At 34.0% G+C, this 72,089-nt stretch overlaps 1 protein-coding gene and 1 pseudogene across 1 annotated transcript; both read right to left on the reverse strand.

The window, feature by feature from the left end:
- Nucleotides 1–2,783: 2,783 nt before the first annotated feature.
- On the reverse strand, nucleotides 2,784–23,837 carry LOC131405530 (uncharacterized; annotated as a pseudogene).
- Nucleotides 23,838–53,347: 29,510 nt separating this feature from the next.
- LOC131405343 (olfactory receptor 4K14) lies at nucleotides 53,348–54,295 on the reverse strand. The gene has a single exon (XM_058540404.1). It carries the CDS (start codon nucleotides 54,278–54,280, stop codon nucleotides 53,348–53,350), a length of 933 nt encoding a protein of 310 aa, XP_058396387.1. The 5' UTR covers nucleotides 54,281–54,295.
- Between the last annotated feature and the right edge of the window lie 17,794 nt (nucleotides 54,296–72,089).

The raw sequence follows: 72,089 nt of genomic DNA on the forward strand, positions 1-72,089 counted from the left end.
AATAGTTGTAGTAAATTGCTATTCCTAAATTCAACACTGATGGGATTTAGGTCAAAAAGAAAAAAAAGAAAAAGAATTACTTCTGGAATTTATCTATATCTTTTCTACAACTATTACCTAACTGATATTTTCTGTAACATTTTAAAGGAAATTTTAAAACAAAGTTCTTAATTCCAACGAGTTGGGGGAAGGGGCAATGTTATGTCGTGTTTAAGAATTTGGTTCTAGATTCAGTTCCTGGTTCCAGTCCCCATTCCACCACTTACTACCTGTGTCGCCTTGAGAAGGTCGCTGGATTTCTCTAACTTTAGTGAAATTATAAATGGTTGGGAAGATTCAATAAAATAGAGTGGAACAAGCAATAAGCATATTGCTGGCTCAGAGTTACAGCCTAGAAATACTGGAGATAATCTTTTCAATTTGCTACATACAGCCAAATCCACAAAAGCTTTGAAAACATTACCAACAGTACAGACACACTGAGCCTTTTTCTACACATCTCTTGTTTTCTTTATAATATATTTAAAGAAAATGTTATTAGTATATGGTATTATGCTTATAATAATTTTATTAACTCTATCCTTTCTTTTACTCCATATTCCATAATTTGCTATTTTTCTGTTCTTTATTTTTTTTTTACAATGTATTTCTTATTCTTTACTCCTACACTGAAGCGATGCTTCAAGTGTCTCTGAGAGGTATTATTTGATAATAAATTATGTGAATAATTTACTTTAAAAAGATTAGATCAAGATTTGATCATCTCAAGGAAATAATCAAATAGGTTCTTATCGAAAGTATGTGATATGAGACAATCTATTCATGAATACCAAGACTACAAAAGAAGAAATAAATGATTATGCAGTGACTCATACAGCCTTAGAAACTGTGTGACACACTTGAATGTGCCAAAAAGTATTTGAGGAGCTTGTATTTCAAAATAGTTATTTGGAACTTGCATATGATTCTTGTCTTAACAAATTCCTGTTAAAATAACCAAATGAATTCAAAAGTTGAAAAAGTCATCTTCACTGAAAAATAATAATATAAATACCCATAGAAGTAACTTTTGTGACCTTGCATTATGCAATGGTTTCTCATATATGACACCAAAAGCACAAGTGACCAAAAAAAGTGGATAAACTGAACTTCTTCAAAATTCAAAACTTCAAAGAGCATTCAAGAAAGTAAAAAGGCAGCTTACAAACTGGAAGAAAATATTTGCGAATTATATATCTAATAAGGGACTTACGTCCAATATATATTAATACCTTCTACAACTCAACAATAAAAAGACAAATAACCCAATTTAAAAATGATCAAAAGATTTAAACATATATTTCTCCAGCTAAGACATAAAAATGGCCAATCAACACTTGAAAAGATGATGAACGCAATTAGTCATTAGAGAAAATGCTAATGAAAACCACAATAAGATACCAATTCACACCTACTAGGATGGCTAAAGTCAAAGATGCAGAAAATAACAAGTGTTGGTGAGGATACAGAAAATTGAAATCCATGTTACATACGTGGCCAGTGTGAGATAAAAATGGTGGAACCTCTTTGGAAAACAGTCTGACAGTTCCTTAGAATGTTAAATATAAAGTTAACATACGACCCAGCAAATCTACTCCTGGGGATATACCCTAGCGAAGCAAAAACATGTTCACATAAAAGCTTGTCCTTAACTGTTCATAGCAGCATTATTCATAACACAAAATGGAAACAATTTAAATGTCCATTAATTGCTGAGTGGATAAATAAAATGTGGTATATCCATACAATGGAATGTTATTCAGCCATAAAAAGGAAGGAAGAACTAATACATGCTATACTATAAATGAACCCTCATAAACATTATACTAAATGAGAGAAGCCAATCGCTAAAGGCTGCATATTGTATGATTCCATTTATATGATGTCCAGAACAGGCAAAAACACGGAAACAGAAAGTGGTTGCCAGGACTTTAGAGAAGGAAGAGTGGAGAGTAACTGTTACTGGGTAAAGGGTTTTTTTGTAGGATGAAGAAAATTCTGGTTGAGAGTATGAGACACTAGTATTCTTGAGATAACTGGCAGAGGCAATTCTAATTTCTGTAATTGTAAAAGTAACTGGGAGTTACTGGCCATTACATTCTAACCTATAGTAGGCAAAGATGGCATATCAGAAAAAGGTAATGCAATGTTCATCCTAAATACAGCTCTTTTCAAAAACAATTCTTAGAAGTAAATACCTATTGGAAAAATTTCAATGGCAACAGTCTGGATCTAAATACTAAGTATTGTCACTAAATCTTGGTGAGAAAGTGAGAAGAAATACAATTATGATAAATCAACTTTCATAAGAAAGTGAATACATCTCTTCATGTTTTTAATATCGACACAAGAATTAACATTTAAATGTTGTTTTGTTAATTAAGCGTACATAACATTTGACTTACCAGAGAAAATTTTTGTAATAAATGTAAAATACAGGACAGATTGTGTGTATGCATGTGCATTTGATATTGGCAGCAAAATGTTAACTAGTATTAAATCTGAATGTCAGCAAGATGACAGAACATTTTACCTTTCATTATTTTTATTTAAATTTGAAAAATTTTACTCAATACAAATTTTTTCTAATAATAAAAAATGAAGAGATAGATACAGTTAGTTTTATATACATTTTATTACCTTAAATACATTTCTCCTTCCCCCTCAAAAATATTTTCCTAATTCAGTTAATACAATTAAATATCAATCTTTTAACTATTTATTTTTCTTATTTTAGTTGTGAACAGTATTCAAAGCTTTCCTCCACACTGCTGAATAAATCCCACAATCATGAATAACTTTCTCAGATCCACCCTCATGCCCTTATTCCGGGGACTATAGGTCAAGGGGTTGAAAAGTGGGTTGATCACAGAATAGAACAAATTCACAATTTTCTGAGTCTCAGCTGGATTGCCTGCTGTTGGGCTCACATATACAACCATGATAGAGCCATAGAACAAGGACACCACGGCCAGATAGGAGCTACAAGTGGAGAAGATATTATGCCAGCCCTCTGCTGAGGTGACCCTGAGCACAACTTTAATCACCAAGATGTAGGAGCTGGTAATGAAGAGGAAAGTGGTAAAAATGATGACTAGTTTAAAGATGGCATGGATCGTCTCAGTGTCAGGAGCTGGCAAACAAGACAGCTTTATAAGAAGATCTGGGTCACATAGGAAGTGATCAATCTTATTGAGACAACAAAATGGGAGCTGAGAGATTAGGTAAACAGGCAAGAGGAAGTATGAGAAGCCACACACCCAGCAGCCGGCTCCCATTCTGATGCAACGTTGAACTGTCATGACAGTGGGGTAGTGCAGGGGCCTGCAGATAGCAAGGCACCTGTCAAAGGCCATGGCAGACAGAAGAAGGTCTCAGTGGTGCCCATGGAGAAGAAGTAGGACTGAAGGAAGCAACCAGAGACAGAGATGGTGGTGTTCTCAGAGAGAAAGTTGGCTAGCATGTTAGGGACAGTGGAGGTGATAAACCAGATCTCTAGGAAGGAAAATTGGCCAGCAGGATGTACATTGGAGTTTGTAGTTGATAGTCCCACCTTACGGCACAGATAATGCACAAGTTTCCAATTAGTGTCAGAATATATGTCTGAGAGAAGATTGAAAAGAGGAGGATCTGAATTTCTCAGGTATAAGGGAAGCCTAAAAGGATGAATGTACTCACAGAGCTAGAGCAATTATTTATGTTGTAATATTTGTCTGTTTTTAAAGCTGCAAAAAAACAGATTTCCATATTAGAAGTGGTCTTACATAGTATTACTCATTAGGGCAGATGCCTTGCTTAGGGTCACATCATTCTGCATGTCTGTAAATAACAAAATGCCATGACTCATGCAGTGCTATTTCCATGATTTTTAGATATTCATAGTCCTATTCTGGATATAATAAATACAAAGTTAACAGTCACCTTCCTGTCATCCTGTGGTTTACAATCAAAGTTAGTATTGACAATAAGCAGTGTATACAAGGATGTGCAATGTCGGGTCAAGCAGTGAATGAATGAGGACTGAATGAAGACAGCCAGGAGATAACTCAGTGTTTGTGACACATAAAGATATTAATGAGAATGATGTTCCATATTCTTTGCTCTATTTGTGACAGAAATATATCAAGCTGATTTGAGGACAATAGCCAATAGATTTTAATACAGTATGTAAGATAATTGATTTTAGATTTATTGTGTCAGGTTATGGGAAATATTCCTCTATCCTTTTTAGAATAGGTTATAAGTCAATATTAAAATGAAAATTTATTAGAACTTTTCACATTTTAATTCCTTCTGTCAGTGAAAATACACTCAAAAACACTGTATGTATGTAATTTTTTAAATGGTCACCACATTACAGTACATGGGATGCTGCATAGAACGTCAAAGAGGTCTTGATCATTGAACTTAAATCAATAAAGGCTGTCCAGGAAAATGAGTACGTGTTCTGTTCACAACTCTATGGGGAGAAAATCCCACTTTTAAATTTTCAGATCTAATGATAAATATTGTCTGATAATATTCTGCCTAACTTGGTTCTCTAATACTGTAATTCAAATTCTTTGAAATAGTAGTGTTTATAATTATCATCATCCTTGAGCCCTTCAAAAAATTAATATAAATATGAGAGATAGAGGATAATATTTAATGAGGCTTTTCAATAACGTATGACTGGTATGGAGGGTAAGTTGTCAACTCTCAGTTGTTTTACGTGGAAAACGACAAATACCCAAAGCTGATATTCTAGAACGGTGGTTCTCAAAATGTGGTTCAGGGACTACTGCTGATCTTTGAAAATTTTTTATGGTATTGAAGTCAAAACTATTTTCATAATAATACTAACATATTATTTAATTATTCACTCTCATTTTTTTTTTATTATTAAATGGAGTTTTTCAGGTTGCACGATGGGTAATCTCACAATAAACTTATTGGAAAAGTAGATAGAAGCATCCAATTGTTCTCTACTAAGGCAAACATTAAAGCAATTTGCAAAAAATGTACAGAAAAAGTAACTCCTCCTTAATTTTTGTTATTTTGACAAAACATTATTTTTAAATTGACGTTTATGTTAATATGATTAGTTTATTATTGCTACTTTAAAATGAATTTATATATAAACATTAATTTTTTCTGTTTTAATTTCTGAATGGTAAATATGCATAACTATAACTCATATAAACAAAACCTCTTTGGGAGTGTTGATGAGTTTTAGGATTATAAAGGGGTCCTGAAATCACCAAGTTTGAGAGCCACCACTCTAGCTAAATCTTGCCTTCTCGAGAATAATTAAATCCTTTTCCTAGCCATTCAGAGCAAACTGAATGCTTGTGCTTGTGAAACATAGTGCTTGACTTGTTTGCATTTTTCCATTGATATATTGCGCTGTCGTTATTTTCTCTAAACATTATTATCATTAGAATTCACATATGAAAATAGCAGTTTGATTTTGGAAAAAATAACCTTTAGGAAAAAAAAATGTCAATTTTAAATTCAACATTTATTTATGATAGAATGATGAAGCCTTATTTTGCAAGAACAAATGAATCTATAAATAAAATGAAGATATATTTTTTGTTTTGGTTTGGTATTTCATAGCATAGAGACTTGCAAGCTAAATTGTAAACAAATTGTGGTGAAAACACTTAGCTAATTTCAAGTACACAACACATTTTTATTAACTATTGCCACCATTCTGTACATTAAATCTCTAGAATTTATTAATCTTATAACTGAAACAAAGAAACAAAAAAAGAATAACTATGTGAGGTGAAGGCCATGGTAATTAGTTTGTGGTAATTATTTTACTATGTGTAAGTATATCAAATCATCTCATTGTTCCCTTAAATGTATATAATTTTTCTTTGTCTATCATATGTCAATAAAGTTGGAAAAAATATACTAAAGTAGAACAATCAGTTTGGAAATGAAGAGCAAAGAAAGAAAGAAAAAAAAAGGAATTAGTCCATAGTCCTAAAACCTTAATCAAGAGTTCACATATATTCAAACTCTTTAAATTCATGGAAATAAATCCTTTTAAAAAAAAAAAAGGTTATTTTAAAAAATAAGCCTTGAAATTTTAAAAGCAGTGGATTTATACTTAGGGAGAATTTTTGTAAGCCATTCACTTCATCCCAGTCTGAAAGTAATCACAGACAACTACCCAGACTGATACCCTAGATTGAGTAAATGGCAATGTTACACAATCGCAGCCCACATAAGCCCTCAATAATTCTCTATTGCTTTGCCATTGACTTTGGATTTTCTCACTTCACATTTTTTCATTAATTCTAATAATTCCTATATATTTGTCAGTATGACTTTAAATATCTTGCTGTCTACATATTTCTCTCTGTTTCATTTGGTTTCTTTCTGTGTGTATGTAAACACTTTCGTAATTCTTACCATGTCTATAATTTATTCAACTGTAATATATCTTCTCCAGACTTCATATAGCATCGGCCTGGTGTCTAGCCTCCTTCTAGTCAATCAAGTTCTTTCTCCTTCCTCCTTCTACAACTTTCTATCTACCTCTTCCTTCTGATTTTATTTCTCCACTGTAACTGATTATATATGAAAGCAAAATCTATATTTCATTATTTATTACAAATATTGAATGGATTTTTATAAATATTTTCAATTTGAAAAACTGATGTGTAAAATACTTATTAGTCTTTCTTAAAAAGAAAATAAATTTTAAAAAGCTGCTCATATAATAAATAACCCTCATCTTTGGCATATACAAAAATATTTTCCAGATTGAGCTAAAGACTAGAATGTGCACAGCAAAACTTTAAAATATAGAATAAATAGAAAAATATAGAAATTCATAAAGGAGAAGATTGGTATTACCAATGAGAAACTTTATTAAAGAAGGCATAGAAAACCAAATTAAAAAGATTAACATAATTTTAATTGTATTTAAAAAACTTCTGAAAAATGAAAGATGCCATAAATAATGGGAAAAGAAATGCCAAAGTAATTCCAAATAAAGAATAGCATCCAGATTATCCAAAGAAGTGCTGCAAATCAATAAGTAGAAGACAAACAACATGAGAGAAAAGCAGCTTAACATTAATCAGTGTCTCTGAACGTAAAAAGAGTCGCTGACAATCTGCCATATTTTACCAAGAAATTTAAGGAACCAAGCTCAATAACAACATTGCCCTTCATATCAATCTAATGTCCTACACATCAAGCTCAACTCCTACACTATGCGATGATGATTTTTGTTAAGATTACATTTGATTTAAAATACATTAATAGATATTAAAATGAAATATGTATCATTTATAAAGGTATGTCTGTCACTATGCTCACAAAGGCTGTCCTCAGATTTTGCAATCTCACACACTAATAAAATGCCCTTGTCTCCTAGCCTCTGAAAGTAACAGATAGTAACAGGGATAGGCAATATATCACTTCAAGTTACATTGAAAGAAGGTGTATCCACTTTCATTTTCTGGAATTTTCCCTGACTGAGGGTATGATCACCTTCATATAAGGTGGGAATACAAAGGGAGAACTAGCAAGCCTCTTTAAAAGATCTAGTAAATTTTTGAAGTAACTATTTTTTATAAGTTCTCAAAAAATAATCCTGGCTTTTATCCTGGAGAAGGAATACTTTTATAATTCACATACTAAGTGGTAGAATATAAAACTAGAGACGGGTGGAAGAAGAAAATAGCGGAGCTCGGAGTCATGTGACCTTTACGTTACCTGAAGATACAAGGTGGGTATCGTAGAAATCTGTATGATCGAATGTCGTCTTCCACATCAGAGTGCAAACTCTAGTCTCAGACCTCAGAAAAACTAAGTGTAATAGTGTTCTGTGCATTATCGCGGGAATTCATATGAACTGCTGAGAAGGCTTTTAGGATCAAGAACATTATGGAGTTAAGAAATCAGTCATGGATACTCTGAACTTGCCTTCTCTAGCTCTCTTTCTTACCTAAACTGTAAAGGCAACTTAGTTGCAAAGAGAATCATAGTCTCATGATCTAGATAGAATCAAATGAACAATTAAAATATTGAGCTCTTTTACCTTTTGTAAAGGCTCTTTGGACAGCAGCTCTCTAGAAAGGGAATTTATAACACAGTGGTCCTATTGAACCCTGTTTCCTATTCTGGAAATTATGCTGGAATTTATTTCAGATTCTTCCATATTGCTTATTCCAGTTCAAGGATTTTTCATTTGGAATAATGAGAGAAATAAAAACAAAATGATTGGTGGATGTATAAGTTTACTGTTTTAACTGTGATTGAAAGTAATCTCTCTGGTGATAAAGGGAAAGTTGAAACTTTCACAATGAGCCTTGGTTCCAAGCTTGTAGAAAAGTCTCTGGAATATAGGTTAACACAAAGATTAGGAAGCCATGCATTTAACCGTATTAAAACTCCTTTCTAAGGGCTGGCCTGGTGGCATAGTGGTTAAGTTCACGAGCTCCGCTTCAGTGATCCGGGGTTTGGGGTTCGCAGCTTTGGATCCTGGGCATGGACCTATGCACTGCTTATCAAGCCATGCTGTGGCAGGCATCGCACATATAAAGTACAGGAAGACGGGCACGGATGTTAGCCCAGGGCCAATTTTTCTTAGTAAAAAGAGGAGAACTGGCAACAGATGTTAGCTCACAGCTAACCTTCCCCACAAAAAAAAAAAAAACCTCCTTTTTTATGTTTTAGACTATTCATCGTCTTCACTCTAACTTGTTTGCCCCACCCCAGGTCACCACCACCACTACATTCAGTAATACCTTCTCTAGCTATAAGTAAAATATTTAATATAGGAAAGACATTTATAAAATTTCACATATAGTGAACCACTTTGCTAATATATTTTAATGATCCATAGTATAGCATTAACATATTATGTATAAACAAAAATTTATGTAATGATTTCCGAATTGTTGAGAATTTAGGTATGTCAAGCAGAGTTACAAAGATTCTAAATATAATAATAACCCATATTCTAGAACAGAATATTTCAAAATAATTTAATATGATCAAGTAAGATTTATTACTTTAAGAAGTATCCAACATTGTATCATATGTTAATACAATATATGAATATAATTTATTATATTCATTAATTAATAGAGATAAAACATAGGAACGTCTTGATAGATGTAGAAATAGCGATAGATACAATTGAACATTCATTCTTGATAAAATAAACCATAAATAGAAGAAAATTTCTTAACTTGGTAAAGAATCTCTTTATCAGAAATAATTGGTGAAATAATATTTTAGTAGTAAAACACAAAAAGCATTCCAATTAAAATCAAGAACGAAAAAATACGGCCATATGGTAAATAGAGTTATTGTTCCAAGTGACTCATTGCCTTTCCTATAAAAGGATTATATTTCCGTGTCTTGCAGATGTTAGACTATGCAATGCAACTTGGTTTGCCCAATCAAGTATAAGAAAAATTTAAATATGCCACCTCTAAATAAACATTTAAGAACCATTATGCAATGCACCATAGCTCTTTTTCCTATGCAATGAAAAAATTAAAATCCAAGAACGAAGGAGGCATATAAAGCCAACCGAGGGGCAACATATAATATGAATAAGGAAATAAAAACCAAATTGCTGTAAGTCATTGATAGTTACAGGTAATTTTTTTTGAAAACATAATTTGAGAAAAGCCAATTGATGCAATCATCATCACTGTACCTATCCACATCGATGAAATGGATAAAGATAATACTATACAAATACGAATATTAGAAAGAAGGAGAGAAATGTTGATTACTCACTGAAGAAATGATTGTCTACCAAGAACAAGAGAATCGACTAAAACATAAGATAATTCTAGTTACAAAACATGCAGGTAATACAATCCTCCTTTTATGCATGCAATAATTTGTAAACTATTGTGGAGAAATTATTTCATTTTCAATAGCAACATAAATTCAAAATCATCTAGAAATAAACTTTGCAAGATAAGTATGAGCACCATGAAGAAAATAATGAATCCTTACACAGTATATGAAAAAAGCAGATAAAGAAGAGACATATCATGTTCACCACTGGATTGACTATTTAGCATTAAGGGTAAAAATTTTACACAAGTCAATATGCAAATTCAATGCAAGTTAGACAAATCCCACTCAGATTGTGGAAGAGAAATTGGTATAGAGGTTTCAAATTTGACGAAGAGATTTTAAAATCTTGTTTGAAATAATTCTCAAAATTAGAAATGTATTTTGAAAAACTAGAATAATGAGATAAGATTTAGCTTCTCATATACAAAAATTACATTTAAAGCTAAATTAACTAAAACTCTAGTACAAATTCTTTTAATTAGTTCACCAAAGGGACAGTATATTGTATAGAAAAATACTCAATTTTGGAGAGTTCAGATTCTGATAAAGGTTAGTTTCAATTCAAATAAGGAGGAAAGATAACTTATTAAATAAAAAATATTAAAAAATTTAATTATGACTACACCTCTTACTATACATAGATATAAATCACCCAGATCAATGAATGAGATGAACTTAAAAAAATACACTAAAACACAAAAAAATGCACATATATTTTTATGATGTGGTATAAGAAAGACTTATTGAAAGACTCAGAACTCAGAAGTTAGACTAGAACAAATTAACGGTCATTGACTTCATAAAAAGTTAAATTTTGGGAGGAAAACCAGTTGCACTAACAGTGTTAAATGACGAAAATTGAATTTTTGAGCAGTATACTATGAGATGGTACCCATTATCAGACTTAACACTGCCATTATAAATTACTACAAAATCTTAACAAACGTACACACATTTGCCTCAATTAGACAGTCATCAAGGTAGGAGTATAATCCTTGACAAAAGGAAAGTTTATGATGTAAGTTCCAAATTGACTCCAACATCTTCCTTGAGATCATATTCTGAAACAAGTCACAGGAAAAGGAATGCAAGGAGAGAGCGAAGATCTCTGGCCAAGGAGACACATAAGAGTTTGAAGCTGCCAAGGTGTTTGGGGAGAGTGAACTTGAAGAGGAGAGACTGAAGAAAAGGAGCTAAAAAATCTGTAAAATTTACCTCAGGTCCTTGATTGACTTCTAAACTATGAGTGCATAGGACAAGACTCTAAGATACCTAGTAAAACACAACTGCTGGCAAGCTAAATGACTAGGCAGACATTTCAAAGGGAGCACCATTTTTGCAGCCTGAATGGAGAGACATTTGCTTTTGGTTCAGTGTCTAGAAAGGCCATTTATAGGAGTGAGGTTCAAGCTCAAGAACCAAGGGATACATAGCAGGTATAAAGGCAAAACTAAATAGAAGAATCCTAACAAAGCAAAAAAATGGTTACGAAGATGTATGAGATCTATTTGACACTTGTACTGTCAGAGTGTAATATAAATAAAGGTTATAGTCAAGAGTTCTAAAATATGCGTAATTGGGGTCCTTTATATAAATGAGAAAAGAACAAAGCAGAAACTATATTTGAAGAAATTGTGGCTGAAATTTTCCCAAATGTGATAAAATACTCCAACCTACACATTCAACAAATTCATTGAATCCCAAAGATAATAGAGACAAGTCAGATTACACTTGGGCTAATGCCAAAAATCAAAGACAAAGAAAAAATTATAAAGAAATCAGAGACAGTAAAAAAGTCATATTATTTTCATAGGAAAACCAGTAACACTGATGGCAGCTATTCAATAGGAACAATTGAATCCAGAAGAAGATAGAACATCTAGAGTGGAAAAAAAAAAAAAGGAAGAAAAATTATCAACCTAAAACTCTATCCAACAAAATGACCTTCATAAATAGAGGTAAAAGTCAAAATATTTTCAGAAAACAAAATGCTGAGAGAATTTGTTACCAGAAGACTTCTTACACTACAAATAATAATAGAAGTAGTCTTTTAGGCTGAAGAAAATGATCCCAGGTGTAAACATAAAACTTCAGGAAGAATTGAAGGAACCAGAAAATATTTGGTAAAAGTTGACTGCTTAAAACCACAATGAAGCAATCATTTGAGTTCTAATAAATGTGAAAACAAACTATTAGACAATAATGAAAGTATGTGCAAGTGAGTAAAAGAAATCAAAGTGTTCTTGTTTTTTCCATTGTTTAGAAATTTTTAAATAATATGTTAGGTGAATTGTAATAAATTCAATATGTATAATGCATTAATAATAAGAGAAGTTACAAATAAAAATCCAATACAGGAAAAATTAAATTTAAAACTAATTGGTTAATGCAAAGGTAAGCAGAAAAGGAGAAATAAAGGAATAAAGAACACATGGAAATATTAAAAAACAGATAGCAAGATGATAAATTTAAAATTCATTGTATCGATAATGACATTAAATATAAAAGGATTAGTCTAATTAAAAAATAAACATTTCAGACTGCATTTTTTAAAAAGAATATACTATGTGCTGTTTAAAAAAGGCACACTTTAAAACTTTTGGAAATGTTGAAATAAAAAGATGGAAAGAGAAATCCAATACAAACACTTAAAAGAACATTTAGATATTTCCTCATTATACGTGTCAATTAATGAGCAAGAAATAACAACCCCAAATTTATATGCAGTTAATAAAATAATTTCAAAATATATAAATAAAAATTGGCAGGAGAGACAAATTAATAATCACTTCAGATTTTAACAGACCTCTCTGTGTAAGAAAACAAATAGATAAAAAATATCAGTAAGATTTTAGAGGTCTTAGTATGAGTAACTAACCTTCAGTTGACATATGTATAAAGTAAAATTATCCTTGGGCAATAATCCCAGAATGCATATATTTTTTCAAGGTCACATAGAGCATTTACTAAAATAAACACTATTCTGTTTCAAAATACACATCTTAACAAAGGATTATTTTAATCCTTTAATCATAGATTGTATGTTTTCAGACCACTGTGGAATTAGTTCAGAACTCAATAACATATAGTAAACTGGAATATGTACAAATATTTGGAGAATATATATTTGACACTTAAAAATCCTATAGGCAAAGTGAGAAATCACAACAGAAGTAAGAAAATATTGTGACCTGAGAGGTAATAAAAAGCATAGTAAAACTTCTGGAATGCAACGAAAGCAGCGCTTCGAGGGTAATTTAACTTTAACTTTATATGCTATAAAAAAGGTAACATTGGAAATAAATCATCTAAATCTCAAGTCAGAAAATTAAAAAATTAAACCTAAGAAACTAAAGAATAAAAATTAGGATAAGACCATAAACATACAAAGTATTAAACAGACATGCAAAAGAGTATGGTTCTTTGAAAAAATAATAAAAAATTACAATTAATAATATTTAAATTAAATTAAAATTTCAATCTAACAGTATGAAAAAGAAAAAAGAAAAACTCTAGATATTAATTATAACAATTTTTTAAAGAGCATCACTACGAATCCTACATATGTTAACTGGTTAATAAGAGACTATTATGAATTGCTTTACATGAGTAAATTTTAACTTTTAGATGATGGATAAAAAAATTGAAATGCAGAATACATCAAAACTGCAACCATCAAATATAGAAAATTTTAATATTATCATATATATTAATACCATTGAATCTCTATTTTAAAACCATTCTCACAAAACTCTCCCAAATGCTTTTAAATGCTCAAGGAAGAACTTTACAGTATATTCCATCCAAAAGCAGCAGAATACACATTCTTGTCAAGCACATACAGAACATTCTCTAAGATAGATCATATGTTAAGTCAAAAAATAAACCTTAGCAAATGCAAGAAAATTGAAATCATACCAAGTATCTTTTCCAACTACAATGGTAGGAGACTAGAAATGAATAATAGGAGGAGAACCAAAAAAAATCACCGAAGTGTGGAAATTAAATAACACATTCCGGAACAACAAGTGAACCAAAGAAGAAATCAAAAGATCAATCAAAAAATATCTTGAAACAAATAAAATTGTGAACACAACATATCAAAACTTATGGGATGCAGCAAAACCAGTTTTAAAATGGAAGTTTATAGTGATAAATGCCTGTATTAATAAGAAGAAAGATATCAAATAAACGACATAATTTTACACCTTAAGGAACTAAAACTAATTTTTCATCTCAAAGAACTAGCTCACAATTTAAGCCCAAAGTTAACAAAAGGAAGCAAATAAGAAAGATCAGAGAAGAAATAAATGAAATAGAGACCAAAAACACAATAGAAAAGATCAACAAAACTAAGAGCTGGTTTTTTGAAAAGATAAACAAAATTGACAAATCCTTAGCTACGCTAAGAAGAAGGGAGAGAAGACTAAAATAAATAAAACCTGAAATGAAAGAGGAGACATTACAACTGGTACAACAAAAATATAAAAGGATCATAAGAAACTACTATGAACGATTACACACCAACAAATTGGATAACCTAGAAAAAATGGATAAATTCTGGGAAAAATACAATCTATCAAGACTGAATTGTGAAGAAACAGAAAATCTGAACAGACAAATGAGTCAAGAGATTCTATCAGTAACCAAACAATTCCCCCAAAGAAAAGCCCAGGGCCAGATGGTTTCACTGGCAAATTCTACCAAACATTAAAGAAGAATTAATATCAATCTTTCTCAAAGTCTTCCGAAAAACTGAAGAGAAAGGAACATTCTTGACTCATTTATTTTTTATTTATTTTTTTTTTTGTGAGGAGATCAGCCCTGTGCTAACATCCGCCAATCCTCCTCTTTTTTTGCTGAGGAAGACGGCCCTGGGCTAACATCTGTGCCCATCTTCCTCCACTTTATATGGGACGCCGCCACAGCATGGCTTGCCAAGCAGTGCATCGGTGCGCGCCCGGGATCCGAACCAGCGAACCCCGGGCCGCCGCAGCGGAGCGCGCACACCTAACCGTTTGCGCCACCGGGCCGGCCCCCATTCTTGACTCATTTTACAAGGCCAGCGTTAACTCTGATACCAAAAACCACATGAGTACACTACAAGAAAAAAATAAATAAACAAACAAACTAAATACAGGTCAATATCCCAGATGAATATAGATGCTAAAATTCTGACAAAATACTAGCAAACCAAATTCAATAGAACAATAAAGGAATTATACACTGTGATCAAGTGGAATTTATCCCTGGGATGCAAGGATGGTTCAACATACACATTCAATAAATTTGATACAAACATTAGTAAAATGATAAATGAAAATCATATGATAAACTGAAAAAGCATTTAACAAAATACAACAATTTTTCATGATAAAAACTCTCAACAAATTGTGTATAGAAGGGACACACTATAACATAAAAAGGGCCATATACGACAAGTCACAGCAAACATCATAGTCAACGGTGCAATGTTAAAAGCTTTCCTGCTACCATCAGGAACAACACAAGAGTCCTGCTCTTACCACTCCTATTCAACATAGTACTGGAAATCCTACCAAAGCAATTAGAAAAGAACAAGAGGGCCGGCCCCCGTGGCTTAGCGGTTAAGTGCTTGCGCTCCACTACTGGCGGCCCGGGTACTGGTGCACCCACGCATCGCTTGTCAGGCCATGCTGAGGCCATGTCCCACATACAGCAACTAGAAGGATGTGCAACTATGACATATCTACTGGGGCTCTGGGGGAAAAAAAGGAGGAGGATTGGCAATAGATGTTAGCGCGGAGCCGGTCTTCCTCAGCAAAAAGAGGAGGATTAACACGGATGTTAGCACAGGGCTGATCTTCCTCAAAAAAAAAAGAAAAAAAAGAAAAGAACAAGAAATAAAAAGCATTCAGGTAGGAAAGGAAGAAGTAAAACTGTCTCTGTTTGCAGATGACATGATCTTATATAGGGAGAAAACCCTAAAAACTCCACCCAGAAACTGTTAGAACTAATAAATGAATTCAGTAAAGTTGCAGGATACAAATTCAATGTACAAAAATCAGTTGCATTTCTACATACTAACAATGAATTATCTGATGAAAAAATAAAGAAAGCAATCTAAATTACAGTAGCATTGAAAACAGTAAAATACTCAGTAATACATCTAACCAAGGAGGTGAAAGACCTGTACACTGAAAACTAGAAGACATTGATGAAAGATATTGAAGAAGACACACATAAATGAAAAGATATACTGTGTTCTTGGATTGGAAGAATTAACATTATGAAATATTAATATTGTAAAATCTACCCATACCATCAATAGATTCAATGCAATCTGAATCAAAATTCCCATAACACTTTTCACAGAAATAGAGAAAACTGTGCTAAAATTTGTATGGAGCCAGAAAAGACCCCAAATAGCCAAAGTAATACTGAAAAAGAAAACAAAGCTATAGATATCATGCTATGTGATTTCAAGCTATATTACAAAGCTATAGTAATCAAAACAGTGTGGTACTGGCTACCTGATTTCAAGCTATATTACAAAGCTATAGTAATCAAAACAGTGTGGTACTGGCTACCTGATTTCAAGCTACATTACAAAGCAATAGTAATCAAAACAGTGTGGTACTGGCATAAAATTGGAATATAGAACAATGGAATAGAACAACATGGATGAATCTGGACGACATTAAGCTAAGGAATAAAACACAGACAGGAAAAGACAAATTCTGAATGGTCTCACTTATATGCGGAATCTTAAAAAAAAAGGCCAATTTCACAAAAAGACAATAGAATGGTGGTTGCCAGGGGCTGGCGGGTGGGGGTGGATGTGGCGACGTAGGTCAAAGGGCACAAATTTTCAGTTATAAGAAGTTTTGAGGCCCTAATATACAGCATGGTGACTATGGTTAATAAAGTAGAATCGTATACTTGAATGTTGTTGAAAGTAGATCTTATGCATTCTCATCACATACACAAAAAGAGTTACCTATGTTAACTATGTGAGGTGATGGACGTGTTAATTATCTTCATCTTGGTAATCATTCTACAGTGCATAGGTATATCAAAACATTACATTCTACACTTTAAGTATACACAATTATATTTGTCCAAAAAAAGACCAAAAAAAAAAAGAATAAAATTCTTAAATGCAAGGTATTGGTGGAGGGGCAATATTATATCATGTTTAAGAATTTGGTTCCAGGTTCAATTCCCTGGTTGTAATCTCGATTCCACTTCTTACTAGCTGTGTTGCCTTGAGAAGGTTACCGGATATCTCTAACTTCAGGGAATCTACAAACGGCTGTGAATATTCAATAAAGTAGTGTGGAACAAGCAATAAGTATATTGCTGGCTCAGAGTCACAGCCTAAAAATGGTGAAGATATTCTTTTCTATATGTATGTACACCCAATCTATTTTTCTTTTTTTTTTTTTAAATCACTTTATTGAAGTATGATTGGCATAAAAAAGCTACACATATTTAATGTATACAACTTGATGTTTGGAGATAAGTCTACTTCCATGAAACCATCACCGCCATCTATTCCCTAAACATATCCATCACCTCTAAAATTTCTCCCTCCTCTTTGTTTACTATTTTTTTGAGATAAGAACACTTAACATAAGCTCTACTCTCTTAGCAAGTTTTTAAGTACACAATACAATGTTATTAACTTAGGTGCCTTGCTATACCGTAGATCTCCAGGACATATTCATCTTGCAGAACTGAAACTTTCTACCTCTTGACCAATATCTCTCTGTTTCTCCCTACCCCTCGCCCCTGACAACCACTATTCTACTCTCTGCTTCTATGAGTTTGACTGAATTAGATTCCTCACGTAAGTGGTGTCATACAGCAATAGTCCTTCTGCATCTGGCTTAATTCATTTAGCATTATTTCCTCCAGGTTCATCCATGTTGTCACAAATGGCAGAATTTCCTTATTTTTAAGGCTGAATAATATTCTATTCTATGTATATACCACATTTTCTTTATCTATTCATCCACTGATAGACATTTAGATTGTTTCCACGTCTTGGCTTCTATGAATAGTGCTGTAATAAACATAGATGTGCATATACCTCTTTGAGATCTTGATTTCCACTCTTTTGGATATATACCCAAAATGGGATTGCTGGATGGTATAGTAGTTCTATTTTAAATTTTTTGAAGAACTTCATTTCTGTTTTTCACAGTGGCTATACCAATTTTACATTTCTACCTACAGTGTGCAAGGATCCATTTTCTCCACATCCTCACCAATGAAACTTATCTTTTGTTTTCTTGATAATAGCCATCCTAACAGGTATGAAGTGATATTTCATTGTGGTTATTATGTGCCTTCCCCTGATGATTAGTGATGTTGAGTACTTCATGATAAACTCAGTGGCCATTTGTATGTCTTTCTTGGAAATATGTCTATTCGATCCTTTGCTCATTTTTAAATGGATTATTTGCTTTTTTGCTATTGAGTTATAGGAGTTTCTTATATATTTTGGAAATTAACCCTTATCACATATATGGTTGACAAATATTTTCTCCCATTCTGTAGGTTGCTTTTTCATTTTGTTGATTGTTTCCTTTGCCATGTAGAAGCTTTTCAGTTAGATGTAGTCGCACTTGTCTAATTTTTCTTTGGTCGCCTGTGCTTTTGGTATCATATCCAAGAAATTATTGCCAAGAACAATGTCAAGAAGCTTTTCTCCTATGTTTTCCTCCAGGAGTTCTACAGTTTCACGTCCTATATGTAAGTCTTTAATCCATTTTCAGTTGGTTTTGCTGTGTGATGTAAAATAAGGGTCCAATTTCATTCTTTTGCATCTGGATATGAAGTTTACTCACACTATTTATTAAAGCTACCATCTTTTCCTATTGTGTCTTCTTGGCACCCTTGTCAAAGATTAGTTGATTGTATGCATGGATTTATTTCTAGGCTCTTTATTCTGTTTCATTGTTCTATATATCTGTCTTTATGCCAGGAAAGAGGGAAGGGTATTGAAATCTCTGATTAAAATTGTGAGTTGGTTTGTAGGTTTTTTTTTAGTTTTTTTTATGTATTTTGAAACTCTACTTTTAGGGACATGAATATTTAGAGTTTTTATCTTCTCTGGATGAATTTATGTTTTACTTTAAATATTTGAGAATATTGATAATAGATTTGTTTAAAGACCATGTCTCCCGATTCCATAATATCTATCATGTCTCTATTTTATTGACTGAGTTTTTCTCTTGCTTGTGAGTCTAATTTTCCTGCCTGTATACATATCTACTAATTTATATTGGGTGCTGCACATTATGATCTTACTCATAGAATATATTTTACTGTCTTCCTTGGAATAATGTTCAAGTTGTTTTTGCATGCTTTTAAGATGTTACAGGTTTTCTTGTTCAAATAGCTAAGATGCAGTAATATTATTTCAGGAAAGTCTGCAAAATAGTTAGATACTTTCTCATCTGTATCACAATATTTCCTATTTTATCTCTATTCTTAAAGTTATTCATTCTTTGCCTTTCACAGTGAACTAAACATTCAGGATTGGATTGCCAAATTATACTTACATGAATCAGTGATCTTACTCATCATAAACTTTTACCAAATAATTATGGGCTATAGATGATTAAGGGGTTCAGAAAAAAAGCAAATAAATTTCTGGGACATTGAGACCAGTTCCTCAGGTCTTTCCTTAGTGGGAAACAGACTCCTCTGGCCCAAACTCAGACAATCTCCTCCAGACCAATATAGATTAAGTTTCTTATTGAGACTCACAGGTTCTTCACACAACTAGAAGCATTTAAATTGTGAAACATTTCCATTTTACATTCTCAAGAGTTGTATAACTTACATAATGTTTTCTAGAGAGCCAGGCTTCATAAATCCTGGATTCTATTTACAATGGGTAATCTTTCATCAGCAACATTCTGATAAAGGAATTTAAGAGATAAAATCTACTTCAGCAAATATCTTTAGTTGATTTGCCTGGAGTCCAGGTGATAAGGAATTTAGTATGGTTCCCCTATCTTCTTTTCTTTACCCCAAAGAACGTCCGTCTGGTAAAGGGAGTAAATTGAGAGCAGACCAGCTGCTTTAATTCCTTTCTCTCAGACACTAACAAGCACATTATTTGCTGCAACTTGGCCACAACCAAGGCTGCCCCTATTACAAGGTTTTAATTGTACCAATATATCATGAATTCAAAAAAATAGCTATAACTATGATAATGAGAAAAATAAAATAGTGGCCAATTAAATGAATCACTAAAATGGTGTAGACAGTTATATTTGACAATGTGAAAATTATCCATTATATAGAAATAGAAGCAAAGAAAAAACTGTGAATGAAACTTTTGAAGATACAAATGGTTCAGACTCACTAAGCCTTTTTCTATATACCTCTTGTTTTTCATAATATATTTAAAGAAAAGAAATTTATTACTACATATTATACCAATTATTATAATAATTTTATTAATTCCATCCTTCCTTTTGCTCCATATTCCCCAATTTGCCTATTTTCTTATTTCCTTTTATCAACAATTTATTTCTCATTCTTTATTCTTATGCTAAATCAATGCTTTAAGTGTATCTGAGAGGTATTATTTGATCATAAATTATGTGAATAATTTATTTTAAAAAGATTAGATTAAGATTTGACAGTCTCGGGGACATAATCAAACAGAATCCTCTTGAAAATATGTGACATGAGACAACCTATTCAGGAATATCAAGACTGGAAAGCAAGAAATAAGTGATTATGTTGTAACTCATATGACCCTAAAAACTTTGTGACGCATTTGAGTATGCCAAAAAGCATTTGGGAGCTTTCAAAGTAGTGAATTGGAGCTTGCATTTGATGCCTATCTTAAAGAATTCCTATTAAAACAACCAAATAAATACAAAAGTTGAAGAAATCATCTACAACAAAACATAAAAATATAAATAAGCACAATAGTAATTTTTGTGACCTTGGATTAGGCAATAGTTTCTTAGATATGATACCAATATGACAAGCGACAAAGAGAAAAGCAGATATATTGGACTTCATCAAAATTCCAAACTTCAAGGGACACAATCAAGAAAGCAAAAAGGCAGACTGCAGATTAAGAAAAATATATTTGCAAATTATATATTTGATAAAGGACTTATATCCAGAATGTATAAAAACCTTCTACAACTGAGCAATAAAAAGATGAATAACCCAATTAAAAAATGGTCAAGGATCAGAATATATATTTTTCCAATGAAGACATACGAATGGCTGTTAATCACATGAGAAGATAATCAACATCAAGGGAAATGCACATAAAAACCACAGTACGATACCACTTCATATCTATAAGGATGGCTAAAGTAGGGAAAAAAAAAAAGAAAACAAGTGTTGGCGAGGATACAGAGAAATTGAAATCCCCATATATTCCATACCATTCTGGTATGATAGTAAAATGGTGCAGCTGCTCTGGAAAACAGTCTGTTTCTCAAAATGTTAAATATAAAGTTAACATATGACCCAGCAATTCTACTACCAGGGATATACCCTATAAGTGAAAGAAGCCTGTCACAAAAGGCCACATGTTATATGATTCCATTTATATGATGTTGTCCGGATTAGGCAAATCCATAGAAGCAGAAAGTGGATTAGTGGTTTCCAGGAGCTGAAGAGAGGGGAGATTGGGGAGTGATGGTTTATGGGTCTAAGGTCTCTTGTGGGATAAGAAAAATTCTGCTTGAGGATATGAGATTTCTGGTGCTCTTGAGACAGTTGACAGAGGCAAATCTAACTACTTCTGTAGTTGTAACAGTACCAGGGAGTCACCAGCCATTATCTCCTAACCTGTGGAAGGCATAATGATATATCAGGAAAAGGCAATGAATGGTTCATTCTAAATAAAGCCCTTCAAAAATATTCTTCAGCCAGCCCTGATTGCCTAGTTGTTAAAGTTTGGCGCTTACCACTTCGGTGGCCTGGGTTCGCTTCCTGGTCACAGAACCACACCACCCTTCTGTCAGTTGTCATGCTATGGAAGGGCTCACATAGAAGAACTAGAACAACCTACAAATAGGATATACAACCATGTACTGGGGCTTTGGGAAGGAAAAATATATATATTCTTAAAAGTGAATATATAATGGAAAAAATATTGGTAACCATCTAGATTTTTTTTTTCTTTTTGTGAGGAAGATCAGCCCTGAGCTAACATCCATGCTAATCCTACTCTTTTTGCTGAGGGCTCTGAGCTAACATCTATTGCCAATCCTCCTCCTTTTTTTTGTTTCCCCCCCAAAGCCCCAGTAGATAGTTGTATGTCATAGTTGCACATCCTCCTAGTTGCTGTATGTGGGATGCCACCTCAGCATGGCCGGAGAAGCGGTGCGCCGGTGCGCACCTGGGATCCGAACCCGGGCCGCCAGTAGTGGACTTAACAGCTAAGCCACAGGGCCAGCACCCACCTAGATTTTAATACAGAGTATTTTAACTAAATTTTGGTGAGAAAGTGAGAAGAAATACAATTATGATAAATCAATTTCCGTAAGAAGGTGAATGCATATTGTCATGTTTTTTAATATTAACACAGGAATTAGCATTTGAATGTTGTTTTGGAAGTTTAGCATATGAAACTTTTGACTCACTAGAAAAATATTAGTAATAAATGTAAAATATAGTACTGACATTATTGTTATATATGTATGTATGTAATGTTGACAGCAAAATTTTAACTAGTTTTAAAGCCAAATGCCAGTAAGATGAGGGATCATTTTTTCTTTGCTTATTTTTTTACTTTGAAATTTTAAGATTAATATAAATTTTTCCCTAGTAATAAAAAACAGACAGATGGCTACAGTTAACTTAATAAACATTTAATTACAGCTGAACATGTTTCTCCTCCCCTCCAAAAATTTTTCCTGTTTCAGTTAATATAATTGAATATCAATCTTTTAATTATATTCCACGTATTATTTCAGTTATGAACAAAAGTTCTTCAAAGACTTCTTCCATACCTCTGACTAAATCTCATAGTCCTGAATAATTTTCTCAGGGCCGCCTTCATCTCCTTATTCTGGAGACTATAAATCAAGGGGTTGAAAAATGGAGTGATCACAGAATAGGACAAAGTGACATATTTCTGGATCCCTGCTGGATTGCCTGCTGTTGGGCTCACATATACAACCATGATAGAGCCATAGAACAGAGACACCACAGCCAGATGAGAGCCACATGTGGAGAAGGCCTTACGCCAGCCTTCTGCTGAAGGGACCTTGAGCACAGCTTTAATCACTAGGATGTAGGAGCTGGTAATGAAGAACAAGGTGGAGAAAATGAGAACTGAGTTAAAGATGGCACAGATGATCTCAGTGGCAGGAGCTGGCACACAGGACAGCTTTATAAGTGGTCCCGGGTCACATAGGAAGTGATCAACCTTATTGCGACAACAAAATGGGAGCTGAGAGATTAAGTAAACAGGCAAGAAGAAGTAAGAGAAGCCACACACCCAGCAGCCGGCTCCCATTCTGATGCAGCGTTGAACTGTCATGACAGCGGAGTAGTGCAGGGGCCTGCAGATAGCAAAGTACCTGTCAAAGGCCATGGCAGACAAGAAGAAGGTCTCAGTGGTGCCCATGGAGAAGAAGAAGTAGGACTGAAAGAAGAAACCAGAGACAGAGATGGTGGTGTTCTCAGAGAGAAAGTTGGCTAGCATGTTAGGGACAGTGGAGGTGGTAAACCAGATCTCCAAGAAGGAAAAATTGGCCAGCAGGATGTACATTGGAGTTTGTAGTCGATGGTCCCACCTCACAGCACAGATAATGCACAAGTTTCCAATTAGTGTCAGAATATATGTCCCAGAGAAGATTGAAAAGAGGATGATCTGAACTTCCCAGGTATAAGGGAAGCCTAAAAGGATGAATTTACTCACAGAGCTAGAGCAGTTATTTATGTTGAAATATTGGTTTGTTTTTAAAGCTGCAAAAACAACAGATTTCCATATTAGAAGTGACCTTACTTAGTATTACTCATTCGGGCAGATGCCTTCTTTAGGGTCATATCATTTTTCATGTCTGTAAATAACAAAATACCATGACTCATGCAGTAATATTTCCATGATTTTCAGGTATTCGTAATTCTATTCTGGACATAATAAATAAAAGTGAAAATTTTCCGTCATCTTGAGGTTTACAATCAAGGCTAGTTGGTATTGACAATAATCAAGCATGTACAGGACCTACAATTTTAGGTCAAGCAGTGAATAAATAAAAACTGAGTTAACACAGCCAAAACAACTCAGTGCCTGTGACATACAAATGTATTAAAGATATTGATATTCAATATTCTTTGCTCTATTGTGAGAGAAATATATCAAGCCGATTTGAGGACAATACCACTAGACATATACTATTTGCAACCTAGTTGATTTCATTGTTATTGTGTTGGGTTATGAGAAACACTCCTATATCAGTTTTAGAATAGATTATAAACCAATAAAAATAAAAATTTATTAGAAGAGTTCACATTTTAATTCCTCTCTTCAGTAAAACATACACTCAAAACGAGTCACTGATAATCTGCCTTATTTTATGAAGAAACTTAAGAAGCCAAGCTCTATAATAACATTGTCCTTCATATCAATCTAACATTTTCCTACGCATCACGCTCAATTCCTAAACTATGTGATGATGTTTTTTAAGATTACATTTGATTTAAAATACCTTAATAGATATTCAAATCAAATACGTATCATTTATAAAGGTATGTAAAAGTCAGTTATGCTCACAAAGGCTGTTCCTCAAATTTTGCAATCTCACACACTAATAAAATGCCCTTGTCTCCTAGCCTCTGAAAGTCACAGACAGTAACAGGGATAGGCAATATATCACTTAAAGTTACATTGAAGGAAGTTGTATCCACTTTCATTTTCTGGAATTTTCCCTGCCTTAGAGTACGAACACCCTCATATAAAGTAGAAGTACAAAGGAGGAACTAGCAAGCCTCTTTAAAAGTTCTAGTAAATTTTTGAAGTAACATTTTTTTGTAAGTTCTCAGAAAATAATCCTGGCTTTTATTCTGGAGAAGGAATACTTTTATAATTCACATAGTAAGTGGTAGAATATAAAAATTGAGGGGTGAAAGGAGAAAATAGGGGAGCTCGGAGTCATGTGAGCTTTACATTACCTGAAGATACAAGGTGGGTATCATAGAAATCTGTATGGTTGAATGTCATCTTCCACATCAGAGTCCAAACTCGAGTCTCAGATCTCAGAAAAACCAAACATAATAGTGTTCCATGCAATATTGTGGGAATTCATATGAACTGCTGAGAGGGCTTTTAGGAGCAAGAATATTATGAGATTAAAAAAACAGTGGTGGACACTCTCTGGGATTGCCTCTGTAATTCTCTTGCTTATATAAACTGAAACAGCAACAGGAAACTTGACAGTTGAAAAGAGAATAATAGTCTCATGATCCAGAATCAAATGAACAATTAAAATATGGAGCCCTTTTATCTCTGTAAAGACCATCTTTGGGGAGTGATCTAGAGAGGGAATTTATAACACAGTGGTCCTACTGAACCTGATTTCCTATTCAGCTCTTTACTCAGCATGTTGGAACTTGTTTCCATTTCTACAAATTTCCTATTCTAATTCAGAGAGTTTTCATTTGGAATAACGAGGGAAATAGAAACAATAATTTTGGCAGGCATAAATTTGCTATTTTAACTATGATCAAAAGTAATCTCTCTGATGATAAAGGAAAGTTGTATCTCAGGCAATGAGACTTGGTTCCAAGCTTGGAGAAAAGTTTCTGGAATATAGGTTAGTACAAAGGTTAGGAGCCCATGTATTTAACAATATTAAATTCTCCTTTCCCTGTCTTTTAGACTAATCCATCATCTTAATTCCACCTTGTATGTCCCAACCCAAGCTTAACACCACCACCACATTGAGAGATGCATTCTTTAGCTATGAGTGTTTTTTTTTTAAATAAGAAAGATATTTATGAAAAAATCCCATGTAGTTATCCACTTGGATAAGGTATTTTAATGGCTTTATATTATAGCATTAGCATTATATGTATATACAATATTTTACATAATGACTTCCTAATTGTTGAGCCATTAGGTATGATAACTAGAGTTACAAAGATTCTAAATGTAATATTAACCCACAATCTATAGTAAAGTAAAAAATTTCCAAATAACAGCATATGGTCAAGTAGGGTTTATTAATTTAAGAGTGACCCAACATTATGTCATATGTGAGAGGATATATGAATATAACACGTCATATTCATTAATTAATCGAGAAAAACATAAGAACATCTTGATTGATATAGAAATAGCAATAGATAAAATTGAACACCGATTCTTGATAAAATGAACTAGAAATAAAAGGAAATTTCTTCAATTGGTAAAGAGTCTCTTTATCAGAAATGATTGACAAAATCATACTTTATTATAAAACACAAACATTCCAATTAGAATCAAAGACAAAAAAATATGGCCATATGGTAAATAGAGTTATTATTCCAAGTGATTCATTACTATTCCTATAAAAGGATTATATTTGAATGTCTCACAGATGGTAGACTATGCAATGTGAATTGGTGTGCCCAATGAAGTATAAGATAAATTTTAAATATGCCACTTCTAAAAAACGTTTAAGAACCATTATACAATTTACCATAACTCTTTTCCCTGTGCAATGAAAAAAGAAAGATTTTTTTTTTTGACCAAGATTCAAGAATGAAGATGACATATACAGCCAACCAAGGGGCAACACCTAATATGAGTAATAAATTTTTTTAAAAGTTGGTGTAAGTCACTGATATTTACAGGAAATATTCTGAAAACAAAATTTGGGAAAAGTCAATTGATACAATTATGTCACTGTACCTAATCACACCAATGAAATGAGACAAAGATAATAATATACAAATACGAACATTAGAAAGGAAGAGAGAAATTTTGATTACTGGCTGAAGAAATGATTGTCTACCAAGAGCAGGAGAATCAGCTAGAACACAAAATGATTCAATAAATTGGCTAGTTACAAAACATGCAGATAATACAAACTTCCTTTTATGGATGTAATAATTTGTAAACTAGCTTTGGTGAAATTATTTCATTTTCAATAGCAACATAAATTCAAAATCACCTAGAAATAAAACTCACAAGATAATTATGAGCACCATGGAGAAAACAATAAATGTTTACAGAACTATGTAAAAGAAAACCTGGTTAACAGAAGAGGTATACTGTGTTTCTTGATGGATTGACTACTTAGCAGTAAAGGTAAATATTTTACACAAGTCAATATGCAAATTCAATGAAACTTTGACAAATCTCGATCAGATTGTGGAAAAGAAATTGTAATACAGATTTGAAACTTGACAAAAAGACTTTAAAATCTTGTTTGAAATACTTCTTAAGATTAAACATCTTTTTAAAAAGTAGAATAATGAGGTAAGATTTGGCCTACTATATACTAAAATTATATTTATTTATTTATTATTGAGGTAACATTGGTTTATAACATATAAATTTCAGGTCAACATCATTATATTTTGATTTCTTTGTAGACTACATCATATTCATCACCCAAAGATTAATTACCATGTGTCACCATACACAGACGCCCTTTCACGCCTTTCATCCTCTTCCTTCCTCCCTTCCCCTCTGGTAACCACCAATCTAATCTCTGTGTCTATGTGTTTGTTTGTTATTGTTGTTGTTGTTTTCATCTTCCATTTATAAGTGAAATCATATGGTACTTGACTCATCATCTTACTTATTTTGCTTAGCATATACCCTCAAGGTCCATCCATATAGTCGCAAATAGCAAGATTACACCTTTTTTATAGCTGAGTAGTATTCCATTGTGTATATATACCACATCTTCTCTACCCATTCATCCACTGGTGGTCACTTAGGTTGTTTCCAAGTCTTGGATATTGTGAAAAATGCTGCAATGAACATAGTAGTGTATATATCTTATGCATTTATGTTTTCTTGTCCTTTGGATAAATACCCAGAAGTGGAATAGCTAGATCATATGGTAGTTCTATTCTTAATTTTTTGAGGAATCTCCATACTGTTTTCCATAGTGGCTGCACCAGTTTACATTACTACCAGCAGAGTATGAGAGTTCCATTTTCTCCACATCCTCTCCAGCACTTGTTATTTCTTGTCTTGTCAATTATAGCCATTCTGATGGACATGAGGTGATATCTTATTGTAGTTTTAATTTGCATTTCCTTAATATTTAGAGATGTTGAACATATTTTCATGTGCTTGTTGGTCGTCTGTGTAGTTTCTTTGGAAAAATATCTGTTCATATCCTTTGCCCATTTTTAATTGGGTTGTTTGTTTCTTTGCCATTGAGTTGTATGAGTTCTTGATACATCTTGAATATTAACCCCTTCTCAGATATATGGTTTGCAAATATCTTCTCCCAATTTTAGGTTGTCTTTTCATTTTGTTAATTATTTCCTTTGCTGTGCAGAATCTTTTTAGTTTGATGTGGTGCCATTCATTTATCTTTCCTGTTGTTCCCTTCTGTGAGGAGACACAGTATATGAAAAGATGCTGCTAATACTAAGGTCAAAGAGCTCACTGCCTATGTTTTCTTCTAGAAGTTTTATGGTTTCAGGCCCTACATTCAGGTCTTTAGTGCATTTTGAGTTAATTTTTGCCTGTGGTGTAAGATAATGGTCTACTTTCATTCTTCTGCGTATGGTGGTCCATTTTCCCAACACCATATATTGAAGAGACTTTCCTTTCTCCATTGTATGTTCTTGGCTTTCTTGTCAAAGATTAGCTGTCCATAGATGTGTGATTTTATTTCTGGGCTCTCAATTCTGTTCCATTGATCTGTGTGTTTGTTTTTGTGCCAGTACCATAATTTTTTATTGCTATAGTTTTGTAGTATATTTTGAAGTCAGGGATTGTGATACCTCCAGTTTTATTCTTTTTTCTCAGGATTTCCTTAGCTATTTGGGGTCTTTTGTTGTTTCATATAAATTTTAAGATTCTTTGTTCTATTTCTATGAAGAATGTCATTGGGGTTCTGACTGGGGTCGTATTAAATCTGTAGATTGCTTTAAGTAATGTGGACATTTTAACTATATTTATTCTTCCAATCCATGAACATGGAATATATTTCCATTTCTTTGTATTGTCTTTTATTTCTTTAAGATGAATCAATAAGAAATAGAGAATTTGAATAGACCAATCAGCAGTAAGGAAATCAAAACAGCAATCAAAAACCTCCCCAAAAACAAAAGTCCAGGACCAAATGGCATCTCTGGTGAATTCTACCAAACATTCAAAGAAGATTCAATACTTACCTTTCTCAAACTCTTCCAAAAAATTGAAAAGGAGTGGAAGGTTCCTAACTCAATCATGTGGCCGACATTACCCTGATACCAAAACCAGACAAGGACAACACAAAAAAGGAAAATTACAGCTAAACATTGCTGATAAACATAGATACAAAAATCATCAACAAAATATTAGCAAATCAAATACAATACATTAGAAAGGTCATACACCAGGATCAAGTAGGACTTTTTCTAGGGATGCAAGAATGGTTCAACATCTACAAATCAATCACCATGATACACCACATCAACAACATGAAGAATAGAAATCACATGATCATCTCAATAGATGCAGAGAAAGCATTCGACAAGATACAGCATCCATTTATGACACAAACTATGAATAAAATGGATACGGAAGAAAAGTACCTCAACATAATAAAGGCCATATATGACAAACCTGCAGCTAATATCACACTCAATGGTGAAAAATTTAAAGTTCTCTCTCTAAGAACAAGAACCAGACAAGGATGATCACTTTTGCCTCTCTTATTTAACATATTAATGGAAGTCCTAGCCGGAGCAATCAGGCAAGAAAAAGAAATAATAGGGATCCAAATTTGAAAAGAAGAAGTAAAACTGTCACTATTTGCAGATGACATGATTTTATAAATAGAAAACTTTAAAGAATCCACCAAAAGACTATTAGAAATAATTAATGAATACAGTAAAGTTTCAGGATACAAAATCAATATACAAAAATCAGTTGCATCTCTATGCACTAATAACAAAATAGCAGAAAGAGAAATTAAGAATGCAATCCTGTTTACCATTGCAGCAAAAAGAATAAAATACATAGGAATAAATTTAATGAAAAAGGTGAAAGACCTGTACACTGAAAACCAAAAATATGTTTAAAACTAATTCATTTAAAATTGTAGTAGAAACTCTTGTAATTAATTCATCAAGTGCACAAAGAAAAATACTCAATTTTGGAGAGTTCAGATTCTGATAAAGGTTACTTTCAATTTAAATAAGAAGGAAAAGATGATATATTGAACAATGTCTTGAAAAATTAAATTCTATCTATGCATCTTGTTATACATAGACATACCTAGATCAATGATTAAGATAAACCTCAGAAAATATACACAAATCAATAAAACATGCACAAATACTTTTATAATTGTGGCATAAGAAAGTATTAAATGACAAAAATGGGATTTTTGAGTGATACACCTTGAGATAGTAGCCATTATCAGACTTAAAACTGCCACTATAAACTGATATGAGATCTTAACAAATATATGCAAATCTGCATGGATTAGATAGCTATCACAGCAGGGCTACAGTTTTTGACAAAACGGAAGCTTATGATGTGAATTCCAAATTGATTTCAGCATCTCCGTTGAGGGCATTTTTAAAAACAAGTCACAGTAAAAGGAATTCAAGGAGAGGGTGAAGGTCTCTGGCCAAGGAACTACACAAGAATTTGAAGCTGCCAAGGTGTCAGATAATTGTGGGGAATAGTTCCACAAAGGAGAAAACTGAAGAAAATGAGTCTAAAAAATCTATGTAACAATTGAAGAGAACCAGAAAATACAAATATTGAGTAAAAGTTGACTGCTCAAAAACACAATAAAACAATCATATGATTTATTACTGTTACATAATAACTGTAACTGTAAATTATTTGACAACAATAAAAGCATGTACAAGTGGATAAATGAAATCAAAAGTCCTTGTTTTTTCCATTGTTTAGGAAGTTTTAAATAATACTAAGTAAATTGAAATAAATTCAACACATAGAATGCATTTTAATGAGATTTTTTTTAAAAATAAAATACATGGAAAATCAAATACAAAGAGATAAAGGTGCACTGATGAGAAAAGGGCTGGTTTGGAAGCCACTGAAAACAGAAACAAGCAGTAGATTACAACTGCAGTTCCACAAGGAGACGCCAGGGGGAGGAAGATAGGAGAAGAGTTTTGAGAGACCCTAGAACCTCTAGCCATGCTGATAACTGGATGTCTCCTCTTACATAAAGCCAGTCCACAAAGACTGGGATGGTGGTTGTTTTGTCAATTGCTCAAATCCCAGTCAAAAAATTACAAGGCATGCAAAGAAATAAGGAAATATGACCCAATCAAGAGACCATCATAAAACCCCAGAACTAACCCTAGGGAAAATCATATCTATGAGCTGCCTGACAAAGAATTTAAGATAACTGTCATATGTCAATGAGCTAAAAGAGAACACAGATAGACAACTAAATGAAATAAAGAAAATGATGAATCAACAAAACGAGAGTATCAACAATGAGAATGAAACTTTAAATAACAATCAAATCAAAATTCTGGAGCTGAAAAGTATAATAACTGAACTGAAAAATTCATTAGTGGAGTGTAACATCAGACTTGACAGGTAGAAAAGATAGTCTGTGAACTTAAAGATAGGTCATTTGAAATTATTGAATCAGAGGTGCATAAAGAAGAAAGAATGAAGAAAATTGATACAAGCCTAAGGGCCTCATGGGACACCAGCAAGTGGACAAATATATGCATGCGGAATACCAGAAGGAGGAGGGCTAGAGAAAGGGGTTCAGCTTATTTGAATAAATAATGGCCAAAATCTTCCAAAATCTGAGGAAAGTAATGGACATACAGGTAAAAAAAGTTCAAAGAACTTCAACTAGAGTAAATCTGAAGAGAACCAGATTGAGACACATTACAATAAAAATGCATAAAGTCAAAAATAAAAAGAAAATCTTCAAAGAAGAGAAAAGCAATTCATCACACACAAGGGAGATTCCACAAGAATCTCAGCAGATTTTTCATCATCAATTCTTCAGGCCAGAAGGGAGTGAGGTGATATACTCAAAGTGCTGAAAGGAAAAAAAAAACCCAGAAAACTGTCAACCAAGAATACTAGGATCAGTCAAAACTGTCATCTGTTATTCAAAAATGAAGGAGAAATTATGACTTTCCCATATAAATAAAAGCAGAGGGAGTTCATTACTGTTAGACCTGCTCTATAAGGAGTGATAAAGGGAGTCCTTCAAGATGCAATTAAAGGATAGTAGACAGCAAAACAAAGCCACATGAAACTATAAGGTTCTATGTTAAGGGTAACTATACAACAAACATAGTAACCTGTACTATTGTAATTTTGGTGCATAGAATTTAAATGATAAAAACGTTAAAGAAAACTATAAATCTATGCTAATGGGTGTAGAATATAAGAAGAGGTAACTTGTGACATCAATAACATAAAGTGGGGGTGTGAAACTATAAAGGAGTAGAGGTTTTATGGTCAATTGAGGTGAAGTTGTTATCAGTTTAAAATACAATGCTGTAACTGTAACATGTTTTATGTAACTTCAATGGTAATCAAAGAGAAAATACATATAGAATATACACAAAAGGAAATGAGAAGGGATTCAAAATGATCATTACAAAATATTTAAAAAAAACACAAATGAAAGCAGTAAGAGAGGAAAGGAGGGACAAAAATGTTTCAAGACATACAGAAAACAATGAACATGATAGCAATAGTAAATTCTTCCCTATCAGCAATTACTTTAAATGTAAATAGATTAATTTCTTCAATCAAAAAACATAGATTGGATGAATGGACTAAAAAAGTAGGATCCAACTAAACACTTTCTATAAGAGGTTCACTTTAGATCTAAAGACATGCATAGGCTGAAAGTGAAAGAATAGAAAAAGATATTCCATGGAAATGGTAAGCAAAAGAGAGCAGGAGTGCCTATAATAATAGCAGACAAAATAAACTTTAAATCAAATACTGTTACAAGAGACAAAGAAGGACATTATATAATGATAAAAGAGTTGATTCACCAAGAAGAAATAAAAATTATAAATATTTATTTGCCAAACTTCAGAGTCTCTAAATATATGAAACATTTTGAAAGAATTGAAGGGAGAAATAGATAGCAACACAATAACAATAGGACACTTCAATACTTCACTTTCAATAGTGAATAGAGCAACAAGACAGAAGATCAGTAAGGAAATAGAAAACTTGAAAAACATTATAAGTCAATTGGATCTAACTGACATATGCAGAACACTCCGCCTAACAACAGCAGGTTATACATTCTTTCACAAGTGCACATGGAACATTCTCTGTGGAAGACCACATATTAGCCATGGAACAAGTCTTAAAAAGTCCAAGAAGATTGAAATCATACAAAGTATCTTTTCTAATCACAATGAAATGAAATTAGAAATCAATGGCATGAGGAAAATTGGAAAATCTACAAATATGTGGAAATTAAACAAGACACTCTTAAACAACCAATGGGTGAAGAAGAAGTTACAAAGTGAATTAGAAAATAGTTTGAGGGAAATAAAAATGAAAACACAACATACCAAAACTTACAGACGTAGTAAAAGCAGTGCTAAGAGGGATGTTTATGTCTGTAACACTTACATTAAAAAAGAAGGATCTCTAATTGAAAACCTACCTTTACACGCCAAGTAGAAAAAGAACTAAACTCGAAGATAGCCAAAGGAAGGAAATAATAAGGATTAGAGCAGGTGTAAACTAAATAAAGAATAGAAAAACAATAGAAATCAAGAGTGGGCTTTTGAAAAAGTCAACACATTTGACAAATCCTTAGCTAGATTAGCTAAGAATAAAAGAAAAAAGACTTCAAATAACTAAAATCAGAAATGAAAGAGGGAACATTATTACCAATGCCACTGAGATAAAAACAATCATAAGAGAATACTATAAACAATTATACACCAATAAATTGGATAACATAGAAGAAATGGATTAATTCCTAAAAACGTACAACCTACTAAGACCTAATCATGAAGATAGAAAATATGAACAGATCAATAATCAGTAAGGAGATTGAATCAGTAATCAAAAACCTCACAACAAAGAAAAGCTCAGGTCTGGATGGATTCAGTGGAGAATTATACCAAACATTTAAAGAATTAACATGAATCCTCCTGAAGCTCTTTCCACAAATTGAAGAGGAAGGAACACTTCCAAGCTCAATCTATGAGGCCAGTATTACCCTGACAGCAAAGCCAGACAAAAACACTGCAAGAAAAGAAAACTAAAGACCAATATCTCTGATGAATATTGAAACAAAAATTCTCAACAAAATACTATGAAACCAAATTGAACAGCACATTAAAAAAATTATATACCATGACCAGGTGACATTTATTCCTGAAATGCAAGGATGGTTTAATATATGAAAATTAATCAATGTAATATACCATACTAACAGAATGAAGGACCAAAGAGACAATCATTTCAATTGATGCAGAAGAACCTTTTGGCAAAATTCTACACTCTTTCATAAAAAAAATACTCAACAAACTAGGAACAGAAGTAAAGTACTTCAATGTAATAAAGGTCATTTATGAAAAGCCCACAGCCAACATTAAACTTAATAGTGAAAGACCGAAAGCTTTTCCTCTAGATCAAGAATAAGGCAAGAATGCCCACTCTCACCACTTCTACTCAGTGTAATATTGGAAGTCCTATCCAGAGCAATTATGCAAAAAAAAGAGATAAAAAGTATCCAAATAGAAAAGGAAGAAGTAAAATCATCTGTTTGTATGGGGCCGGCCCAGTGGTGTAGCGGTTAAGTATGTGCATTCCGCTGCAGCAGCCCAGGGTTCACAGGTTTGGATCCCGGGCACGCACCAATGCACCACTTGTTAAGCCATGCTGTGGCAGCGTCCCATATAAAGTAGAGGAAGATGGGCACAGATGTTAGCCCAGGGCCAATGTTCGTTGGCATAAAATTGGAGGATTAACAACAGATGTTAGCTCTGGGCTGATCTTCCTCACCAAAAATAAAAAAAAAATAATTATCTGTTTATAGACGTGATCTTTTATGTAGAAAACCCTAAAGATACCACCAAAACAACCGTTAGAACTAATAAACTCAGCAAAGTTGCAGAATACAAAATCAACACACAAAAATCAATTGTGTTTCTATACACTAGCAATGAACAGTTCAAAAAGGAAATTAAGAAATCAGTTTTAGTTACAATAGCATCAAAAAGAATAAAATACTTAAGAATAAATCTAACCAAGGAGGTGAGAGAGTTGGACACTAAAGGCTATAAAACATTGATGAAAGAAATTATAGACACAAATAAATGGAAAGACATCCTGTGTTCAAGGATTGGAAGACTTAGTATTGTAAAGATGTCCATGGTATCCAAAATGATCTACACATTCAATGCAATACCTATGCTAAGTGAATCTAGCAAAGTTGCTACAATGATCTAGAAAATGAAATTAAAGAAAAATAAAATAACTTACTATGGTTCAAAAATGTCATATTTAAAGACTAAAAATATTTTACAAAATTGATACAAAACCTTTACTCTGAAAACTAAAATGCAAAACCAAGAGAAATTAAGTGAAGAGATATACCATGTTCATGTATCAAAGACTCAATGTTAGGGGCTGGCCCTGTGACCTAGTGGTTAAGTTTGGTGTGCTCTGCTTCAGCTGTCAGGGCTCGGGGGTTCAGATCCTGCGTGCAGACCTACATCACTCATCAGCTATTCTGTGGTGGTGACTCACATGTAAAATAGAGGTAGATTGGCACAGATGTTAGCTCAGGGATAATCTTCCTCAAGCAGGAAAAAAAAAGAAAAGTGGCACAGATGTTAGCTCAGGGTTAATCTTCCTCAGCAAAAAAAAAAAAATTAAAAAGAGTCAATGCTGGGGCCGGCCTTGTGGCACAGCAGTTAAGTGCACATTCTCCACTGCTGGTGGCCCCGGTTCGGATCCCAGGCAGGCACCAATGCACTGCTTGTCAAGCCGTGCTGTGGTGGCATCCCATATAAAGTAGAGGAAGACGAGCACAGACGTTAGCCCATGGCCAATTTCCTCAGCAAAAAGAGGAGGATTGGCGTGGATGTTAGCTGGGGCTGATCTTCCTCACACACACACACAAAAAAAAGACTCAATGCTGTTGCATGGCAATTGTCCTACACTGACTTATTGATATATTAAAATCCCAATCAATATCCTTACAAGTATGTTCAAGGAAATTGAGAAGCTGATACTAAAATGTAGGTGAAAATGCGTAGGATCTAGAATACACAAAGCAATACTAGAGGATAAAGGGGGAAGATTTACACTATCAGATATCAAGATTTAATATAAAGTCTACTGTGATTAAAACAGTGCTATATTAGTAAAATAACAGAAAAATAGAGCAGTAGATTGAAATGGAGGCACATACATATACAGTCATGTTATTTATCGGGCAGCTTCCATAGTAATCCAGTAGGAAATCAATGGTCTTTTAAATAAAATTTTTAGGTCAATTTCAATATCCACATGGAAAAAAATAAAACTTGACACCTTACCTACCTACCTACTGCATACAAAAATTAATTATAAAGGGATCATATCTCTAAATATGAAAGCCAAAATATTTAAGCATCTATTTTAAAAAAGGAGAATATTTTCATGACTTTGAGAGAGATCAAGATTTCTTAAAACAGAAGTGTCTTTAACAATATATGAAAAAGCTTGACATCATTAAAATTAAGAATCTCTACTTACTAAAAGACACCACTAAGAAAGTGAAAAGGTAAGCCACCAATGGGATTAGATCACTGCAATACATACATCCAACAAATAATTTGTTTACACATTATGCAGAGATTTGTGTAAGTCATAAGAAAATACACATGACCCAATTAACAACTGAGCAAACAACATGAATATGCACATCATGATAAAGATTTCCAAATAGCCAACAAACAAACGAAAAAGTTGTTACACGTCATTACTTATCATGAAAATGCAAATTAAGCCACAATTAGACACCCCTACACACCCAGCAGAAAGGGTAAAAATAATTTTTTTTAAAGATGGCTAATAAGTGTTGGAGAGGGTGTGGAGCAATGGAAACTCTCCTACAATGCTGCTGAGATTGTAAATTAGTACAATCACATCTGAAGAATGTTTGGCAGTTTCTTGTCACGTTAAAGCTACTTTTATCCTAGAATTGTAAAGTTCCACTTTGATATATACACAACAGAAATGAGAGTTATGTTCATCAAAAAAAACGTGTACAGGAATATTCATAGCAGCTTTACTTGTATCTGCCAAAAATGAGAAACCACCCAAATGTCCAACAACGGTGTAATGTCTAAGTAAATTACGGTATGTTCATACAATGGCAGCAATAGTACAACTCACTGGCAATAAAAATGTACAAACACTTGATAAATTGGATAAATTTCACAGACGTAGTGTCAAATCAAAGAAATCACATATAGAGCATATATCACATAATCCCATCTATGTGAAAGCAAAATTAATTGAAGGTGATAGAAGTGATAAAAAAGGTTAATTTTGGAAGTTACTCTATGAGGGGGGGCATGAGAAAGCCTCTTGAGTTCCTATTAAGGTTTTGTGTCTCCATCTGGTAGATAGCTTACATAAGTAAAAATTCAATCAACTGTAAATTTAGGCTAGGAGTAAATATTTCAAACATTTCCATAACGCAATATTCTTGAAGTCGAGAGAACTTATATATATTAATAATAAATACTCAGTAAGTAGAGTGAACGACATGAACGTGAAATTTTCAGAAGAAAAAATATGTAACTAGTAAAAACCTGACTAAAACATTCATTCACACTGCTGACTAGGCAAACACAAATTAAGATAACAAGCTATCATTTTTACCCATCATATTTGCAAAATTAAAATTAAATAACAATACAGTCTGATTTCATCCAGTGTTGGAAAGAGTGTGAGATTAGTGCCATGTATATTGTTCATGAGAGTGTAAATTAGTACAGCTTTTTTGGGAGAGGGAAAAAAATCAGTCGACGTCTCAGTAATTTCACTTTCAAGCCTCTATGCCTTACCAACATTCAATAAGTATCTAAGGAATTATACACAAAATTCAAAAGTGTTCATTGTGGTGCTATTTTTAAAAGTGATAAAATAGTAGATGATTAAATTGTAAAATAAAATAAAATAGAAACAATAAAAACATATTGAACAAATGGAGGAGGCTTTTACATCTTCCCTGAATGATGTGGTTAATGATTAGGGAAGAGATATTTCAGAGCTATTTTCTTTTCTCATACTTGGAAAGATGTAAATTTTTTAGTGAGACATAAGAAACACTTTGAGATGTTGTAGAAGCAAGAATTGATCAAATTTTTTTTATAGCCCTTATAACAGAAATCAAAACACTTATGGATATACCACCACTTATGTCAGTTGTCAGATATCTCAATACTGAGCAGATAATTAAAAAAATCCAATTTATAATACAAACAGGTATAAATAATGTGACTTCATTTATAGAGAATTGACTATGGAAACAGAGAGGTCTATATTTGAAATCTCAGTCAATATTATAATAATAGTATTACCAGCAGAGGAGATAATTGAAGGCCAGAATGAAGCAGAATTAAGGCAATTGCCCATAAAGACATAAGCCAGTTGATTTTTCATGAGAGGTTAATAGAGAGAGGCTCTCCATTGTCTCTAGACATTTCCTACTAACCAATGATATATGGAAAAAGTGATACTTAGGAATTTAAAAAACTCTTCAATATTTTGGAGTAGGAGGAGAAAATAAAAAGTACATAGATAAAATTAGTATTCCTAGGAAATTGTCTTGACATGAGTACAGCCATGTTTGGCCGCTCCATTGACCTATAGCCACCAGCACACAAAGAAATACAAAGCTGCTTTCTGTGTGGTGGGAACTGGCCTTTTCCCGGGAACTGGCCTTTCTGCCATGGAGGGAGTTGCAAGTTGTAACAGTTCAAGGCTCTTGGAGCATCATGGCCATCTGTGCCGGGCTAAGACGATAACCAAAGAAAACAATGCACGTACACAACTACTGGGCTGGGACGTTAGCCAAGGGGCTCAGTGCACGTACGCCACTCATAACTGTTTTGTGCATGGGAACACTAGATGCTTGCTCTGTAAACTCTGTAACTGCTTATATAAACTGCTGGAAGCTGAGACCTGGTGAGAGTTCCACCTGTGGAAGGGACACCTTGCCCAGGATGTGTGATCCTTGCCCAGCCGCGTGGATTGACAGGGCTCTCCCGGCAGTGGGGCGTGGATGTTGTGAGTAATTAATTTACTATAAAGTAACTGATTTGATGTGTTCTCTTTTCGGTCAACCTGGTGTTTCTCTTTCCAGTTAATTTGTGTCATTTCCCTTCAGTCGATCTGATGTTTCCCTTTCAGATCGATCTGATGTTTTTCCCTCTTGTTATATGACCTATTCGGATCTGCTGCTACCTCAGCCGATGTGGATGTTTTCCCTTTCCAGTCGAGCTGGTGTTTTTTCCCTCTTATTATTTGACCTATTCGGATCTGTTTGCGGACTATCGCCTTTACTATCCTCTATATAATAAAATATACCTTCAGTCCATTTGTTTAAAGTGAAAAATATCTTTTACATCTCCAATCAAATCCCCAAACCTCTCATAACAGAAATGTAAAATACAAAGAAACAGATCTAACCATAAATTCTACAGGATAGATGAGAATACATGTCTAAATAGAAATATAAATAAAGATCTCTAGAAATTCTCAAGAAAACGGATATATTAAGAGGAGTTGCGGGCCGGCCCAGTGGCTTAGCGGTTAAGTGCATGCGCTCGGTTGCTGGCAGCCCGGGTTCGGATCCCTGGAGCACACGGATGTACCGCTTCTCCGGCCATGCTGAGGCTGCGTCCCACATACAGCAACTAGAAGGATGTGCAGCTATGACATACAACTATCTACTGGGGCTTTGGGGGAAAAAATAAATAAATAAATAAAATTATAAGAGGAGTTGCTTCTGAGTAGGTAAACACACACTTAGAAATTATTAACTCTACTAGAAATTTTAAACTGCTTTTCTTCATGTTCTTTTCAAAGGCTGCTTTTATTTCAATATAACAAATTCTATGAGAAAAGAAAGGCAGGTTTATAATAAGAATACTAAGACACAAAATTGAGGAATTTATATATGACATATCTAACGATTGATACATAGAAATCTCAAATCCACTATATAATGTTCCTGTTCAAATAAAATATGAAATTTCAGATTTAAAAAAAAAAGTGTCAATAATTTTAACAGAATTGGTCAGTTTATAATGAAATGACAAACAATCCCTAAAATTTCATTCTCTTAACACAACAGATATTTATTTTTTATTCATACCACACTACTAATATGGGATGTGGATCAGCAGTTGGTCCCTGTTTATTATAATCATTAATGGATCCATGCTGAGGAAGGCTCCACCTCTACGTGGGTTTCTGTTATCACAGGGGTAGAGCAAAAGGTATGTGATGAATCTCACACTAGCACTTGAATCATCTCATATTACATTAACCAGTTGAATTATCCCAGTATGTTCAATAATTTGAATAAAATTTCCTGAAAAATATAATTACTCAGGTGGTAAGCAGAAGTGTTTAGAAAATCTGTGTAGGCTGAGATTTAATAAATACATTAAATCTATTCTTAAAATTCTTACCTCAAAGAAAATCCACATTAGTGAATTATTCAAATATATAAGGAAGAAATAACACCACTATTGTACAAACTCTTCCTGTGAATAAAAATAGAAAACAAATTTTAATTCTTTTTATGCCAACAGCATGTCTTTAATTCTAAATCAGACCATGATATTTCAGTGAAAAATTAATTTCACCTATGAACGTGAATTTAATAATTCTTAAAAAATTATTAGCAAACTGAAGCTATTGATATATAAAAAGATAATACAACTCTTATTATTCCAGGTATGTAAGGCTAGTTTAACATTCAAACATCAATCCCTGTAATTAACCATGTTTACATATTGATAGAAGTAATAAAAAATTTGATAAAATTCAACATCAATTCATTAAAAAAAAATGGTAAACTACCAACACCAGAGAATCTTATACTAAGGAATACTTAATCTAATATAAAGTATCTACACAAATACCTAAAATAAATATTGTGCTCACTGCTGAAATATTAGAAATTTTCATCTTGAGAATAGAAAACAGATAAGAATGCCAGGCATCACCACTTTAATTCAACATTGTTCTGGAGGGTCAAACAGTGTAATGAAGCAAGAAAAAGAAATAAAATGGAATAAGAATTGAAAAGGAAGAAATTAAATACTCATTATTCACAAATGACATAATGTATGTATACATATCGAAAATCCAGAGGAATCTACAAAAAGTCAAATTAATAAGTGAGATTAGCATAATGAGTGGATACAAAGTCAATATTTTAAAATCAATTGTAGACTTCCAGATCTGAGACAAGAAGGAGAAGATGTGATTTTCTGTATTCCTTCCACTAAGTACAGCTAAATCTCTGGATATTATAAGCAAAGCAAACATAAGAAAACTCTGACAGGTGGAGAGAAGACAGACTAGCTGGATACTTCAAGACCCAAGAAATGACATGGTGGTAATTTCCTTTTTTGACTTTTTTCTTTTCTTTTTCCTCATATAACTTTGAGTTGGAGCAGACAGCAACCCACAAATGCCAACAGATGCAGAAAAAGATACTCATAAGAAAAGCTAGATCTTTCTAGCCAAAGGTCAAATAAAGGAGCAGCCCAACAAGATAGAAAACTTTTAGACAATAACTGCTCCATACCAACAAAACACCACAAATCAACTGCAGCCTAACTTCATCCCTGTCAGCAAGGACTGACGGGAAAGCCTAGATTTCTAACCTCCCCAGCAGTAATAATAGCATCTCCACTAGTGTCATTAGACACCATGTAGTAAGGCTGTAATTCCACCTCATCTAGTGCAATTAGGCACCCCTCCTTCTCCCTGGCAAGGTGGTACCAGCAAAGGTTAGGTTGAAAGCCAAGACTTTCAACACTTTCCAGAAGTAAAGATAACTTGCCCCTCATGGTGTCACTGGAGGTCATGTGGGTAACAATAAGGAGGTGCCCTTCTGCCAGAATGAAGTTAGCAGAAACCTAGAGAGGAGTTTTAACTCCCACTTCTGCTCAGCAGTTGTGAGGTACTCTGCCAAGCCCCCTGAAGAGTCAATAGAGGCCAAGTGGGAAATCTAGATTTCCACCACTATCTGGCAGATGGATTAGTATCAGATGAGACCTGGTAAAACAATAGATTGTTTTGTTTTAATCCCCACATGTTTAAATAACTTTCAGAGTTTCATAAAATAAAACTCATATGTCTAGGATTCAATAAAAAATATCACTCATTATACAAGGAACCAGGAAAATCTCAACTTGAATGAGAAAAAGACAATAAAAAACTTTGAGACGAAACAAATGTTAAAATTATTCAACAAGCATTTTAAATTAGTCATCGTAAAACTAGTTCAATGAGCAGTTACAAGCATGCTTGAAATAAATGCAAAATAGAAAGTTTCAGCAAAGACTGAAAAAGATATGAAAAAAAATGGAGTTTTTAGAACTGAAAAATGCCATTACCAAAAAAAAAAAAAGAAAAAAAACACCTTAATGGATAGACTCAAAAGCAGACTGGGGAAGACAGAGGAAAGAATCAGTAAACTTGAAGGTAAAACAGAAAAAAAAAATAAAAAAAGAAGGAATCTTGGAACATCAGAAAGGAAGAGGGAACAATGAAAAGAGTAAATGTGTGTCAATACAGTAGACTACTTCTCTTGAGTTTTCTAAATTGTGTTTGGCAGTTAAAGCAAAAATTATAGCATTGTTTAATGTTGTACTTATTATATGTATATATGTAAGAAAATTATATTAAAAATATGTGAGTTCAAAGAGACTGAGAGGGTAATAAGATTTCTAGCCTAAGCTTGAACTGGTAAAATACTGACACAATTTGACAGGGATATGTTATGTATACATAATATAATATCTAGGGTGAACACTAAAAAAATCTGTATGGAGAGATACATTGAAGGATGACACCAGCATAATGGTAGCATAAGACATGCTTTGTTTTTGCCACCTGCAACAACTTCAATTCAGCTACCATCCACGGACAAAAGCGCCTGTGAGGGAGCTGTGAGATCCAACACCATACACTAAGGGACTTAGTGGGAAGAGACTCACTCACCCATGTGTTGGGTAATTGGAAACAGACCTCAGTCCCAGTTATAACTCCTGTAGTGGCCCACAAACTGGCTCCAGCCCCTCTCAACCATGTTCTATCTTGACCATGGAAAATACAGTCTTAGATAGTCACTCAAGGACAAGAAAGCCTTTCTGGAAGTCCAGGCTTCCTGAGAAGTTCCAGCATACTATTGGAGAAAAACATATGAATTTGGACACATATTGTTCCTCACATAAAAGAAACAATTTTACTTTACTCACATCACCCCTCTCCCAAGGTGGCACAGCTTAGGGCCAAGAGAGATCTTCTCGGTCTATGATTCCTCCCATGGGGGAAAGGGAGAGCGTGTGAGTGAGACCAAAAATTTGAGCTTTAGTTCCACATTTGTGAAAACAAAAGAGAGGCTGTCAGTACTTGGCCTGGTACATTGCAGGATCCAGAGACGGCGTACAAACTCAAGAATTTTGCCACAAGAAGGAGCAAGAAGCAAGAAGCAGGTGTACCCCAAGAAGGTCTGAGATAGCCTCAGAATCTCTATCAGGGCTAGTATAAGGTGTCTTTCTCCCAAAGGTAGTTAGTAAAGACTGGAGGAAGTGATTGATATTTCAAATGTGAAGACAGAAATGCAAAATATTAAGAAACATGAAAAATCAAGGTAACGTGACATCACCGCAGGATCACAATCATCTTGTGATAACTGAACTCAAAGACATAAAAATATATAATTTACCCAATAAAGAATTCAAAATAGGTGTTTTAAGGAAACTCAATGAGCTGCAAGATTACACAGAAAGACACTTCAACAAAGTCAGTAAAACAATACATGAACAAAATGAGAAGATTAAAAAAGAGATAGAAATCATAAAAAAGAATCAAACAGAAATTCTGGAGCTGAATAACACAAAGAACAAAAAGAAATGCAGAAGAAAATATAAACAGCAGAATGGATGAAGTACAAGAAAGAATCTATGAGCTGGAAGACTGGAACTTTGAAATTATCCAGTCAGAGAACAATGAAAAAAGGTGAAGAAAGCCTCCACGATCTATGGGATACTAGCAAAAGAACAAATTTGCAAACTATTGGAGTTCCAGAAGGAGAAGAGAAGGAGAAGAGGGAATAAAACTTACTTAAAGAAATAATGGCTGAGAACTTCTCAAATCTGGGGAGATATTTGGATATTTAAGTTCATCAAGCTCATAGGTCACCAAACAAAATCAACTTAAAAAATCCTCTTCAAGACATGTTATAATAAAACTCTCAAAAATCAAAGGGGAAGAGAAAATTCTGAAAGCAGCAAGAGAAAAAAATTTGTAATTTACAAGGAACCCCCAAAAAAGGCTATCAGTGCCTACCACAGCAGAAACATTATAGGCCACAAGAGATTAGGATGATATAGCCAAAGTGCTGAAAGAAAAAAAATGCCAACCAAGAGTATTTTACCTAGCAAAGCTGTCCTTCAGAAATGAAGGAGAGATAAAGACTTTCCCAGGAAAAACAAAAGCTGAAGGAATTCATTGCCACTAGACCTGCCTTACAAGAAATACGGAAAAGAGTTGTTCAAGCTGATATGAAAAAAGGCTAATTAGTAACATGAAAAACATATGAAAAATACAAGATACTGGTAAAGGTAAATATATAGTCAAATCCAGAACACTCTAATACTATAACATGGTGGAGTGTTAACTACTTAACTCTAGTATAAACGTTAAATGACAATACTATTAAAAATAACTATAGATATAATAATTTGTTAATGAATATTCAACAAAAAAGAGATAAATTGTGACATCAAAAACACAAAATGGGAGCAGACAAGTAAAAGAGTAAAATTTTATTGTGATCAAAATTAAGTTGTAATCAGCATAAAATAGACTGTTATATCTATAAGATATTTTGTGTAAGCCTCAAAGCAAACACCTATAGTAGATTCACAAAAGACAAAATGAGGGAATCCATGCATACTGCTATGGGAAATAATCAATTCAAAAAGGAAAGGATCAAGAGAAAAAGAAAGAAACAAGAGAACTACAGAGCAGCCAGCAAACAATAAGGTGGCATTAGTAAGTCTTTAGCTATCAATAATTACTCTAAATGTAAATGGACTAAATTCTCCAATCAAAAGAAATAGCAGCTGAATGGACCAAAAAACAAGGCACAACTATATGATGCCTACAAGAGATTCACTTCAACTATAAGGACACTCATAGGCTTAAAGTGAAGAGATGGAAAAAGATATTCCATGCAAGTGGAAACCAAAAGAGAGCAGGGATAGCTACACTTATCAGACAAAATAGACTTTAAGCCAAAAGCTATAACAAGAGACAAAGAAAGTCTTTATGTAATAGTAAAAGAGTCAATTCATCAAGAAGATTTAACAATTGTATATGTATATATATATGTGTGTATGTATATATACGTGTGTGTGTGTGTGTATGTGTGTATATATATATATATATATATATATATATACACACACACACATATGTATATACATTCAACATCAGAGTGCCTAAATATATTAAGCAAATACTAACAGATCTGAAGGGAGAAATAGACATTCACACAATAATAGTAAGACACCTCAGTACCCTACTTTCAACAACAGATAGATCATTCAGACAGAAAATCAACAAGTAAATGTTGGACTTGAACCATAATGTAGACCAAATAGACATAACAGACATATATAAAACAATCCCTCCAACAGCAGCAGAGTACACATTCTTCTCAAGTGCACACAGAACAGATCATATGGTAGACCACAAAACATTTCTTAACAAATGTAAGAAGATTAAATTCACGCCGATTATCTTTTCCAACTACAATGGTATGAAACTAGAAATCAATAACATGAGGAAAGCTGAAAATTTCATAAATACGTGGGAATAAACAACACACACATGAACAACTAGTGGTGAAAGAAGAAATCGAAAGGGAAGTCAAAAAATATCTTGAAACAAATGAAAATGGAATCCTAACATACCAAAACCTATGAGATGCTGCAAAAGTAGTTCTAAGAGGGAAGTTTATAGTGATTGACACCACTTTAAGAAAAAAGAAATACCCCAATTAAACTTCAACATCTCAAGGAACTGGGAAAGGAGCAAACTATGCCCAAATTGAACAGAATTGAGAAAATAACAAAGATCAGAGCAAAAATAAATAAAATAAGAACAAGAAAAACAATAGAAAGATCAATGAAACTAAGACCTAGTTTTTTTGAAAAGATAATTAAATTGACAAACCTTCAGCTAAACTAAGAACAAGAGAGAGAAGACTCAAATAAATAGAATCAGAAAAAAAAAAGACGTGTTATAATGGATACTACTGAAAGACAAATGATCATAGGAGACTACTGTGAACAATTATAATCAACAAATTGGATAACCTAGAAAAAAATGGATAAATTCCTAAAAACATATAACTTACCAAGATTGATTCATGAAATACAGCCACAGATGGCTTCACTGGTGATTTCTAACACTAAAGAATAATCAACACCAACTCTTCTCAAACTCCTGCAAAAAAATTAAGAAGAAAGAACACTCCCCAACTCATTTTACAGGGCCAGCAATACTTTGATACCAAAACCCCAAAGGTATATTATGATAAAACTACAGATCAATATCCCTAATGGACATATGTACAATTTTCTAAAAAATATTAGCAAACCCAATTCAACAGCACATTAAAAGGATCATAAACCACAATCAAGCAGGATTTATCCCTGTGATGCAAGGGTGGTTCAATATACTCAAATCAATAAATGTGATACATCACATTAATAAAATGAAAGATAAAAATCATATGATCATCACATTAGAGCAGAAAAAATCATTTGACAAAATAACACACTTTTTCATGATGAAAACCGCAACAAGTTGGGTAGAGAATGAACAAACCTCTACATAACAAAGGCCATATATGACAAGCACACAGCTTCTATCACACTCAGCAGTGAAATGTTTAAAGCTTATCCTCTAAAATTAGGAAGAAGACAAGAGCTCCTACTCTCAGCACTCTTATTCAACATAGTACTGAAAGTCCTAGCCAGAGCAATCAGCAAGAAAAAGAAATAAAAGACATCAAAGACAGAATGGAAGAAGTAAAATTGTCTTTGTTTGCACATGATGTGGTCTTATATATAGAAAACCCCAAAGACTCCACCAAAAAACTGCTAGAACTAATCAACAAATTCATAAAAGTTGCAGGATATGGAATAAATGCAGATAAATCAGTTTTGTTTCTATACACTAACAACTAAATATCTGAAAAAGAAATAAAGAATGCAATCCCAATCACAATAGAATCAAAAACAATAAAATATTTAGGAGGTAAAAGATCTGTTCATTGGAAACTACAACTTTGATGAAAGAAATTGAAAAAGATACAAACAAATGGAAATATGTCCCATACTCATGGATTGGAAGAATTAATATTGTTAAAATGTCCATCCTATCCAAAGATATCTATAGATTTAATACAATTCCTATCAAAATTCCAATGACATTTTTCATAGAAATAAAAAAAAAATCACGAAATATGTATGGAACCACAAAAGACCCTGAATAGCCAAAGAAATCCTGATAAAGAAGAGCAATGGTGGAGGCATCATACTTCCTGATTTCAAACAATACTACAAAGCTACAGTAATCAAAACAGAATGATTACTGGCCTAAAAATAGACATATAGACCAATGGAATAGAATTGAGAGCTGAAAAATAAACTCTTCCATATACCACCAATTAGTCTTTGATGAGGGAGTCAAGAATATTCAATAGGGAAAGGATAATCTCTTCAATAAATGCTGTTGAGGAAAATGAGATAACCACATGCAAAGGAATATTTGACCTCAGTCTTACACCACTTAGAAAAATTAACTCAAAATGGATTGAAGACTTAAACATAATATCTGAATCTATAAAATATATTATTACACTGAGAAATCTCTAAAGTTGAACCATCATTGGATAAATCATCCTGGGATAAATTACACTTGGTTAAGGAACACCTAAATACAATATTGGCTTGAATATGTACCAGTGTCTGGTTTTTTTGCATCTGTTATAATAAATACTGAGATTGATTTATAATTTTACTTTATTGTTCTTTTCTTCATTTGGTATCAAATTTATACTAATCCTATAAAATAAGTTTGAGAACTTTCTTTTTTTCTGGAACACTTTTATATAGGGGAAGAAATTTATTTTCTAGAAAATTTAGCAAGATCACTGATAAAGCTTTGACAGCCTGGGATACTGTGGGAGGGAGTAAGAGGGGGTTAGTATTTCTACAAAAACTCGATTTTTTGGCCTTATTTTTATTTTGATCTTATCAGAAGCTTATTTTATTACTATTAAAATAAGTAACATTTTACTGATCATTTATATGTTTATATGTAAACATTTTTATTGAAGAATTACATATATTTACAGGAGTATACAAATAATAATTGCATACTCAATAAAATTCACAAAGTGAACACAACTGTGTAACCAGCACCCAGATTGAGAAACATTATGAGTACATTGGAAAGTCCTTCACTGTCCCTTCCAACCTCTATCCACTAAGGGCAACCACAATCACAACTTTTAATGCATACATTAATTTCTTTCTATTCTTGAACTTATAAAAATGAAATTATCCCTTTCATTTCCACCCAACACCTCTACTGGCATCTCTATGTGTAATCTTACACTTGCTTTATCTCATGTCAAGGCTTATTTTCAGGAAGAGAAATTTTATATCAATCACACAGACCATGCCTTCTGCTTCTGCCTAAGATGGAGTAACAGAAACTGGATTTACTCTTCCATCTGAAACAATTTAAAAACATAAAATACAGGAAACAACAGTCCTCAGAGTCTTGGACATCAAGCAATGAAGGATGACAATTGTCTCTGAGAGATAGGAAACAAATGAAGTGAATCCTATGATTGCCCACCTTTTTGCTGTGAGAGAGTTTCCAGGCTGCAGCACAGAGAAGGAAAACTCAGGCAGAGTCTGATGAACATCCACAGTTGAGGAGATGAAGATGTGAATCTGGTGAGACCAAGGCAGCTAGCCTTCACAGGACAGAGTATCAAAGAAGAGAGAGATGCATAGAGAAAGAAGAGTTGTTTTAAAGTCTCTAAATTGACTTTCAGAATACCTTGATCTGAAAAGTCTAGATGTGATTTCAGTAAATGGAAATGGACTGGATTTAATAAAGACAGAAGTGAAAACCTTTCAGATTTAATGGTTCATTGAAAGCAGATGTAACATCAAAGGTATATAACACAAGCATTTTATTCCTAGCGAGAACGTCAGATTCTAGACGTTGGAAACTGGACAGAAAGTGTTTCTTGAAAAGAACCTTAGATTTGCAAAACTGAGTCACTTCCTTGGGCAAGATCATCAGGTCCCTCCTGATGGAGGAAGACGAAGTATCAGGAAAGCCAATGATTAAAGATAGCATTTCTTTCTATGGAAGTCTCCTTAACCTTTTCTTCTTAAACTGCTTCTGAGCTCAAGTGAAAGAGCTAGAGGAAGAGGAAAAGATCAAAATGAAAAAATAGTTTCCCCATGTATAGGGATGGAATTTTACTTCAAATGGAAATGCTTAATTTGGGGGGTTTCCTTTGAGAATTTAGCATTTAGAAATGACTTAAATTATAAAACTATTTGGACAAATAGTTTTATTTAAAAGTGATTTTAATACTCCTGTTAAAGAAAAACATTAATATATCACAGAGAATTAGAAGAGGAAGAAGCTGGTCTCTTGATGATTGCAGTTAAAGACAAGAAGAAATATTTAAGATGCTTTCAACTTCACAAAAACTTCTCAATGACCTTTCTACCGATGATAAACACTATATTTTATGAGGTCACAATTTTTTAAATTAATACATCCTAGTGACATATTTCTGAGAACACATCTCAGCCCATAAATAGAGAGTTCTCTCGTAAGCAAATCCTTTCAACTACCCTTTAATGGCAACTACTCCTGCAGATAGATAATGTCAAGATTATTCAGTGATTCTTAGTCATGATTGTGAATTAGTATTACCTGAGGCAGCTTACAGTAAAAAGCAAACTTCTGGGATTCGTTTCTAGAATTCAAATTCAGCAGGTCAATGATGGAACCATATTATTTGCATTTTTTGAAGCATCCCAGGTGATTTTAATATAAGCAGTCTTCAAATGACACTTTGAGAAACACTGTATTATGTATTTAAATTACCTTATTTCAAATAGGAAAATGAGTTTTGTAAGTGCTTCCTCAAAATTCAAGGAAATTCCTCTATTTGGAACCTATGGATTCCTGTGAACAGACAATGGCAAGTTCCCTGCAAAAGCCCATAGTTTGTGGAAAACAGAAACTGGTGACTCCTTCTACTCATTTCACTAAGGCATCAAGCAACCATGTTTATTCAGTCTAGACAACTAAATTCCAGGGAATTCTGCACCTAGGTGGATAGTGCAATAGTCCACAACTGTCTTCCTAGATCTGGCCAAAGTAACATGAAGAGTTGAGCAGATTTTGGGTATGAGACATGAGCCATTGGATAGTTCTAAAAAATCAGAAACACTTTGTGGGATCTAGCATATATTTGGCTACTTACTATATGCCTGGTTCTGTGCTAAACACATCGTGTGTGTGTGTGTGTGTGTGTGTGTGTGTGTGTCTATAGTAGTAGGACAAAATCCAGAATCCTTGGAAATCAGAGAAAAATTGAAGTAACAAGTTATGTCTTTCCTAAACAGCAGGACTGGATTATGTTTCCCTCTCATGTGCTCTCAGAGTATATCATGTTTATTCCTATCATACCTCTCATTTCACAATATATTTTGTGATTGTCTGTATACTTGCTTTTACTCCACTAAACTGGGAATGTGTGTTCTTAAATACTCTATCTCCACTCCTAACTCAGTGCATGGAATCTTGAATACAGCAGGTTGACAAACATTCATTAATTGAATAAATAAAATTATAAATAGTATTAGTTATATCTTGCTGGTAAAAAATGGTTGTGTCCAAAGTCTATAAAGTCAATAATCAGTACTATATTAATATAAACTAAGAAAATTAATCTTAAGATAGATTTTGAATTCCTTTTAAGCTCTTTTTTTGTCTTTTATTTATTTATTTATTTTATGCTGAGGAAGATTCACCCCGAACTAACATTTGTACTAATCTTTCTCTATTTTGTATGTGGGTTGCCACCACAGCATGGCTGACGAGTGGTGTAGGTCTGCACCCAGGATCTGAATCTGCGAACCCCAGCTGCTGAAGCAGAGCACGCCAAACTTAATCAGCATGCCACTGGGCTGGGCCCACCTTTTAAGCTCTTTTAATGTTCACATATATGGATATAATCATAAAATTTGACTATGTCCAAAGTCTATAAAATCAAAACACAGTATTATCACAATAGCAAGCAAGGGGACTGTAGCAAAATTTATCTTAAGGCAGAAATTATTTTTCTTCTATATTCTTTTAGTGTTTATGTATATGTGTAGGATTGTAGTCATAAACGAAATCAGAAGTACCCTCTGCTGGGCATTTATCCAAAGAACTTGAAAACACCAATGCATAAAGATGCACACACCCCTGTGTTCATTGCAGCGTTATTCACAATAGCCAAGACTTGGAAGCAACCTAAGTGCCCATCAAGGGACAAATGGATAAAGAAAATGTGGTATATATACACAATGGAATACTACTCAGCCATAAGAAAGGATGAAATCCAGCCATTTGTGACAACATGCATGGACATTGAGGGTATTATGCAAAGTGAAATAAGTCAAAGAGAGAAGGTCAAATACCATATGATTTCCCTCATTAAGTAGTAGATAATAACAACAACAAACAAACACATAAAGACAGAGATTGGATTGGTGGTTACCAGAGGGGCAGGGGGGTGGGAGGAGGGCAAAAGGGATAATATGGCACATGTGTGTGGTGATGGGTTGTAGTTAGTATTTGGGTAGTGAACATGATGTAATCTATGCAGAAATAAAAGTATAAATATGTACACCTGAAATTTATACAATATTATAAACCAATGTTACTGCAATAAACAAAAAATTTAAAAAAAAAAAGAAGTACCCAGGAATATGCTTTTTCTGATTGAACACAATGTCCAAAATTATTGGAAGTTTCATCCAGTTATGCAAGTAATTCAATCATTACCCAATCCTCTGGTTTGGTTTGATGTTTCAGAATCAATTTATGAGAAAATTGCTTGAAATCTCTGAACATTAATTTAGTTAATTGCAAATTTAACTCTTGCTTATGATTGTCTTTTTAGGATCCAAAGACATTTAAAAACTCAGCATAACACTGCAATCTGTGGTATTTAAACACACACTTCCTAATAGATGACTCCCCAAGGGAGAGAATCAACTCAGTAAGATGCAGCATTTATTTAAAATCTACTGAATAAAAATTAAATTTAAATTTAATTAAATTTAATTTAAATTTAATTAATTTAATAATCCAATGCATATTAAATGGTAACACTAGAGCTTATATTTACACAATTAAATATTTAGCCGTAAAATACTGATTTTCCCATATTAAAATTAACTTCTTTAGTTGAATATCATTGGCATGCATTCATTTTTTAAATAAAAAACTTAAGTATAATACACATTCAGAAGAAAAAAATATACTTTTCAAATAAATAGGATCTTGAAATAGTGTTTTCTTTTTCTCCTCTCAGATTTTCAAAACTAGGACAAAGCTTCACAAGGCGTTATTTACTTTCAGGCTAGTTTCCCTGTGCCAAATTTCTCATGTCTTGAAAGTCTATGAATTGACAGCACGTGCTGTGTTGGACTATGATTAGGAAATGAAAATTTATTTCCGTAACAGTTTTTTATACAAAATAAACTAGTAAGAGAAATCTAGCTTTTAAAAAAAGAAAAAAAATTGCAGGGTTCATTTTGAAGTGTATGTGTGGAGTTGAATGTAAATATACAGATATAATTTTTGTTGAAATCAACAACTATTTCTCCATAATATAACATAATACAAATTTTGACAATATAATGTCAGAATGAAATCTTTGAGCAGAATCATATTAAAGAAATGATATCTGTGGAAAGATGGAATTCAGTGAAAAGTCACATGTTGGTTCCACAGTTTCTTCATAGCTATTTTCATCTCCTTATTTCTCAATGTGTAGATAAGGGGGTTCAAGAGTGGGGTAAAAATGGTGTAAAACACAGAGAGGAGCTTGTCCATAGAGAACCGACTGAAAGGCCACACATAAATGAAAATGCAGGGCCCAAAGAAGAGAGTGACTACCATGATATGTGCAGAGCAAGTAGAGAGTGCTTTGGATACCCCACCAGCAGTGTGCTGTCGGACAGTGATGAGGATCACAGTGTAGGAGATCAGGAGAAGCAGAAAACAGCTCATGGAAAGTAATCCACTGTCTGAGATCATAAGTATACCCAAGACGTAGGTGTCCATGCAGGCAAGCTTGATCACAAGAGGAAGGTCACAGAAGAAGCTGTCTACCTCGTTGGGGCCACAATAAGGTAAATTCACAGTAAAGGCTACTTGACTGATAGAGTGCACAAATCCAATGACCCATGAAACCAACACCAGCCCAATGCAAGTCTGCCGGCTCATCATGGTCATGTAATGCAAGGGTTTGCATATGGCCGCATATCTGTCATAGGCCATGGACACCAGAAGTACCATCTCAGCCCCACCAATAAAGTGCAAGAAGAAGATTTGAGCCATACATCCTCCAAAAGAGATGAGTTTTCGATCACTAAAGAAGTCCCTGATCATCTTGGGGGTGGCAAATGAGGCTAGCCACACGTCCAGGAAAGATAGATTCCCGAGCAGGAAGTACATAGGGGAAGAGTGCAAGCAGGGGTCAAAAATTACAGTGACCACAATGATGAGGTTACCCAGCACAGTGGCCACATAGATCCCAGAGAAGAATATAAAGAAAAAATTTTGGAGATGCCATGTTGTACAGAGTCCATGCAACATAAATTCTGACACCAAGGAATAATTCTGCAGGTCCATTATCTCAGGCTTCAGATTTTGTTCTGAATCTATATAAAGAAAAGAAATGTAAGTGAAAGTGCCTGTCAACTGCCAGGCACATGAAAGTGATCAACTAAGTATTATTTGAATATATTTTTTAATTTGTAAGAGAGAATCTCAAATACAATATATGGAAGATTAAAACCAACTCCATACCAACATGTATATTTACTTTTTTCAGACTTCAATGTTTCCTAGAGGTAGTTGGATATTCAAGGAGACTCCAGAATAGATGAGAATTGAGAGTTTTTCTCCCATCTCTAGCATTTGTCCATGGGAAAATGTGGAATCAACCAAGTACAGAATGTGAACTGAAAATGCTTAAGAGGATTAAGAATACAAAGATTTTCTGAATGATATTATGGTCTCTTCATCTGTGTCAATATTATTGCCCAATAGGTGACTGTTTTTAAGCATCAGACCTAAGAATTTAAATTAAAGCTCAATTGCAAAAAAAAAAAAGGTCATCATGTAAAACAAAGGCAATTGCATACACATTATCAAGTGTCTCTCCCTTCTCCTCTCCATTAACCCACACAAACACAGAGCAAAATCTAGCGAAAGGCACTTTGGTGTGCAGTTGTGTCTATGTATCTAAACACCAATCAACATGTCTCTCTCCTGAAGCCAAAAGAAGAAGTAAATTTCATTCCTTCAGTTAAAAGGAGAAAGATTTCTTCAAGCCAAAAAAGCATGTTCTGGGTGTAAAACATATTTGGGATGATGTATAAATATGGGATAGCTCCTAGATCGTGAACTCAAGTTAATGTTGTTTAGTAATTTTGGGGTAGTGACATTATTGTGTTATATGTGAATTATAGAATGGCATTTGTCATATTCTCAGATAATGTCTTTGAGGAAACTTTGATCTAAATAATAGCACAGTTACATAAAGTGTTAATCTAGAGCATTAATCTATACCATCAGAGAGAACAGCTTCTAATTGCAGGCCACACATCTGGATAAAACAAAACTATCAAGTTTACAGATGACACAAATCTGACAGAGTTCACTTATAAAATATTGCAAAAGGCTGGAAATATGGGCTATAAACAACAAATGGAAAAGAGAGAGAAAAGAGTGTAGACTGATACTTACCATGCTAACAGGGATGTAGAGTAGTATATTATGATGTGTTTTGTTATAAATGTTGTGCTTTTATGTCTTATAATTGAGAATATATTTTTACTTTTATGATTTAAAAGTAGGAAAAAATTATTTTCTCAAAAAAATCTTATGATATAATTTGTTATAATGCTTATGATTAAATGAATCATAAGGAAGATCTGGTTCAGGATAGTCCCATCTTTTTCTCCACTTAATATTCAGCTCAAAAGCAATAGAGTTGGGGTTCTCCCATGTTAAGCCTACTTGGAATCTTTTTTTTTTTAAACCCACTTTATTAAGATATAATTTACCAACTGTAAAATTTGCCCATTTTAAAAGTAAAACTCAATAATGATTTTTAGTGAATTTACCGATTTGTACAACCATCTCCATAATGCTTGCTTTGGAATTGACAATCTCAGTTCCTTCCAGGACTTCTCCTGGCAGTAGTCAATCTATCTTCTCCTTCCTTACTCATTTGCTCACTAACATACTCACTCATTCAGACCATATCTATATAACACCAGCACAATTTCCCATCCTCACGTAATTCAGTGTAGAAACCAATCGGTATAAAGGGAAATAAATCAACTAACCCAAGGTTTATTTCTGATCCCAGAAATTTTATTATTGACAAAATTTATTTTATCGTTGTTTTTAATCAACTGGGTTTGGCATTAAAAAGCCAATGAGCTATTCATTTGTAGATTTATTGTTTATAAACTGACCACTTCTGAGAAGATTTTAGGATGGCTTTCAATGAAAGATACTTTTCAGGACCTCTCTACAAATAAAATCTATACAATAATTTTTGGGGGAGTGTTTTCACAATTATACATGAATGACAGAAAAATTCAGAATTTAATTTAAAAATGTAGCTCTGAGCCTCCAGAAGAAGTAGGATGGGATGTATAGGTCCCATTATTAGTTAATCATGAGAAATAAAGGGGTGTCTCTCCTCACTAAGAGGAAGATATCATATAAACATATAAACCATTTTATAAAGGCATTGAACAGAATTCTTCATGAACAATTTCACAAAAGATGTAGAACTGTCCTTTGAGTGAGATTTTATTATGTTGGCCCTTTATCAAATTGATGAATATAACTTGAAATAATAGTTTTGTAAGGCTTCTACAGGGGACTAAAATAACATATTTCGGATCAGAAATATTCTAATGATGTGAATATGATATAGTGATAAAACTTTAAAATGTATAGAAATTAATGGTTATTATCTCTGTTTTAGTTCACTCAAATAGCACTCATCTCAACCAGGCTTTTGTCAGGATAATAAGGATTCAAAATTCCTTTTGTTCCTCTTGAACTTTTATAAGCACCTTATATTAAAAGATTTAATAGCAACACTTTTTTGGTAATAGACACTACCCCTCTTTAGGCTGGCTATAAATCTACAGTTAAATGCCACTGTAGACACAATGGATAGAAACACAATTCAGGAACTCTTCACCAGTTTAGTTAGATCACCCTGATACCCATCCTAACATACATATTACAGACCACAATCACTATAATTTTATTGGTATTCTTTCTCTTTACAGTCATGAAAAATTTCAAATGTAAACCTAAAACATAACTGTGTTTAATGTAGTGTTTTATAAAGATCCACTGAATGGAAAGTTAAAATAATGGAATGGAAAATTCAGGAAACAAAACTAATATTTATCTTGCTATTGAATCAAAGATGCTCTAAAATTAGACATCGGTGATGGTTGCACAACTTTGTAAATATACTAAAAACCATTGAATCATACACTTAAAATGAGTAAACTTTATGGTATATAAATTATATCTCAATAATGCTCTTTTAAAAATGGATGTTAATAGAAGTGGAATAAAATAGACTTACTTAGGGTTCTAATTTCAGAGAACTCTTTATGATTTGCAAAAGCTTTTTTAAGATTGTTAAATTTGTAATCAGAAAATAATGTGGTTGATTTTGTATACCTATAAATTCTACTTAGAAACAAATACAACAATGACAATAGTTAATTGTAACTACAAGTTAATATAATTTAGTCCAATTATTTAATGTACAAGATAATAGAATAAATTAGTCTTTATTTGACTTGTATTTTTAGACACACATTCACTAAGTATATATATCAAAGGCTCTTGACTAACCTGGAGTTAAGATGCTCAGTGCTGACACTGGAGATCCCTCAAATTGCAGGAACTTGAAGGAACTATTTCACTTGACGTAACTTTTGAAAACATGTATATTTTCATCCAAGAGAGGACTTAATCCTCTCTTTCTCCTACATCCTAAAAAATAATTCAGGAAAAGCATCACTTTGAGAAGTTAGAGCGCTTCAGATTTGAGTCTCTCTTGGACTTCAGGAATAATATCTATACACCCTCTCTCATCAAATTAAGAATCCCTTAAAGATGGATCATTCATGGCCAATTACCATAATGGAGGCTGGGGAATAAACCATCTTCTAGTGGAAATTTGTGGTAATGGATCATGTTCATTTCCCCAAGTGACAAAGGAAGAAAAAATTTAAAGATATGACAGATTATACAAACATAGATGCAATTATTTTAATAATTCAAGCAGAATAATATGTATCATTATCCAGTTAATAGAGTGCAAAATCTGCTTTTCCTTTAAATAATCAAATTTAAAAATCAATTAAATTAATCAAATTAAATGAACAAAATTAATCAAATCCAGCAAGTTACATTCTAAAAATACAGCAAAAATCTGTCAACCCTGCACATTATTTTATGTATCTTTGATCAAGCATAATACTTTGGAGAAGGCTTATTCCTACCAGGAACATCAGATTTATATACACTAAAATATTTGCTTTCTCCAGATTCATGTGGTCATGTATAATGAAACCTCCTAGTGTCTGAGTTACTTTGCACCATTTATAATTATTTTCCCACTTACTTCCCCAAATCATCTGAAGTTAATTCAGGCTTCTTCTGCTAATGGTTGTATGCTGATTACAAACATCCTGGAATGTTCTGATGAATGATAATCACATTTATAACTATTTACATGACATGGAATTCCATACTAGATGTACAAGCACTACCAAATATATAAAATATTTTACTGCCAAGCCAGAAGCTAAGTGTAGTGAGAAGTCTCGAGTTCTACAATGACTTTAGATAATTGTGGTTCAATTAAGAATCACAAAGCCTTTCTAAGTTTCTGTTTCTCCATTTAAAACACAGGTAATAATTGTTAAAGAAATATTGTGGAAGTAGACTACATGCATCTGTGCTATTTGTTTCTGAAATGCAGTCATTATGTGGGTACAGACATATTATGCAAAGCCAAGAATTACAGAGAAGCTTGTGACAACCAGCAGAAGTGAATACTTGATTTGGAGGTAGAGAAGGATTTACTAAGTGCGATAGTTAATTTTATGTGTGTGTCAATGGGGAGGGTGTTTTGGAGGAGATTAACATTTAAATTGGTGAACTTTGAGTAAAGCAAATTGCATTCCATAATGAGGGGGGGGCTTCTCTAATCAGTTGAAGGCCTGAATAGCAAAAAGACCAGCCTTCCCAAGAAAAAGGAATTTGCCAGTAGACTATTTTTGAACTTCAACTGCACCATCGGCTATCTTGGGACTCCAGCCTGCCATCCACATTGCACTTTCTGGACTTGCCAGCATCCAAATCACATGAGCCATTTCTTATCATAAATCTCTCCTCTCTCTCTTTCTGTTTCTCTGGAGAAACCCGACTAACACACTAAATATAAAGTCAACAATAGAAGAATTCAGAAAGTAAAAGGCTAATATACAAAATATTTAAAATTAAAAAAAATCTTTGAGAAAGCATTAAAATAATATTAAAATCCAAATACAAACTGGTTAATTGTATTTCCAATCTTATGACACCCAAAGTCACTACATAAAGTTACGTAGACTTGAACTGCTCAAAGCCAACTGGCCAAAGGGTCTGTGGGGGCTGACATCCAGCACGTGCCCCACCCAGCCAACAAATTATACTTTCTGGCAGGCCGGGGTGTGACAAAATGAAATCACTTTTTTCTAATCCATGCAAAGTTCCATTGTGGCTATTGTAGCTCTGATGACAAAGGCCTAATATTTTAAAACAAAAAAAAATTTATGAATCAATAAGTGAAAAAAACCTAAAGAGAAAAATAAGCAAAGAATATAACAAAATTATTTTTTAAAAGAGAAATAATAAGCCAACAAACCTTTAAAAGTTTACTTCAATAAATATCAAATGAATAAAAATTAAGAGATACTTTTATTCACATATCAAATTTAGAATAAATGTATCAAATTCTTGGTCGTGTATGATGAAAATGGATAATTTAATAATAAAAATAGCAATACAAATTTAACTAACACTTGATACCTACTGAGTTTTTACTCTATGCCAGCACTACACTAAGTTGATTCTTTCAATTAACCTTCACAAAAGTCTAATGAGAGAAACAGGATTATTCTTATTTTACAAATGAAGAAACTGAGGCTTAAAGTATTTAGGCACGCAAATTGTCAGTAACAGAGTTGAAGTTCTAATCCAGGCATTTGGACTCTAGAGTCCATATTCTTAAATTGCACAATGCTGCCTTCCTCACTGTTAGTAAGAATGTAAGTCAGTACAACTTTCAGATAGACATTTTGGAAATATAAATCAGGCTCCCTTACAAAATGCCAATAGACACATGAAAAGATGTTCAACATTACTAATCCTCAGGGAAATGCAAATCAAAACAACACTAAGATATCACCTCACGCCCGTTAGAATGACTATAATCACCAAGACAAAAAACAGCAAATGTTAGAGAGGATGTGGAGAAACAAGAACACTCATACACAGCTGGTGGGAATGCAAACTGGTGCAGCCTCTATGGAAAACAGTATGGAGATTCCTCAAAGAATTAAAAATAGAGATGCCCTATGATCCAGCTATTCCCACTACTGGGAATCTATCCAATGAACCTGAAATCAACAATCCAAAGTGGCTTATGCACCCTTATGTTCATTGCAGCATTATTCACCACAGCCAAGAAGTTGAAGCAACCTAAATGTCCCTCGACTGATGATTGGATCAAGAAGATGTGGTATATATATACAATGGAATACTACTCAGCCATAAAAAGAGACAAAATCGTCCCATTTGCAACAACATGGATGGGCCTGGAGAGTATTATGTTAACTGAAGTAAACCAGAAAGAGAAAGACAAACACTGTATGATCTCACTCATATGTGGAATATAAACCAACACATGGACAGAGAAAACTGTATTGTGAGTTACCAGGGGCAATGGGGATGGGAGGTGGGCACAAGGGGTGAAGGGAGACATATATATGGTGATGGACAAACAAAAATTTACAACCCAAAATTTCACAATGTTAAAAACTATTAAAACATCAATAAAAAAAATGCCAATAGAGTTTGATCTAGTCATATCTATGTTAAAAGATGTCTATTATAGAGTTACATATTAATATATCAAAAATTATAAGCAGGGGCCGGCCCGGTGGCGCAAGCGGTTAAGTGCGCGCGCTCCGCTGCAGCGGCCCGGGGTTCCCTGGTTCGGATCCCGGGCACGCACCGACGTACTGCTTGGTAAGCCATGCTGTGGCGGAGTCCCATATAAAGTGGAGGAAGATAGGCACAGATGTTAGCCCAGGGCCGTCTTCCTCAGCAAAAAAAGAGGAGGATTGGCGGATGTTAGCTCAGGGCTGATCTCCTCACAAAAAAAAAAAAAAAAAAAATTATAAGCAATTTAATTTTGCCTCAATAGTTAAAATCAAAATACATCTCTATGGAAGAAGATGATAAAACATGAAAAATAATGTTTTCAACAAATATTTCAATATACAAAGAAGGGCCTGGTCTTTTCTTAAGGACAAAAAAAGCAGACACCAAACTATACATATAGTATACATTCTCAGGACGCATTGGTGAATGAAATACATAAAATTTTTTCCCTCATGGTACTTACATCCTCACAAAAAACACAGACACCTAAATACAAATGAATGAGTAATTTATGAAAAGTGCTAAGGAAAAATAATCAGGCAGGTTAAGGGATATTGGGAATAACAGAGATGGAGTTTTATCCAGAGATGGGAATACCAGGTTGGGTTTTAATTTTAAATAGGATGTTAAGATAGGCTTCATTGAGAAGGTGACTTTTGATCAAATAATTAAAGGCGATGGGATTAGCCACATATATCTGGGGAAAGCAAAACACAGAGAGAACAGCAGGTGCAAAGGCACTATTGTGGGTGCTGTCTGATGTGTTCAACTAACTTTAGAGCTAGAATAACTTTAGTGACCAAAGTGGAATAAAATAGAAAGTAGTTGGAGATGAGATCAGATAAGCAATTGTGGGTAGTGCAAAGATCATGTAGGGCCCAGTAAGATGCTATAAGCACACTGCCTTCTCTTCTGAGTGAAATGGGGATTAACTGGTGGGTTTTGAGTAGAGGAGTGGTAATATCTGACATATTTTATAATGGCTCTAACTGCTCTGCTGGAAAAGTCAAGGATGGAAGCTAGGAGGCCAGATAAGTAGCAAGTTGATGAATTCAGACCAGCTGTAATGACGGCTCACACTAGAAAAATATACTAGAAGTGAGCAGAAGCAGTCAGACAATAGATATATTTTGAAATTAAATCCAATAGAATTTTCTGAGGATTTTTATAGGTTGTAACTATAATAGAGGAATCAAGCATGACTCCAAATATTGTAGCCTAAAACACTGGAAGGACAAAGTTGTCATTAAATAAGATTGTAAAGCTGTATTTGTAGACAGTATGGGAGGAAGATCAAGAGGGTAATTCTGAACATGTTAACTTTGAAATGCTAATTTTGATTCAAAATTGGGACATTGACTAGTCTCTTGGATATATGAGTCTGGAGTTCAGGACAGAAGCTGGACTACATATATAAATTTGAGAATTATCATGGTGTATCAGATTTTATCAGTACCTTGCTCTTATCTTCTCAGCATATATCATTTATTTACACATTATCATGAAACCAAATGCCAGCACTTGCCACTCTGTATCAATGGCTCTCTTTGGCTGAATCTGCTCTACCTGCACATCAGGTAGGAAGGATGTTTCACGGAATTAATGCCCCAGAAAGCAATTTCCAACCAATACCAATAAATATTCCCGCTCTCTCTCTCTACGGGCTAGATAATTCTTAGAAACATATTCTATACTGTTTCCAAGAATTCCACAACTAAATAAAGCTTCAGTTGCCTACAGAGGCAGATTGCTTGATAATGTATTGTTTATTGCCTTCTATGCCTTCTTTGTCTCACTTCCTCACTCTACCAGGAAACTACCAGGTTTTCCTAGAATCACCTCTGCCAGTAAAACTATTTGTACTCAGATCCTGATCTCAGAGACTTCTGAATAAATGCAAACCAGGACAGTTATTACTAGAAGTAGTCTTGTGAAGCAAATGTTGAAAATGGGATTTTGAAATTGGATCACTCACAGCTCTGAGGACAGCAGACACCACTGGTTGTGGGAAGTGAGATCATGATAACCTCTGACATACCATAATATCACAATTACCAAACCTCTCACATGTGATTATTTAACTTGGGCTAGTTACTTTGAACTGGCATCAAGAGTGCTGACAGAAGAAAATAATAGGCTCAGATCAACCAACTATCAATTTAGACCACAGTATGGAAAATAAAAGCCTCCATGACACTGTAAAAAGATATACGTACTGACTATAGTCATGGAACAGGCTGTGCTGAATATCAGAACAAATGTCAATTGTGAGAAGAGCAGAATTATAAAGAAAGCTGAACTCACAACTCTGGCAATTCTTTAGGGTAAAGTCATGGCTCTACTACAGAAAACGTTAGGATCTGGCATTTGATAAGATAATATCTGGATGTACACATTTCAAAACCTTGAATTCCCAGGTTCCTTTGAGCATCTTGGCCAGCAAAAGTGGCTTCCTCTTCCCTGCTGGAAGATAGCACCCTCACTTTGCCTAAAGAAAATGCAAAAGCCCTAATTGATGCATATGCCTAGCAAGATAATACACATCTACCTCAAGATCTGCCCCACCTCAGCTTACCACTTCTAGACAAATAACAATGGTGTAGTCACATAGTGTTAAGACAAGGGAAATATTCAGCCTGCTCCGGGATGAAAGGAAAAATCCACCAAAGGAATTTCATGAACTGGTCAATATGCACTAGCAGAAATCAAGAAAGCATGGTTAGAATGGAGGTTGAGGGTTTGGACTCTCTCCATTTTGATTCATGGGGGCAGAATATAAAGCTAGATAAGGGAGAATTAATTGATATGGATGCACTTTCTTATGAATTAGGATTTTATGCCCTTGAAACTTGGGCAGAATGATGGCCTAAGGTAAATGAGGTAAAACACTGGAAGTGTCTTGGTATATTATTAATGAAGAGGTCAAAAGACTAAGAGAGCTTGACACAATCAAATGGATTTAGTTTATAATACCAGTGAACACATGAGCAGACAATGTTCCAAGGGAGGGCCTAGGGGCTATTTATTTTGCTAAAGATGATGGACTCTCCACTGTCAATCACAATAAGAGTCTTGAATATAAGAGGCCAGGAGGTAGACCTCCCATTTAACCATCAGAGGAAACTGTCATAATTTCACAATGTGCAGCAAAACTGTAATAACAAACAGAGATCTTGACCTGCAGGTATCTGTTGTGTTAACCAGATGGGGCAAAATCTATAGGCAGCCAACAAAGGTATTTCTTGGCTTATAACCAAAGGAGGAAAAAAATCAAGAAGTGGTGAGCAAAAGACTGGGATAAGCCATCATAATAGAACAAGAACAATTTATCACCCAATTTCTAAAAATAAGCCAGTACTCAAATCTAGTACCCATCAATTCAAGGAGAAGCCAGGTCCACTTGAGGAAGAACCCCACACCACACGAGGTATACACAATAATGATTCTCTCAATCCTGTCTCCAAATTAAGTATGCTTATTTACCAGAGTAACTAAACAGGGAATAAGAGAAATATTGAGATTCTTGAGGGCTGGAGTCTGAGATAGCATTGATACTAGGGAAACAAAACACCATCATGGTCTGCCTGTTAGAGTGAATCATATAGATATCATGTGATGAACAAAGTCTGTTTCACAGGGAGTCTAGTAGGTCTACAGACTTACCATGTGTCATTTTCCTGGTTCCTGAATGTGTAACCAGAATGGTTAAGTATATCCACGTAGCTGATGTAATCCTTCTCTATTTGTTCTTTCATCATTCTCCTGGTTCACTTTAGCTTTTTGTCCATGATTTCCTCCAACTCTTTGTGCATACGTAAGGTTGATTTAAAGTCTTTGTCTAGTAAGTCAAATATCTGTGCGTCTTCAGGAACAGTTTCTGTTAATTTCTTCTGTGATTGGGGCCATAATTTATTATTTCATGTTTTGTTTTATTTGTTTTTGGTGAAAATGGGACATTTTGAACATTATAACTTGGTAACTCAGAAATCAGATTCTTCTCATAGTTTTTTGCTGCTGTTGTTGTTGCTTGCTGTAGCTCTTTGGTTTATTAGTGACTTTTCTAAACCATTTTTAAAAAGTCTGTATTCTTTGTCATGTGTGTTCTTAAAGTATCTAATTTTTTAGTGTGTGTTCAGTTAGTGTTCTGACAGAGAATTCCTTGAATGCCAGGAGTAAATGAGAGAGACAGAGAAAAATACAGACAGACAAAAAAGAAAGAAAGGAAGGGAGGAAGGGAGGAAGGGAGGAAGGGCGAAAGAAAGAACCTCTCTCAGTCTTTGCAGATTAGCTCTGTGCTGGGGCATTTATTCAATGCTTAAACAGGCCATTTACAACTCTGTCTTAGGCTTCAGTTTCTACTTGCACTTAGCTTAGAGATTAGTCAGAGATGAAAACTTCGAGTCTTCTCATGTCTTTTTTTGAGCGTTATGTCCTACTCTGGTCATGCATGTGGCTTTCTAATTCCCCAAAATACACAGCTGCTTTTGAAGGAAACAATTTCCTAAAGAAACTCTCCAAATTTTTCTTCCACATTTTGGTGCTCTATTGTATGCCTCAACTATAAACTTTTGTCTCAGGTGGCTGTGGATTGTTTATTTGCATTACAATATCTTTGAGGAGTGTTGTCTGTTTTTCCACCTTGAGTGAGTTCTGAGGTAGGTGAAACAAAGACAAGTGTCTTGCATCAGTCCTTCAGGTAGCCTAAAGATAAGTAAAAATAGACAATATTTTAAGAATAATGTCTGATTTGCTTCCTCCAGAACTTTAATCATGTTATTCCACAGCCTTCTGGCCTTCATAGTTTTGGATGAGATGTCAGCTGTTAACATATTTTGGGTCTCTTGTATGTGATGAGACATTTTTTTTTCTGGTCTTAAGATTCATTATTTGTCTTTGGCGTTCAACATTTTGACTATGATGTGAGTAGTTGTGAATCTGAATTTACCGAGGTTCTTGAGCTTTTTTCGTGTGTGTATTTAAGTGTTTTTCATGAAATTTAGGAAGTTTTTTGCCATTATTTCTTCAACTATTCTTTCTATTCCTTTCTTTTTCTCTCCTCTCCTCTGGAACTCCCATTATATTTATGTTAGTACTTTTGTTGGTGCCCCACAGATCTCTAAAGCTCTGTTAATTTTTCTTTATTCTTTTTTCTTTCTCTTCCTTAGACTGGATAATGTCAACTGGCTTGTCTTCAAGTTCACTGATATTTTCTTTTGACAACCAAAACTGCAGTTGAGTCCCTCTAGTGAATGTTTCATTTTTGTTATTGTACTTTTTTAATTCCAGAATTTCTATTTTTTATTATTTCTCTTTATTTATATTCTCTATTATTCTTCTGATTCAATAGACCTCACACATATAGTATGATGTTAACAAGATATTGGGCCATCATCAAGCCTGTCTTCTTGTAGCAGATCATACTTTCTAAAGATGGTTACATCAATATCTTTCATTCCATGTATTCTTCTGCATTGTGACCATGCCTCTCCCTGTCAAGATTTATAGTCTGAGATGCCAGACATAAGTAAAGAAGTCATCTTGAAAATGAGTACTCCAACTCCAAAGTGTGTTCAATTCTGAAATAAGCTGACCTTATGTGGCTCGGATATGAACTGCTCAGCTGAGCCCTACCCCAATCATTAACCCACAAAATTGCAAGCAGAATAAAATGGCCATTTAAGCCAGAATATTTTAGGAAGCAGTTTGTTACTCATTAAACTGGAACACTCACCCACAATCCTTCTTCCAGAGCCCCATAAAGTTATCCCAAATAGGCTTCCATATGTTCCACGTTTTCACATTTCCTTCTACTCCACTCTTTTTATGTCAACTGCCCCAATGAAACATTCTCAATACTGCTTTTTGGCCACTTTTACTCTTCTCTTGTCATGAACTTTTTTCTCAAAACTTTCTAGAGTTGATCTCATGTCTTCAAAAACCTTCTATCCTAGCCTATAAAAAAAAATTCCTAGGCCAAATCTGCCGCTGATCTTGGTTACTGAAGAAAACGAACACTTACTCACACAGCTGCTACTGCTGCCTTCCTTAGAGTGCATTTTGCCTTTTCTGTTTCTGCTGCTTTATTGAGGATTCCTAGGCTTCCATGCTTGTGCAACACTGGTTAGCTGCTCATATCAGAAATATGATACCACTGGAAACATCCACAGAGTAAAAGAAAACTTTAAAGGCATCTGTTAAACTATAATACTAGTTTACATGTCTTTCTTTAGAAATGCCTACACATTAATGTTTTCAAGACCAGGAATCAGAGCTAATCCATCCTACTCCATTACCTAACATAATGACTAATATAACTTAGGCACTCATTAAATGTTTCTTGAAATGACATTTATTTCAATGGAATCTGTGCCACTGACAATAAGAGAAGATAATGCTAAAATTACTATAAACAAGGGAACGTTCTTGATTTGTGCAGAAGAAACAGCTTTGATACCCATGCATGTTTGGATAATTAAATTGTACAGGTACCAACAAATAAAAAAGAGCTCAATACGCCTGATATCAACATATAAGTTGGAATTTCTGTTGGTAATCTGCAACTATACTGGCTACCAAAGTACAGTTTTTGCTATGAGCAGATCTCTTCTACTTACTCTTTTCTTCCTCTTCTAATCTCATGTCACTATTGTGCTCTGAAATATATTAATTGATCATTTCACTGCCACACCAAACTGAAAATAGTTAAGACAGTGGCACTTGACAAAAAATAAACAAATAAATGCAATAAAAAGCTATACTCGGAAGGATAGCGTCATGTAGCATGGACAATGGGTACACTAAGAGGAAGTTGTCAGTTCTAATTCAGGAGATCAGGTTTAGGCAAAAACATTGTTGAGGACATGGAATCATCTGGTCAACTTTTTTTCTTTCTTTGTGCTACTATGTATCGAGTATCTAACATTAACTATTAACTATTTTAGTGTGAGATTGATAGAAGAATGAGACAGTGAGACACCTTTATGTAGAAGAACTTTCTCTAGTGTGACTGATAAATTCACTTAAATATTAGTAATTAATTAATTTTCTCTAATTGACATTATAGGATTTCAATATTCCTTTCATTGGTTTGCTAAGAACAAATGTAACATTCCTATCTACTTGTCACGTAATGAGAAAATTTATTTCATTTATTCATTCATTTATTCAACAAACATTTAATTTCTAGTATATGACAAATTTTTCTAGACATTGTGATTGAGTGGTGTTTTAGTTTTGGGTAATTTCAGTGTTTTAGTTTTGAGTGATTTCTATAGGACGTTTTTGCACTACCATATTGTATATCTGTGCCAGGTTTTCTCTGAGGGTAAATATTCAGGGGAGTAAAAAAAAAATTTTTTTTAATAATTAAGATGGACCCAAAGTCCCACAATGAAATGGGAAATGAGCTGCCTTAGTGAGTGCTGAGCTCGCATTTCAGTGGAGGGTTCCTTTCTTCTAGAACTTCAGAGCTGGAATGCATCCTACATGTTGCCTCCACTGATGGCACAGTCTTCCCAATTATCTTTGCTTGAAGGCACAAAGAACAGAGAATCCTAGCTTTGTAATTAAATGTGGGAGTCCTGGACCAGTTCTGCTTTTAATTTGCTGTGTGATCTTTGAAAGTTGCTTAACCTCTCTGTGTATCATTTTTGGTGAGCCAGATGCTGCTCTAGGAGCTGGGGACACAGGCGAGGTCTCCACCTAGACTATAACCAGTGTTGTAACTGCTTCAGGGCAGTTTTTCTGGCAAAGTTGAGAGCAGAGCAGGGCTGAGTGAGTGGATGGCCAGCAGAGAGTGAGCTCTCAGAGTAGACAACAGCTTTCAAGGGTCACTTTGGCTGCTGAGGGTACATGGTTGGAGGGCCTTCCTCACGCAGGAAGTGGAGGCAGGTACCGGAGCAGGCTTCCAGCCTCTCTGTTCCCCCTCTGTCCTGGGCCTCCTCCTCATCCCACCACTGGCCTCTCTTCTCTAGGTGAAGCCATGAGCCTTTCTAGGAAGGGCTCATCCAGATGGAGACACCCTCACCGGTCCCAAGGGGGCATCTTCAAATCTCCCCAGAGGCTGACTGGTGGCTGGGCAGAGCCAATATGGCATGGAGGAATAGAGGAGTGTTGAGGCTCAGTGGCAGGGTCCATCCACATGGGCCTAACTTCCTCCCGCAAGCCCATAAGGGACAGCTGTCACTTTCTGAGCACCAGTGTGTGTAGGAGAGGAATTGCTTGGCAGTAGTGGATGCATATATTTAATTTCATTAAATAATGTCAAATTTCTCTCCAAACTGGTTTACCCTCCCACTAACACTGCATGAGGAGTTCTGTATTTCCACATTCTTGCCATCAATTTGCATCATCCAACATTCTATTTTTATGTTAATTTGATGGTGCAAATTTATATTTAGCTTTAAATTTTTGTCATACAAAAGTCAGTTTTGTCCGGTGTCCTTAGTTTCTTAGGGCTAATACCATAACAAATTACCACAAACATTGTAGCTTAAAACAACAGAAATTTATTCTCTCACAGTTCTGTAGGCAGAAGTCTGAAATAAAGGTGTCTGCAGGGCCAGGCTCCCTCTGACGGCTCTAGGGAGGAATCCTGCCTTACCTCCTCCAGCTTCTGGCAGCCCCAGGTGTTCCTTGGCTTGTGGCAGCATAATTCCAATCCCTGCATCTTCACATGGCTTTTTCTCTGTGTATCTGTGTGTCCTTTTCTGTCTCTTATGGGCACTCTCATTGGATTTAGGGACCACTCTAACCCAGTGTGATCTCACTTAGATCCTTGCCTTAATTACATCCACAAATACTGTATTACCAAGTAGAATCACATTCTGAGGTTCCAGGTGGACTGAATTTTGGGGGACACTATTTTACCCACTACATCTCTATTTAGACTTTCTATGAGTAGAATTATAAATTATTTACTGTTTTGTGCTCAGCTTTTTTCAATCAACATTATTTGTAAATTTCATCATATTTGTCATATGCAGTCATTTTTCAAACCCCAATACCTGTGAGCAGGTGAGTCTTACAGTTCAAGGGTTCTACATCACTTTTCTTTGTCTCGAGTGTATAAGAGCAATAAATTAGCCTTTGCATTATCTGTCCACGGACTCAGCTTCCCAGCCCTCTGTTATGTTTTAAACTCTTTATGGATTTTGGGAAGAAAGTTATTTATAAATGTGGTTTCCAGAATTTGGGTAACACTGTTAGAAGCAGCATAGAATTCTAAAGAGGTATATGCTTTCTAAAAACAGACTGAGTTTGAATCTCAATTCTTTTACTTGCTAGCTGTGGAAACCTAGGTAAGTTACAAAACCCTTCTGCCTCAATTCCTTCATACGTAAAAATGGGGTTAAAGATAGGATCTGGCTCATAAGACTGAGATACTCAAAAACTTTAATAGATAGCTTAGTTATTTACTTAATTTCTCATCAGCTTCTATTAATTTGTCAAATTTTGTCTTTTGGACACAGACTGAAGAATTGCTTTTGACCATTCTTTCTGTAGTAGCCTCAAACAATTTCTATTTTTCTCTAGACATATTAACCTACTTGACCAATTATGCTTAATGTAAAATTATTTGGTAGAATAGCTCTGAGTAAACAGTTAAGGTCTTGCTGATTAAGGTGATAATAAGTATTCTACATTTTTATTTCTTCCTGAAATTTGGAAGGATCATCCATACTTTTAGTAATGTTAAAGACAGCTTTGTAAATATAAGGTAGGTGATAGATTTAAACCATAAACATGATTTTGACATCCAGATCATTTCTTGTTACTAGTCTGCCTTGCCTTTTTCAGGATAGTTTAATTCCTAATGATGACTTTATGAGCTGTAATGTCCACTGGAATTCTGGGCTTAGCTGATGGGTACTGGAGGAAGGAAAGCTCTCCAAGAAATGTTAGAATTTGCCTTTCAAAATGATTATTTTGGGAAATAGTGAGAGGGTAATTAGTTTGACTGCCTCTTTGGAAGGTACAGGATTTAGACTGCCTATAAATTGCCTAATGGGGGATTGGAAAGACTCCAGCCCATTCTTTTAAATTCTCCTTCCTAATCATTGATTTTTTGTTAAAAGCTAGGAAAAGAAACACAGGATAATGTAGTCACCAGGTGGCGCGCAAGCTCCTTGCAACTTTACTAGTCTCAGTTTTTGCTGGAAGTTGTAACTTTCAACTTTAGATTCATTTTCTTAGATTTCTTATACGAACTAAAAAAGATTTTTATGTCTACCTATTGGGAATGCTGACAATAGATCCACTGAAATTAGTAAATTTTTCCATGTCAAATAAGCCAATTGCAAATTGTAGTTTTTATCATTATCATCCCAAATATTATATATCACTTTTGTAAAAATGTGTAAAATATTCACTGTATTGTATAAACATGTTAAAATTAGTAATTTTCAGGGCTGGCCCAGTGGCACAGCAGTTAAGTGCACAGGCTACGCATCGGCGGCCCGGGGTTTGCAGGTTTGGATCCTGGGCGTGCACCAACGCACCGCTTGTCAAGCCATGCTGTGGCAGCATCCCATATAAAGTAGAGGGAGATGGGCACAGATGTTAGCCCAGGGCCAATCTTCCTCAGTAAAAAGAGGAGGATTGGCATTGAGTGTTAGCTCAGAGCTGATCTTCCTCAAAAAAGAAAAAAAAAAAACCAGTAATTCTCCTCACTGGAGTTGACTTGTTTCAGAAATTTTATGACATATGTATATTTTGTTCTTCAGCTTTCAGGAAAAAATTCAAAAAAGTATTAAGTCCCAGACATGTCATGAACTAAAATATGAAATAAGATATTGAAAAATAGGAAAATAGAGGATTATCATAGATGAGATGTTATATGCAAAGTCCAAGAAAATCAACTAAACATTTCAATTATTTAGACAGTTCAGTTTACTGACTAATTCCAAGTAAATATATATATATATGATTGTATATTTTCTTCATATCACAAATAATAAGGAAATATAATTGAAAAGTGACCTTTCAAAATTAAAATAAAATAATATAATTCATAAGTTTAATACTTTCAGTACCTACTAAAGAATGTTATAAAACATTACTGGAGGACACAAGAGAAGACCTGAATAAGTGCAGAAAGAAACCATATTCCAGAATTAAAAAGTACAATATTGCCAAAATCATATTTCTCCCTAAATTAATGCATAAGATGAAT

Source organism: Diceros bicornis, chromosome 5 (assembly GCF_020826845.1).
Source record: "Diceros bicornis minor isolate mBicDic1 chromosome 5, mDicBic1.mat.cur, whole genome shotgun sequence".
Lineage (NCBI taxonomy): Eukaryota > Metazoa > Chordata > Mammalia > Perissodactyla > Rhinocerotidae > Diceros > Diceros bicornis.

Coding starts and splice junctions, on each gene's coding strand:
- LOC131405343 (XM_058540404.1), bottom strand. CDS start 54,280: ATGGACCTGCAGAATTATTCCTTGGTGTCAGAATTTATGTTGCATGGA.